Source organism: Patella vulgata, chromosome 6, assembly GCF_932274485.2.
Source record: "Patella vulgata chromosome 6, xgPatVulg1.2, whole genome shotgun sequence".
Lineage (NCBI taxonomy): Eukaryota > Metazoa > Mollusca > Gastropoda > Patellidae > Patella > Patella vulgata.
Genome location: NC_065884.2, coordinates 8,128,341 through 8,190,513, shown reverse-complemented (window position 1 = coordinate 8,190,513; position 62,173 = coordinate 8,128,341). Strand labels below are relative to the sequence as shown.

At 36.1% G+C, this 62,173-nt stretch overlaps 1 protein-coding gene across 1 annotated transcript; it reads right to left on the bottom strand.

Moving 5' to 3' along the window:
- Positions 1-20,635: 20,635 nt before the first annotated feature.
- On the bottom strand, positions 20,636-57,744 carry LOC126824953 (membrane-associated protein Hem). The gene is made up of 28 exons (XM_056101536.1): positions 57,736-57,744; positions 57,187-57,283; positions 56,692-56,816; positions 55,909-55,949; positions 53,968-54,059; positions 53,534-53,615; positions 53,028-53,086; positions 52,377-52,522; positions 51,018-51,150; positions 50,085-50,204; positions 48,592-48,728; positions 47,761-47,892; positions 46,796-46,911; positions 45,381-45,483; positions 44,361-44,497; positions 43,635-43,732; positions 42,947-43,040; positions 40,646-40,666; positions 37,106-37,129; positions 33,838-33,876; positions 31,782-31,864; positions 30,889-30,969; positions 29,120-29,140; positions 27,112-27,196; positions 26,379-26,489; positions 25,341-25,453; positions 24,601-24,690; positions 20,636-23,776 (listed from the first exon to the last, which is right to left on the bottom strand). The coding sequence occupies exons 2-28, from the start codon at positions 57,262-57,264 to the stop codon at positions 23,666-23,668; spliced, it is 2,472 nt and encodes an 823-aa protein (XP_055957511.1). The 5' UTR covers positions 57,265-57,283; positions 57,736-57,744; the 3' UTR covers positions 20,636-23,665.
- Between the last annotated feature and the right edge of the window lie 4,429 nt (positions 57,745-62,173).

Sequence of the window (62,173 nt, the reverse complement as noted above, 5' to 3'; positions counted from 1 at the left end):
CAAAGGATCTTTTACGTGTACGTCAATGTATACACGGAACCTCGTTTTTCGTAATATCCGAAAGACTAGACACACGGGCTGTCCTGCCACCGTGCCCCGAATCTACACCATTGACAATAGGAAACCACCTATAAAATTACTAACAACCAAATACACTTTGAGACAGACGGGAAATTTAGGCTACTAATAAAAGTATTAGGCTAAATATTGAATATCTTACATTGAGAATACCAAAAGAATGGGAATAAGTAGCTGAACACAAGGAAAATAATCACCATCAGCTATTTTTATTGCACATTCGTCATTCGTATTTTTCGGATAATATCCTATTTTTTAAGACTTAATCCACGCTGATTAGGTAAGATTAGATAAATAGCTGACAGTTCTCGCTATGATAGTTAAAATGAAAAGAGAATATATTGGAAATTACAGTCAAATGACTTCACTCTGAGCCTAGATAACGCCGGTACATATAAAGCCTAGCCTCGATTGTCATTACTCCCGTTGTTACGATAATAAACAAAGTCTCGATTATCTATTTTACGGTAACCGCATCGACCACACACGTATTTAAACCTACTTATATCGCAGCCCCCCGATTATGGTCTTTGTAAGTTAATTAATGTCTAATTAATAATTTAGATAGCATTTCTGGCCTAAAGAAAGACCTGCACTAGGCAGATTTTGCCTGCTTAATCCACGCTGATTATTTAACATATAATTAAGAAAATGAAATATCAACGGTAGATGATCTCCCGACTTGGATTAAAAGGATAATAAAACCATTTCATCTTGTTTTGCCATGATATCCCTCAAACTTCGGGGATCTCGGTGGCTGAGTAGGTAAGGCGCTGGCTCGCTGGCAGGAGGTCGGGTTTTCGATCCCTGCATTGGCTGAGAAAGTTCATCCAGATTTTCCGGCGTGGTCCCCCCTTGTCAGTGATGCGAGACGGAGGGTCTGACAAGGACAGCTGTCTAGTCGTTCGGGTGAGACGAAAAACCGAGGTCCCGTGTACACATTGGCGTGCACGTAAAAGATCCCTTGGCAGTTGGCAATATAAGAGTAGGCCGTAGTGCCGCTGCCTGGGCAAAAATTTCCCTCATCGCACACTGTATGGCGTATGCCCGTCTTCATTAGCCCAGTTTAGGAGCAGAACAGTAGGACGTTAAACACCATTTCATTTCATTTCATTACAAACAGAAAACTTATTTTTGATAATGGCGGCCATTCAGGGTAGAGGTCTGTGCAGAATGTCGCGGTACCGTGATAACAAATGGATGAACCTGTTGACTAAATGGAACCGCATTACAAAATAGTAAATTATTTTTTTTATTATGGCGGCCATTCATGGTAGAGATCTATTTCCAAAGTAGTTAGATCTCTGTGTGAAGAATGTTGCGATATCGTGATTACAAATGTTGAATAAATGATTCATTATACCTGCCATGTCATATAAGGTTTCATAAACAATCATATGAGATAATAATATGATTTATGGGGGATTATACTTCACATGCACTTCATGTGTTATATCATAGTTACAGGTAGTTCACACCTGGGAACACGAATGAAGGGTGTGGCAGCTCGATTGGTAGGTCTCCGGGAGAAGACTGCATTATTGCTAGGTGGGACTACGAATGAAGGGCGTAGCAGCTCGATTAGTAGTTTTCTGGGAGAAGACTGCAATATTGATGTGGGACCACGAATGCTGTAACACCTCGAATATCGGTTCTCCGGGGAAGACTTTATTATGGCAGTGTATATGACCACGAATGGAGGGCGTAGCACTTGCATTATTAGTTCACCGGGAGAAGACTGCAATATTGATGTGGGACCACGAATGCTGTAACACCTCGAATATCGGTTCTCTGGGAGAAGACTTTATTATGGCAGTGTGTAGGACCACGAATGGAGGGCGTAGCACTTGCATTATTAGTTCACCGGGAGAAGACTGCAATATTGATGTGGGACCACGAATGCTGTAACACCTCGAATATCGGTTCTCTGGGAGAAGACTTTATTATGGCAGTGTATCAGACCACGAATGAAGGGTGTAGCACTGGCATTAGTAGTTCTGTGAGATGAGAATGCATTATGACTGTGTAGGACCACGAATGAAGGGCGTAGCACCTGCATTAGTAGTTCTCTGTGATAAGGGGGGTTGGATGGCCGAATGGTTAGCACGTGCGTGCTGTATCATACGACCTGTCATTGAGTCAGCTGGTGTGGTTTCGAATCCCCGGTTGTACGTGACAAGGAGTAGGGTCGCCTGTCCAACCTCGTGGGTTTTCTCCGGGTCCTCCGGTTTCCTCCCACCGCTAAAGACCCCTACGCACAAGCGAATTATTGAAATAAAATTAAACCATATGTTAGTCCCGAAATGACCTAGTTTGTGTCGAGTGGACGTTAAACCCCATCTCTCTCTCTCTCTCTCTCTCTCTCTCTCTCTGTGATAATACTGCATTATGACGATGTATGACCACGAATGACGGGCATAGTGCCTGCGTTCGTAGTTCTCTGGGAGGAGACTGTATTATGGACGGCGTGGGACACAACTGACAGGGGTAACACCAATAGTAGTTCTCGGGCAGATGACTGTATTATGGGGGTGTTCATTTAGCTAAACTCTGTTTAAATTTTATTATTAATTAATGAGCTGTGAAATGGCCTGGGGTATAACGTTTTACTTTAGTGCGGAGTAATGAAAGTTGATGAAATTTTAGATAATGTATAATATGGCTTAATTGCCTTTCAACAATAGGCTTTGTTTTATTATACTACTAAACCAGGATGTACTGGGTTCGATACCGGTGTTGGCCGAGAAAGTTACTCGGGAGTTTTCGCTGTGGTACGCCCTTGTCAGCGGTGCTGGACGGAGGGTTTGTCAAAGAACGGCGTCCAGTGACAGTCGGTCGGATGCACGCAACAGAACTCCTGGCATCTGGAATTAGACTATTATATATAGTAGGCGGTAACGCCGTTGTCCGGTCAAAATATCCCTCACTGCGTGGCGACATACTAAACTTATCCCATCTTCTACAATTAGCCGCGTTTAAGAACAGACACTAAGCTAGTTAACCGACATTTTAAGTCCTAAATCGACGAATTTAGTCGAAAACACTAAGCATATTCGAGAATTTTGAGAAGTATATATTACTCTGCTTTCATTTATTAAAATTGAAAAAGTTTAATTAGTCCTTTTGTGTATAACAGATGTGAACTTGAGTAAGACCTCATTACAAAACAATATATTAATTTTTGCATGGCGGCCATTTAGGGCAGAGATCTATTCTCGAAGTAGTTATAGTTCTCTGCGTGCAGAACGTGCATGGCATATGTCCGTCTTCATTAGCCCCGTTGGTTCTAAAAAGGACGACGTAGAACCTCGTTCCATTTCATTTCATTTCAAATTACAATATATACTCGTAAAACAAAATGTAAATATACCAAATATATCCATACTAAATGATTTTTGTTTTCTAGAGATGTTTCAAATACGTGATACGGATTGAATCCCGCTCGTCAAACAAAAAACAAACAAAATATATGTAATAAATTGGATTAAATAATATTTATTTGCAATGTTTACAATTTTAATTATAGCTAAAAAAAAAAACCCAGTATGTACAGTAGGATCCGAAAACAAGCATGAAGATGCTTATAAATATCGCTTCCTGTAAAATAAAGAAAACAAAAATTATTATTATTATGGAAGTGTATCGTGTATCACATACACGGGTTATTAAGGATTATAGGTTTCAATGCCAATCAAGGATTATAAGGTTACAATTAGATGGAATACAATTACTGAGGTTTATAACCTAGCGACGTTTCAACTATAATCCAGTAGTCTTTATCAAACAGTTAATGTCCAGTTTAATAATTAAACGTCATTGAAACAATTTGATTCAAATACGGCGGTGGGGTGTGGGGTAGGATCGTAAGGTCTGTCATGTATTCAAGTGGCGATTCCCCGCTTGTATGTGACAAGTAATCGGGTCGTTAGCTCAACTTTGTGGGTTTTCTCCGGGTCCCCCGGTTTCCACCCACTGCTAGAGACCCCTACACAGAACCGAATGATTAATTGAAATAGAATAAAACCACCTCTCTCTCTCTCTCCCTCTCTCTCGCTCGCTCTTTAAATACGTGCTATTTAGCGCAACCCTACTCGAAAACGGGGATTTAAGAACAAATCGTCTTAGGGACAACAACATAATTAACGAGTTTCTACCCTCCTGTTACATATCCCGAGTTAACACGTTGCTTTGTATCTATGACATAATATAATCTTAATTAAACATATTCATGTAATTTATAATCGTATCGCCCCTGGGCCCCGCAATCGCGATATAGGTCTCTCTACCTGTTGCCACCATCAGATGTCAATGACAACAAACCGGTAGCCTCTACCTGGTGACTTCAGGAAGTGTGACCTATTTGGTGTCGTATAAAAGTTGAATCGTCTTAAACGAAACGATTTGACAATACTCGTTTATGTCACTGAGGTTGAAGGTCATCTTTTCCCGTTATAAGCCAAGGATCCGTCAGTGATAATCTATTGAATCATTCACTTTAAAAGGATATATGTTATGTGACTGTTCTCAAGGAGTTTTATTGTGAGCGAATTCACCTTACTCATGTGCAATACAGTTGTTATATCTTATCAGTAAGGACGAGGAAACAGTATGTCCGCCAAAAACAAACTCAGTAAATCGTCCTTCTATTCGCCAGGTAAAACCAAGGCATCTAGTTCTGGAGTGGATTGTACATTTCCTGATGATAGGTAAGAAAATAAAATTTACTTTCACGTGGAGTGTCGGAAATCTGTCATGTATAAATGACATGAACCGTAACGGTTCAAGTAGAGAACCCTGTGATATACCGTTGTATCGATGCAGGAGTACATGACATGCAAAATGGGGCTATTATTAGTAACATAAATATAATTGTCTATCGTTTTCTCTCGATATGTACCTGCAACAAGCGATGCGTGATTTCTTAATTCATAAAATTATTCAACCGTGAAACTTTTATTAAATTACTCTGATGTTTATTAGGTATGTTTTGATTTTGCGCTACCGTTTAACAGATATAATCCCAAATGGGGGGGGGGGGGGGGCGATGGTTAGCACGTGCGCGCTGTATCATAAGGTATATCATTGAGTCTACTGGCGTGGTTTTGATTCCACGGTTGTACGTGACAAGGAGTAGGGTCGCCTGTCCAACCTCATGGGTTTTCTCCGGGTCCTCCAGTTTTCTCCCACTGCTAAAGACCCCTACGCGCAAGCGAATAATTGAAATAAAATTTAACCATGCATGTGTTAGTCCCGAAATGACCTAGTTTGTGTCGAGTGGGCGTTAACCCTCCACCTCTCTCTCTCTCTCTCTCTCTCTCTCGTCTCGTCCCAAATAATGATTATAACATGTTAAAAATATTCGAATGTGATTGTTGGACCTTCCTTTCTGTTACTGTTAAACATTGGGGCTTTGGTCATATATTTATTTTGGGGAAAAGAAAACCCTGTAAAATAAGTGTGGGGTGGGGTTCAATGCCTTATCGTTTGGCAACAACAGGGATTATGAAGAAGCCAGCCCTCGAAATGAAATAAAATGAAATGGGATTTAATGCCCTACTGTCCTACGCTAATCCTTTAACATGTACAATTTAAAAATCGTTTTATTGTAAATACTTTTCACGGTACAAACAAGGCTCAAGTTCAACAAACTTTTTTAACTTAAAATATATTCCTCTTTTCGTTTCGATTAGTGTTGTAATGAAATGAAATTTGACTTTTTCATCAACTTGATGAAGTTCGTTGGAAATAACGAGATTGTTCTTTCTGACGATACATGCTCTTTTTCAGCAAGGATATCAAATGTACCATGCCCACTTTATATTATAGGCTACTCGTATGAGTCTCATCCTAAATATCTTAGGTTTCAGTTTATGCTCGCATTTTTGTGAAATGTTTGGGGTTTTGTAGGGTATTTGCTACTTTCTAGGGTATTAGCTATTTTCCTCAAGTATTTGTTACGGTTTATAATCCAGTTGCTAAATGCATCAAAGAGGTCATTTTACCTTCGGTGTGATTAGTTAATATGGGATTACAGTTATTTTTTTACAGAAAATTGTCTAATAAAATACCCACTTCATAAAAGAACGACGCCAAACCCCTTTATAACTTGGATAAAGGAAATCACACTGCAGTTAAATTATCATTAATGATTACATGTATTACAAATCATTAATATAATATTTTCTTAAAACAAAATCCTGTGTTTTCAAGTTTTTATTGACTATTGAGTGAATAAAAAGGAGGGCTATTCCAAAGTGTTGGAGAGAGAGATGGGGTTTAACGTCCACTCGACTCAAACTAGGTCATTTCGGGACTAACATATGGTTCAATTTTATTTCAATAATTCGCTTACGCGCAGAGGTCTTTAGCATGGGGAGGAAACCGGAGGACCCAAAGGAAACCCACGAGGCTAGACAGGCGACCCTAATCCTTGTCACGTACAACCGGGGGATTCGAAACCACGCCAGTTGACTCAATGACAGGTCTGATGATATAGCGCGCACGCGCTAACCATTGGCCCCCCCCCCTTCCCTCCCCTATAGTGTATTTGTAACATATCTGACCCACAGTATATGTTTGACACTGATTGAGCATTTTGATTATGATTATAATGTTGAAAACCCCATTAAAACCGCGTGATTTTTTGCATTTGGGAGGGGGCGCAAAAGCTCAAATGGGCGCAAAAACTCAAAACCATGACGCCTTGCTCATCATTGTGCCCCTCTCACTTAGCCTCTGATGGCAGGGCGATCCACAGCGTTATTTGTGTAAAATATTGTGGAATACGTCTGTATTATATGTGATGCTGGTGGTAATGACAGAACCGTTATAAACCCACTCCTACTAGTAATACAGAGTACAAAATGCATTATTTATTCAAGGCTTTCCCTAGAGTATCACTGTTAGCATTAGCGATCGATATGACGGGGGAAATTCGCGATAGTACATTTAGTTGTTGTGGCGATTTATATTGTTTTAAGCGCGAGTTTGTGTCAACAGATACAATCCGCTAATAATGTGGTAGTTAAGTCACAAACTTTTGCTTGTGGTTTACACGTAAACCTGGCCACATCAAAGATAATAACGAGACTATTTACAATAACTATTTCTAATTATGTACTGAAACATGTGTATACATCTAGTCGGAAATATCCTGGTCTTTCGCGACCTATTTATAATTCATGATTTGATGGTTGTTGGTCATTAACATGACAATAAAAACGAGAGTAGATGGCTAAAAATGTCAGACTAAGAAGCTAAAAGCCAAATGTATGAGGTATTTCACAAGGAAAGATGTCAACGCATCGTTCATATCGTAGAAGTGTTAAATGTTCTAGAAGTACACCACGCTTCGTGTGGTCAAGGTGGCTCAGCGATAGAGGCTCAGGCTCAGGGGTCGATCTCGATGATGGGGCCGAGAAAGTTTCTCGGAGTTCCCAGGAACTTGTCAGTGGTGCAGGGCGGGTGTCCTAGCAAGGGGCGGTGTCTAGTCGTTCAGATGGGACAAAAAACAAAGGTCCCGTGTATACGTTGGTGTGCACGTAAAATAATCCTTAGCAGTGTAGTAATACGATAAAGCGTACGCGGAAATGTCGCTTCCCAGGGCAAGAAGTCACCCACGCCCGTCTTCATTATAGCTTGTTTAGTGGGGCAAAGTAGGACTTTAAACCCGATTTCATTTGCTGCTTTGTGTACGACAACCGTCTCTATTTAATAAACTATATTTTGCTAATCTTGATGAGGAAACACACATCTGTCCGCTGGAGTTTTAGCTACATATAACAAGCTAAGTGGATTATCTCTTTCTCAATAAAACGTTTGACCTCAATCCGCCCTATTTCAAGCATACTTATGTCGTTGCGTGAATTACAAGGAAAGCCACGAACAGATGGCTCGTAAATTTTATATGGCAGCAACTCGATGTGTCAAGTCTTATTTTTGGTTGTTAAAAATGACTAATTCTTTTAAATTGTACGTGATGTTTGAGTCTCTTTGGATAAAAAAAATGAATAAAAGGGTGACTTGCTCATGGGTAGCCTTTGTGTATTAAAGAGCCATTATTCGAGAGTTAGAGAAAATTCTGTGCGTTTTTGTTAAGAAATAAAAATAAAATGAATATATTGCACATTTCAGTCAAATTTAGTTATTTTTAGCGACTTTAATAGGGTTTCGGTATTCAGACAGGGATTGCAATTAAATTTGTATCAATTTTGATCCAAAAATAGCCCCCCCCCCTCAAAAAAAAAAAAAAAAAAAAATTCAACAAAAACAACCCCCTTTAAATAAGAATAGAAAGCTGTGCATAACGCCATTCTGTTATCGGTATTCATCGTGAGTGACGTCATGCATTGTCGGTCGGTCATGATATTGGAAATTAAAAACATGAATTAGAATTCAATATTGGTCAATTTCAATCAATATTGCTGTTGTTATCTTACGGTGAAAATATGAGATCTTAATATCCAATATGTCAGACACACGAAACATTTTAAAATCTATACACGACGTCGTGTACTCTATGGGCATAATCGTTTCGAGCACCATTTGTAATGAACAAAGAAAGACATATACCCAAAGACAATGTGGAAGTTACTAATAATGGTTGATTCACGAACTATAAATTAATTTTAAAAAACGTGTAGAATGGACTAAGCATATCCAATCGACTGCAGTTCAGTTTGAACTCTTGGCTTATTTCACTGAAAATACTTGATTAAGAATTATAACACCAATTTTAAAAATGTAAATCACTTTATATACACCCATATTCCATTAATATGTGATTTCAGACCCATTTTCGTCTATTTTAAGGTTCCGAAGAATAGGGCTATACGACCTTTAACGTAGATATGGCGGGCACGTTCTAACCCACACCCACGCAATATTTAAGCCACCCAATGATTTAAAGAGTTGATTATGTGAATTAATATCAAAAGGATTTATATAACATTTGAAGCCATAATACAACCTGCATAACGCATCTTTGAATAATAGTATCTTATATTATGTAATAATATTATATAATACTATAATTGATATATGGACTATATAGTCATGTTGGAATCAGAAAACACCATGCAAATTTATAGCTCTCAGATAATGCTTCATTAATAAAGACTTTTACCGTAGACACTTTCCAATATTTCAACACGAAAACAATTACCATCGCCAATTAATTATAAAGTCTTTTTCCATCCCCTGTGCCCTTTAATGTAAAGAATGTTAATACAGACGCAGGATAAAAATTGTCGGATGAATAAATAAAATGGGTCTAAAAATTGTCGGATGAATAAATAAAATGGGTCTAAAAATTGTCGGATGAATAAATAAAATGAGTCTAAAAATCAAATACTCTTTGTTTAAAGAATGGAATTGTTACAATATTATTTTTCAATATAATCCTTTAGTGGCATTTAGCAATTGGAAACATCTGTATAGTTTTGTTTTTATTATTTTTCAAATTGATCCCCACCCCACAAGAAAACTACAACACCAAACATTCTTAAACTATAAATAAAACGAAAGTAGTGTTTTCGTGGAAAAATAAAAATGTGTCAAGTGCCTTGTATACCTCTACGTTCCCGAGGGAAACAGATTTTGTTTTCAATGTAGTATACCAAAAGAGCTAGTCCCACAAAGGATGTCCCGGTAACGTACTGCAAAGCCCCCTCACCCATCTCGGCACGCCCTTGATGCAAAATGGGGTTTAACGTCTTACTGTTCTGTTCCCACTGGGCTAATGAAGACTGACATACGCCATACAGTTTGCAATGAGGGAAAATTTTGCCCAAGGCAGTGGCACTATGGCTTACTCTTATAGGGATTTTTCCCTGCACGCCAATGTGTACACGGGACCTCTTTTTTTGTCCCATCAGAACGATTAGACAGTTATGCTTTTCAGGCCCTCTGTCCTTGATACGCTATGTAAAACGCCTAAGTTTGGATTTCTTGTTATGCGTTAAACCCCATCTTATATCATTTCCAACCAACAAGTAGAGCATTCACTTTAATGATAATCAAACGTATACATTCAAGTAGATTGTAGGCCTATAATGAGTCAGACATGTTATTATCAATATACCCCTCCGACATATTTATAATCTTTGACCTACACACCTGAATATTTGAATTAACTAATCGTTACTATAACGGGCATCCTGGCAGACGACCCATCACAAAATTTTATGATTGGCATTATTATACAAAAAAAAAAAAAAAAAAAACGATCGAAAAGTGATTTATAGGTAGTATTATGGAATCGTCATGGTCTCGATATTTGTGAATGCAACTCATAAATGATTTAATCTGTTTCAAAAGAGAAAGGGATTGGCGTGGCGTACCTGTCAGAGATTCAGAAAGGAAGGGTTGGTGTGTGTGTGGGGGGGGGGGGGTGCGTGGGGCTGGCAAGGACCTAGTCGTTTGGATGGGACGAAAAACCCAGATCCCTTTGTATATGATGACCTGCACGTAAAATAACCCTTGACACCTAGAATCGGTTGGTGCAGAAAAGTAGGACGTTAAAACACATTTCATTTCTGTCTGAGAGGCAGAACGATGGCGGCGGGAAGTCAATAATCAAAATATGGACTTCCTGAACTCGTGGAATCTTGATATTAAATATTGGTCGAGATACCGCTAATTAATTAACAGAAGACATCTGATGACCATGGCCCCATCTGAATATAGGTTGGGGAAAAAAGAAATAGAAACGATGTTTTATAGTTCGCCCTGATCAACCGGGTTCGATTACGTCAGAGTATTTTGAAATTTTGACTGTTGTACAGACTCTCCTACTTCTGAGGTTTTTGCATCTGTTTTGGCGTATTTAAATTTAAATTTCTTCCTTTCTTTAATGTTTGCATACAATGCCCTATGCGGGTGTCTTGGCGGCATACACCAAGGAGTTGGCCCCGGTTATACATTAAGGAGCTGGCCCCGGCTATACATCAAGGAGTTGCTCCTAGCTATAAATCAAGGAGTTGACCCGGGTTATACATCAAGGATTTGGTCGCGGTTACACATCAAGGACTTGGCCCCGGCAAAACATCAACAAACCTGTCCACGCCACTGCTACATAGATTATGTACAGTGATCGGATTGCTTGTGTAATTTAACGTGTAATATATTATCTAAACATGTTTATTCGTTAGATAATACAGTGTGAACAGTTAGGCCTACACAATATAATATAAATAGATCTGTTACGTCCGAGCACCTGTTCAAACGCTTAAAGATGCATTATGTAAGAGCTAAATCGTCCTATTGCAGTTATTTATTTGTTATCGTAGCAATAGTTCTTGATAATCGAGACTCGATAATCGCTCAGAATGAATTAATTTGACTGAAATTTTCAATAAAATGCATTTTTTATTATCTATTTTAACCTATATATTTTTATAGCAAGAACGACCAGCTCTTTAATGCATCTTTTATCGTGTAAGTGGGTCATTTTTAAAAATTTCATACAATAGTGTTTATGGTTTACACTGACATATACAATGTGAATGTATGAGTGACGTATAAATACAAAATGGTAACCAATATTATCGCTTTAAGAATAGGACATTAAACCCCATTTCATTTTATGTCAATGCTTTAAGAATAGGAGATTAAATCCCCATTTCATTTCATTTCATTTCAATGCTTTAAGAATAGGAGATTAAATCCCCATTTCATTTCATTTCATTGCTTTAAGAATATGGGCCACTGTTAATTATGTAAGGTGCGTGCAACCCATTCCATGGACAGAGTCCGATTAAAGGTTGACTGCACTCTTATTTCGAATTCCATGCGTTAATGGTTATTTCACGTTCAAGCCATCATATACAAAGGGATCTGGGTTTTTCGTCCAATCCAAACGACTAGGTCCTTGCCAGACCCCCCCCCCTCCGAATGCTCTAAACGCGGGAGCTATATTTTGTGTGTGTGGTGGGGCGAATTGTTAACGCGCTATTTTACCGACATTTCGCCTGATAGTTTGGATTCGCCTGATAGTTTGAATGCAGCTATGGCGGGTGTGGCGCCAGGCAGGGTAAGCTTACTCTTCCGGACACCTGTTACCACTGTTTGTCGTGTATTTTGTACACGAGGAGCAGTCGATTTGCTGATTACACTATTTTGCTTGAATACACTATTTTGCCTATAACGTTTTTTAGGACTTCGAATTCTGTCTTATGGTTTGGATTGTTCGTACTTGGTTTTATTTTATTGCATCATAAGATCTGTCATTGAGTCCATTTCAAAATTTACTGAAATATAAAAGCGATATACAAATATCTAATTCGCCTAATTACTTTGCAATACATGGATAAGCCTCTAGCATTAAAATCTACACTAGCCTGATTAAAACGGGCGTGAAGTTATTTGTTTTAACCATAGGCGGTTAGACTAATAAAATTAAATTTTGAAATATAATGACACTAGTTTATAATGCTTTAACAAGTTTTATTTCATAAAGCCCAATGGACGCAATGGGCTAAATCTATTGGATACGGTCAACTCAATTTTTGTCAAGGTCGCTGAGATGTAAATAGGGTTAGGGCCAATTATTGTTGACGAGATTATAGGTTAGGGTTAGGGTAAGCATTAGGGCTAGGTCTGGGGTTAGGGTCAGTGTTGGGATTAGCGCTAGCTAGCCCTGTTCACATCTCGTGACCTATGATGAAAAGTTGAGCTGGCCTTATCATTTAGCACTAATCGGGACGCAATGCAACGCTTTGCGTCATGGTTTTGATTTTTTGCGCCCCCTTGAATTTTTGCAAATTACGCGGTTTCAATGCTGTTTTCAACATTATAATCATATTCATAATGCGTAAGCAGTATCAAACATATACCATGGGTCAAATATGCTACAAACTGACTCAAGCATGTTCCACACAGCCCAATATTACCCGGTGGCAGTGGGGGGGGGGGGACTGCCAACCCACCCCCTCCCCCGCATATAATTTTTTTTTTTTTTGGGAGGGGGGGGGGGCTCGGACGGTATTTTGTTCTTCATGCAAAACCATGGATCACCACGGCCCTGACTGGTGTCCACGTGGTGTAAATAAACTGATATTTCACATACCCAGGTGGGCTGAAATATGATTATTATTCACTGATGATACACTAAAATAAAATCCTGTAATACCCGCTAAATAGGCTATTGTGATTTAAATGAATTCCTCAAGAAATGAAATTTTGTGTTGGTGAGCGCAACCATTACATTATTTCCTTTAAAGTGTGAACAAATAGACAAGAGAGAGAGAGAGAGAGAGGGAGAGGGAGGGAGAGAGAGAGAGAGAGAGAAATGGGGTTTAACGTCCACTCGACACAAACTAGGTCATTTCGGGACGAACATATGGTTCAATTTTATTTCAATAATTCGCTTGCGCGTAGAGGTCTTCGGAGAAACCCTTGAGGTTGAACAGGCGACGCTACTCCCTGTCACGTATAACCGGGGAATCAAAACCTTGTGACACAGCGCGCACGCGCTAACCATTCGGCCATCCAAACCCCCGATGTAATAAATAAGACCAAGACCCGTTTCAAAACCGTTTTTAGCGCTGCTCTATTGTTTATCTTTGTATTATACCTCAAGCCAAATTTATCTTGATGTTTAATGTGATGCTTAATGACTATTGATGTATTGGTTTACATACTCTTTCCATTTGTATACCCTCCAGTCATACTTATGTACAGATTTAGGGTCATTTAGTAACGGATGCGTCTTTTAATCGCACATTACAGTTATTAAATGGTTCTAAAGCGTTTATAATTATAGCAATAAACTATAACACATACTTATGGAAGAACAATTATTGATTTATTTAGGCGACGTTTCGAAGAGTATTTTATCCACGTTATCAATCAAGTACAGTAACAAACGGGGTGTTCCCACTTTGCCGGCAGGCTTTGATGTCAAATTTTGCCGCTAATCCAGAGTCAATCCTAGAACAATGGTGTTTTAAACTATAGTTTATTGCTCTATCCAGTTACTAAATGCCTCTAAAAGATTATAATTATAACCTAAGAGCATAAATAAAATATAAAATGCAAACAAAATACGTTAAAAATCAATGAAAGGCGTTGCACAAGGACATATTAGGCAAGGGGTATTGAATATAACTGTTTTTATTCTTTATATAAACCTAACCATATTGCTTACTATTATGTACATTAATTCCTTCTTTATTATACCCCAGCATAATTTGTTCCGCTTCAGTGATTCTCACTGATTCTTCTCGTCTTGTTTACAACACCTGTTTGATTTCTTGTCCATCTCCCTCCCAGTTCGTCCTTCTCGGTTCAGGTTTATTAGAACCAATTCGTAACAGTTCTGTGTTAATTAAAATTGTTTTCGACGTTATATTACATACAGTTAACAATTAAATGCATTTTAATGAAATCATTAATGCGTGAAGTCTTCTGATCGTATTTTGTTTTTATCTTGTTGCGTTGAAACAATGACTTGAGTCGATAAGAAAGGTGTGTAGGCCTACAATTTGACGAGGAAGGTGTCACAATATATGCAATATTCATTAATAATAAACATGAAGGATTGTTTTGTATTTCAAATTTATCCTGAATTAAACAGGAATTGGATTTAAACGAATCCGGATTCAGAATTACTCACACCTGTATGACGTCACCGGATACCAGGTAAACGACATACCTGAGCTGGGCATGCGTATAAAATTTCAATGCCTGACATTTTATTGCGGTGACTGTTTCATTAATTTGGTGACAAATGTTTTAAATTTTCGTAATTTACAGAAGTTTTAATTGTATTCGACTTGTTAACACACAACATCAGGTAGAGTATAGTATGGCCGCGGTTTTATGGCGGTTATTTGATCATCTTTTGATGTAGTTTTACCTGTAATCAATGTTGACCTATTTTAACGTTTGTTGTTTATTTGAACACTTATGATACAGAAATTCATAAAAACAACATAATTTGGGGTTTAAAGTTTTGATTATCTAGAAAGGTAAACCCCACACATGATTATCATCATTATTTTGTAACGGTTACACTGCTTATGCGAATAATTGTTTGGCCTTATTATGAGAGCACCTGAATCAGTCCCAAGTTAATTTTTTTATACAGACCTTACATATTTAGGTTCCCAAGGACCCATATCTATCTATCTTTCTTCCCAGATATTAAGTGAAGATATATCTAACCCTAATCTCCCTTGAGAAGAAGCCCCTATTATCATTACATAGCTGTACAAGATTTGCTATTAATTGATGGCACAATTTACCCAAATCCACCATTATTTCTATTTTCTTCTCATACCACTATATTATACTATATTTATTATTTATTGATACATGTATATGATTATATACAATTCTTCATACCAAATTGTCATAATTAATTAAAAAACGTCAATTTTAATGTTAAAAAGCCCTTCGACAAATGCGATTTCCAAGCAAGCAATTTCATGAAATACAGAAGTTATGTTTCAAACTTGCTTGGAAATTATGTTTTTAAAGGCTTTTTTTGACACAAAAATGCTTATAATTTTCAATGAGAAATGACAATTTGGTATAAAGAATGGTATATTATCAAATATTGATATAAATTTTTGTGATATGAATTGAAATAATAGTGGATTTGTTTACAACTCCCAAATTTGCTTAGAAATTGCATTCTGAAGGGCCTTTTGATACAAGAGAGAGAGAAATGGGGTTTAACATCCACTCAACACAAACTAGGTCATTTCGGGACTAACATATGGTTCAATTTCATATCAATAATTGGATTGCTCGTAGGAGTCTTTAGCAGTGGGGGGAAACCGGAGGAACTGGAGAAAACCCACAAGGTTGAACAGACGCCCCTACTCCCTGGTTGTACGTGACAAGGAGTAGCGTTGTCTGTCCAACCTCATGGTTTTTCTCTGGGTCCTCTGGTTTCACCCCACTGCTAAAGACCCCTATGATCAATCCAATTATTGAAATGAAATTGAACCATATGTTAGTCCTGAAATGACCTAGTTTGTGTCGAGTGGATGCTGAACCCTATTTTTCTCGTTAGTATAGAAAGTAAAGTATAATTTGCAATGGTTTTATTCTGGGAAATACTGTAAGAAAAAAGGTAAAATTGGTTTAGGATAATATTTTATATTTTTATTTCAGAATGACGACCCCTGTCGGTGGAGATTTGTATCGTACACCGTCCAAACAGATTCTGGTGACACGAGATCCAGTATACAGTCATCCAGCAATATTTCAAGGGCAATATATTGGACCACAGCCTCATAGTTATCTCCCCCTGGCTATATGTGTTACTATTTTAAACCCACTGATTGGTTTCGTGGCTCTTATATTTGCCTGTAAGTATTCCTTTATATTTATGATGGGGGGGCGGGAGTGGCCGAATGGTTAAAGCATACATGTCAGATCATAAAGTCTGTCATTGAGTCGGGGTTGGATGTGATTGAGTCATCTGGCGTGGTTTCGATTCCCTGGTTGTACGTGACAAGGATTAGGGTCGCCTGTCCAACCTCGTGGGTACCGGTTTCCTCCCATTGCTAAAGACCCCTACACGCAAGCGAATTATTGAAATAAAATCGAACCATATGTTTGTCCCGAAAGGACCTAGTTTGTATCGAGTGGACGTTAAACCCCATTTCTATCTCTCTGTCATTGGGTCACGTGGCGTGGTTTCGATTCCCTGCTTGTATATGAAAAGAGTAGCGTCATCTGTCCAACCTGATTGGTTTTCTCCTGGTTCTCCGGTTTTCTCCACGGCTAAAGAACAAGCAAATTATTGAAATAAATTTGAACAATATTTCAGAAATGACCTACATGTAGTTTGTGTCAAGTGGACGTTGAACCTGGTTTTTCTTGTTGGTGATCCCTGCATTGGCCGAGAAAGTTCATCAGGATGTTCGGACTTGGTTTCCCTTTGTCAGTGGTGCAGGACGGAGAAACTGACAAGGAGAGCTGTCTAGTCGTTCGGATGGAACAGAAAATTAGGTCCTGTGTATACATTGGCATGCACATAAAATATCCCTTGACAGTTGCAATTCGATATAAGAGTATGCCATGTATAGTGCCGCTGCTCGGGCAAAATTTCCCTCATAGCACACTGTATGGTGTATGCCCATCTTCATTAGCCCAGTTTGGAGCAGAAAAGTAGGACGTCAAACCCAATTTCATTTCACTTCATTTTTCGTTAATATATAAAGTAAAGTATAACTTTTTGTTTTTCAGACATGTCCATCAGATCTTATGAAAGGGGAGATGTAAAATATGCGTATAAATGGAGTAACCACGCTTTTCTCATGGGAATGATCACCATCGTTTTATCCCTTGTTTTATATATCGCCATTGGATTCGCATTAAGTCCCATCGGAGTACGGGGTGGCCACAGTTATTAATTATTCAAAACCAACAGACATTTTAAAACATATTCCACAACATAAATAATGGATATACAGCTAACCTTTCCATATACAACCTGTAGATATAGATAGTTACTGTGGGATACAAGGGTGATAACTCTAGTGTGATGGTACATGTACATCACCATGGTTACATGACATAAATGGTGTAATCAGAAATTTTGAATACAGTTGACTATTTTAAAAAAAACCCTATCTTCCAACAGTTTTTTCTTGAATTAAAGAAAATAGGAATAATGAATTAAATTTTTTTTAAAGGATAAATGGAGTAATTAGATATTTTTTAAATACATGTGATTATAAATTGATAAGATGATCTTCGAGCCGTTTATATTTTTCCTAGAATTACAAGGGTTTTATTTGATCAAGATGAACTACGCATTTATTTCATTTGTACGTAGAAAAGTGATTCTCATTTACTGTGTCGTAAGAAGAAGAAATATTTCTAGCTTTTTGTTCTCAAAATATTTATTAGAAATAATAGAAGCTGATATCAGGGTCCAACCAACTTGATATTTATTTCTAAATACCATTACATACAATCATTTCCTTTTAAAATATCAAAATTTAAAAATTCATGGCAACGGCTTCATAATCAAAGGGTAACTGAAAAAAATCTGTTACATGAACAAATGAAAAAGTAATGTTTTTAAAATTCCATGTTTTTTTATCAGCATTAGTTTACCGTTAATTATTTTTTTAAATCTGTACGTTAGATATCATGATGGGCTCCGAGTTAAATTTTTAGCCTACAGGATGGGTTAGTAAAGGAAGCACCCACGAACATCCAATATCATAACTTGTGCTAAAGTTGAACTAATGGCCTATATATGTTTTTGTATTGAATAAGTTAAAGGCTTGATTCATCATTTTCATTACACTAAATTATCAATTTTCTCACAGCTAAATATGTACTCAGATTGAATATTTAGCATTTAATTAAGAAAACAAAATCAAAATGTCAACGCTAGATAATCTCTTAGCTTGGATTCAGTTGGATTCCCTGCTACCGATAAAAGATGCCAACATAGATCGATGAAATTTTAATTTATCATAACTTTGTAGTTTGTAATGAATTTCTTATAGCACTAAATGATGCCTTGATCCTTTATTATCGTCCATTAAATATTTTAGAAATTTATTTTAATCGTCATGGTGTAGATAATCTGTTTTTACCATAATATATTTGTAAATAATTCATTTAGATATTATTGTAGAGAGTCTGGATTTTACTACAGACTTGTTCAATCAGTATAACTCTTGTATTATTGAAAAACAGATAATGTTAATGACCTAGGTTTTTTTGATACAGCTATAAGTAACTGGAAAAACTAGACTAACACTAGTAATAGTCACAACTATCCAGGTCATGGACCTAATCAGTTTTTTGTTTGAACAAGAGAGTAACAGGCCTACTGATTGAACAAGCCTGTCTGCTGTCACTATTTCACATGCTGTATGCACATGTGAAATGCATATGTCACAGAAATCTGATTAAAATACAGATCTATATTTGGTTTCGTTTTTTTATACTATGGATGGCCTACACTACATAAAGATCTGACTGGTTGTAGCGGAAGGTCGTGTGTTGGCTTTTAACCCTATGATGTCAGACATTGATTAATCAATCAGTATTGAGTTTTCTAGTGGTTTACCCACAGTTCCGTGCATGGCACGCCAAGAAGTCGCAACAGACCGTTTCATTGGCTAATCCCTCACGCTAACCAAAACGCCAGTTATATAACAACTCTTCCAGATCCTAGTGTAGTAAAGACAAGTAAAACAAAATTTTGAACTATAAAAAAAAAACGAAACGAAATAGGATCAGTGTTTTAATCAGATAGATATCACATATATATATATATATATATATATATATATAAATCATTAACCACTTTGTAAATGTTTGAAATAAGGTGCTCATTTGTTTTTATTGGGATATTCCATATTTCATTTCTATCTTGATGTATAAAATCGTCTACAATAAAATTAAATATATTCAAATAATGTGTACAGTTGGTTTATCAGTGGCAGTAGTTGGCGAAGCCGTGATTTACGGGGGGTTTGATGTCACTTACGCAACTTAAATGTACTATCCAAAATCCTGTTCTAGGACTTTACTTGCGTGGTTCCCCCTTGTCATTTGTGCAGGATGGAGGGCCTGGCAAGGAACAACGTATAGAGTCATTTGGATGGGACGAAAAACCGAGGTCTTGTGCACACCATGGGGTGAATGTATAAGAAATGAAATGGGGTTTAACATCCGGAATGTATAAGAACCCTTGGCAGTTAGAATTTGATATAACAGTAGACTATAGCTCCGATGTCTGGGCAAATTTCCCTTGTAGCACACTGTATGGTGTATGCCCACCTTGGCCCAGTTGAGCAGAACAGGCGGACGTTAAACGGTTTAACTTAAAGAGCACATAAGATGAAAAACCTATTGAAAAATTGTAAAGCGGTTTGGTGTTTCAGATACTTAAACATTAATAGCCGAATTAATTTTAATCAGATTGGTGTGAACTTGCCGTAAAGTGGATATAGTAACCATTGGCTATACGTACACAAAAAGTTTTCTCGCCCATCTTATATCCACTTTAAACCCCATTACAATCCCGGTTACCAAATTACAGGACTGCTGACAAAGAACAAATGGTCTTTATTGGGATGGCACAAAAAACTGAGTTCAAATTAACCTTGGCAGTTGTAATTCCAAAACAGGAGACAGAAATACAACTGACCCGACAATATTCACTAAGTATTGTGTTGACGAGACTATGAACCCTTTCTTCTTGTATTAGTGATTAACGTCCGCTTCCACCTATGGTGATATCGCAGACAAGTTATCTTATTTTATTATAGTTAGCACATGTGCAGAGTCTTTCCTGTAGCAAAAACCCGCAGTACACAAAGTAAAGTTGAGAAGGTGCCCCTATCTCCAAGCCATATACGCTCACGCCAGCTAGATCTACTAGGCCATCCCCCCACCCCCCATCCACTTTGAATTTGAATCCCATTCCAATCCACTGACAAACATTGAGCCATTCGTAGGTGATGAGTCGGAGCAGAAAAGTAGATGCCACCAGTAATCACCGAACCTCTCTACGTTACTACATATATGTTTACCTTTTGGAACCTTGTTCTGATAATTTCAAAATGATACGTAAATGGAAATAATATATTTATTACTGCATGCTTTTTACATAATTTACAAAATAATATACGGTAAGAAAATTCATTAACTGTACCTATAAATATTACTATGATTTATAAAAAAAACATATATCAAAAACTAAAGCACCATCAGACAAAAATTAACATATGAAGAATGACTACATTAAAGGACTATCTTAATTATCATTTACAAAAGGGCATTGTGCTTTATTTTCGTTAGGCCTCGTATCTAAATTTCACGTACTGCGAACCATAATTTGCTAATAGATCTATAATTTACACAGAACACAATTATATGGAATTTAACCACTGTCTTATCAAGTAGATCCCCCTTGTCAGTGGTGTAGGACAAAAAATGAATAATGAAGACAGGCATATGCCACGCAGTGCACTACTGCCAGAGGGAAATTTTGCCCAGACAGCGGCGCTACCTCATTTTTTTTTTGTCCCATCCTAATATTAATGACCAGACACTGTTCCAAGCCAGCTCCTCTATCCTTCACTACTGACCAGTGGAAGCCATGCAGGAAAATCCTACAGAACTTTCTTGGCCAGGACTGGGAATGAACCTCAGATCTCATTGGTTAGTGAGCGAGCACCTTACTCACCGAGCCATCATGTCACCTGGTTAGTGAGCGAGCACTTCATTCACTGAGACATCATGTCTCCTGGTTAGCAAGCAAGCACCTTATACACTGAGCCACCATATCTCCTGGTTAGCCAGCGAGCACCTTACTCACTGACCCACCATGTCTCATGGTCAGTGAGGGAGCACCTTACTCACTGAGCCATCGTGTCCCCTGGTTAGTTAGTCAGCACTTTACTCATTGAGCCACCATGTCTCCTGGTTAGTGAGCGAGCACCTCATTCACTGAGCCACCGTGTCTCCTGGTTTTAGTCAGCCAGCACCTCACTGAGCCACCGTGTCTCCTGGTTTTAGTGAGCCAGCATCTTATTCACTGAGCCTCCATGTCTCCTGGTAAGCGAGCACCTTCACCCACTGAGCCACCGTGTCTCCAAGTAGAAACTTGATAATGAGTGGAAAGGTCACTCAGTAATAAGCAGTAATTGTATTCCATAGAATTGTGACCTGTGTATTACCAGAACTAAAACACCGAAAAAATTTACAAATACATTATTTTAAGGAAATTAACATATGAGATGATATAAAATTGTTTTACAATAGTTTGTTCCATGATGCAACATACACATAACTTACTCATCTAAAATATAACGAACACATTTTTATTCTTAAAGGACAATATTGGTGTCAGTCATTATCACATATGTGATAGAACTGGTTAAACACATTCCAAATATTATTTTAACACAGAGATCATTGCTACGATAGATGCGTAATCAATGCTTCAACAAAGGAAAACACGAGTTATCCCTCTATATAACTGACTGAAGTGACGAGTGATAACAGATACATGGGCGAATATGATAATGACTGGCACCAATATTGTCCTTTAAAACACAACTAATCAGTCATATGAAAGAACGATCTTCTGTGGTCCCATCATTCATGTTCAAAACATGGTCAAATATACAATTAGACGTCATTTACATGTTATTTTACATTCTCCACACATCCACACAAGTCTTGCTATCCACTATTCGACTCTGCCGTCGGCTCAAACACTACACCGGTTGACTTAGAGGTCATTGGTCACATGTTATTTTAATGTTGTCCTGCAGGTACATTGTTCGTTTATTGGGCTTTTCGTCTGCTTCCATCAACGGTGTTATCGCAAACAAAGCATTTTCATCAGTCAGACATGTTGTCATTATGGGAGATAGAAATGGGGTTTTTAATGTCCACTAGACATAAACTAGGTCATTCGGGGGCCAACATATGGTTCAATTTCATTATAACAATTCATTTGCACATAGGGGTCTTTAGAATTCAGAGGACCTGGAAAAAACCCCACGAGGTTGGATTTTCATCATGGGAGAGAGAGAGAAATAGGGTTTAACGTCCACTGGACACAAACTAGGTCATTTCAGGACTAATATATGGTTCAATTTTATTTCAATAATTTGCTTGTGCGTAGTGGTCTTTAGCAGTGGGAGGAAATCAGAAGAAACTGGAGGACCCGGAGAAAACCCACAAGATTGGATAGGCGACCCTACTCCTTGTCAGGTACGACCAGGGAATCGAAACCACGCCAGTTGACTCAATGACAGACCTTATGATACAACATGCTAACCATTCAGCCATCCCTCCCCCAGTTTAAATAAGAACAATATTACATGTAGAGTAAGAGTTACTAATTAAGAGGAAGACCTTCTATAACACTAAATAATAAACATAAATGGTTTTCCTGTTTCGATATATTAAAATTTGTAATATTATTGACTCCTATACAAAGTTATAATCTTTGAATGGCATTTAGTGATTGAACATAATAACCCCAAAACAACCAGTGAAATCTTGTCAAAACGTTGTGTGTATATAATATAGTGATTGTTGTGTTGTGTTATCCTATACAAAGGTCTAAATTATTTCTATAATAATTATTATACAGAAGGTTTCCACTGATTCCAAAATGGTTAATTACAACATCGGGGGACTAATACTTAAATTTTAATATCTCTCAAAATGTGGGTGAATAAAAAAAAGAAGATATTCAAATAAAATGTATGAAATGAAACAAAGGGACAATTTAACAATATTCTAGAATCTCTCAAAATGTGGGTGAAAAAAATGTGTGAAATGAAAAGGACAATTTTACAATATTTTAGAATCTTTCAAAATGTGGGTGAAAAAAAAAAGAAGATATTCAAACAAAATGTGTGAAATGAAAGGGACAATTTTACAATATACTTGTATTTGAAAAATACTATTTGTTGTATTTTAATGGGGAATATATTATACCAAGGTCTTGCGGACCTGTGGAAAGAATATCTAGTAATTTGAAAAATACTATCTGTTGTATTTTAATGGGGAATATATTATACTGAGGTGTTGCGGATAAATAAATGTCCAATTTATACAATTTCTTCGTCTGTGTATTTTAATCTGCAGCAGAAGCCTTGTATACACTATGATACGCGTTACGTAATAAAGCGTATGGGAAGCACGATTCCAACAGATCCATCGTTAAAAATGGAGATTCTTGAACAATCTAAAATAAAAAGAAAGGATGAAATGATATCTTTTGAAAGGCTTCTGGAAAATGGTCAGATTGAAACTTTAGTCTCACACAGACCCTGATTTAAAAATAGAAACAACAATCATGGTTCTTCCCACTTGCTTGATCTAGGGGAGAGAGAGAGAGAGAGAGAGAGAGAGAGAGAGAGATGGGGTTTAACATCCACTAAACACAAACTAGGTCATTTCGGAACTTACATATGGTTCAACCTTATTTCAATAATTCGCTTGCACGTAGGGGTCTTTAGCAGTGGGGGAAAATCGGAGGACCTAGAGAAAACCCACGAGGTTGGACAGGCGACCCCACTCCTTGGCACGTACAACCTGGGAATCGAAACCACTCTTCTTGAATCAATGACAGACCTTAGCACACACTAACCATTCGGTCATCAAACCCCCCACTTGATCTAGGAGACGGGAATGTGAATAGAGACTAGCACCTCAGGGTAAAAATAGAAATAACAAAATGGTCTTTCCACTTACTTGATATAAGAGAAGGGAATGTGAGTGGAGACCAGCATCACATGGTAAAAATAGAAATAACAAAATGGTCTTCCCAATTACTTGATATAAGGGTAGGGAATGTGAGCGGTGACCATCATCACATGGTAAAAATAGAAATAACAAAATAGTACCGCCACTTACTTGATATAAGAGAAGGGAATGTAAGCGGAGACTAGCATCACACAGTAAAAATAGAAATAACAAAATGGTCCTGCCTCAGAGTAAAAATAGAAATAACAAAATGGTCCTGCCTCAGGGTAAAAATAGAAATAACAAAATGGTCCTGCTACTTACTTGATCTAAGAGAAGATAGACTGATTCACGATTTTTAATTGTATCTTTATCATGTTCTTGTCCTAGACGTAATAAACTTGATGAAGCCAACTGGAAAATAAAATATATATTAATAACTGGAAAATAAAATATATATTAATAACACATTTATCCAAACTAGCTACTGATAATAATCGATTTTGTACGAGTTTGAGAAAGCATTTTTGAAAACTATCAGCTATAATTTGGAGTTAGTACCACCACTTCAAAGTTACGACTTCAAAGCTGATAGTTCATGCTACAATAGTTTAAAAATAGATAATGAAAATGGAATATATTGAAATTTCAGTCAAATTACTTTTTTCTCAGTGAAGTTATGACTGTTTTTATTGCTACCATTGTTACGATAATGAACAAAGATTAAATTATTAACCGGTGATAGGATTTCAATCCGTTAAAAATCACAACCATCTGATAGTCTAGAGAGTTGATTATGAGCTTATCATGTGAATAAATGTATAATTAATAAATTATATAACATTTGAAGCCATAAGAAAGAGATACAATAGGCAGATTTAGCTCTTACATAATGCATCTTTAACTTATGACTTACAACTATTAAGGAACAACTTAAAAACAACGCGCCCTCGAGCTAAAACTCTCATAACTCTTTCCAAACATGGCTACTAAATTTTATTCTGTCAGTCAGTGATTTGTTATATTAGGAAATTTATCTTCTATTAATTAATGAGGTAACTTACAGCAAGAAATTCCTTTAATCTATCTTCCACGTCACCGGGACCATAAATAGTAAACATGGCACCTGCTAGAGCATTTATAGCTTTAGCTAAACAATGACTGTTATTCTGATGTCCTGGAAAAAAGTAATTCATTATCTAAATGGATATTAAGTCATTTCTTTCAAAGAGAAACCATGTGTTAACCCTGTCTTTATTAGCCCAGTCGAAGCAGAACAGTAGGATGTTAAACTACATTTCATTTCACTTGGTAAAAAAACCATGCTGGCTTGGTCAGTATGCATGAGCGTCACACATTGTTTTTCTGGGGGGGTCTGAATACACATGGACCCCCCAAAAAATTTACATAGTAGGCCCAAACTCCTATTTATTTACAAAAATTATTAGGATTAGTTAAGATTCTATCTGTATAAAACCTGTACATATCCCAATATGGTTTATACTGCTAAAATAAAACACAGAGATAATCATCCTGGAAACATGTGTGAAGTGAAAAGTACCTGTGTTCCATAAAATTGTGTCTAGTTAGCCTGTCAGTAATATTTTGTTAATTTTTTTCTGCCACTTATCAGAGTGAATCGCATGTAGGTACCCAAAAACATAACCGCCTAAACCAAATATTTATCGCCCGCTCAGCCAGCAACGTAACCATAATGCTTTTGCACGCGGTGTCTTGGTAGACAGCATGGCCACATGGTGTTTGTTTATATTTTTTAGGGGTTTTAAAAAATGGGTTAGGGTTAGGGTTAGGGGTTAGGGTTGCGGACCCCCCCCAATATATATTTCACGGCTACGCCTCTGTCAGTATGTTGCTGGCTCAAACATGATCCATCCCCTAAAAGTGTTACCTTGAGTAGAATACCCTTTGCTCTTGTATTAAATTGATATTACCCTATGTTTATTCATATTGTTCGTTCATTCATTGGGCCTGATATCGTAGACAAAATTTATTCCTACCTTAAGGTGTTAAAATGTTTATTCCTACCTTAAGGTGTTAAAATGTTTATTCCTACCTTAAGGTGTTAAAATGTTTATTCCTACCTTCTAATGAAGCTTTAAATACTGAAGAATCCATTCTGGCTAATTTAGGTATAGATACAGCTACAAACACCATTAATAGACAGGCCAAATTATATTCATCTTCAGCATGTTCTACAAATAAACAAATAAACATCAGTAAAAACCATTAATATCATCTGTACTAATATTTGTGACTGTTGATTGTTTGTCTGTCCGAGTTTGCGGATACACTAGGGTTGTTCTGAGGCTGAAATTTTGTGTATAGGGGTAGCTCTGACCGGGTGGCGTTCCGCTTCCAGAGTTATACTACTTTCAACCGGGTCATCTGCTAGTAACTCATAAATTTGTGAGAAGTTGCAGTGGCTCAGTGAGTAAGGCGTTGGCTCGTTAATCTAGAGGTCCCGTCTTCAAACCCGGTGTTGGCCAAGAAAGTTAATCCGGTGAGGTTCCCCCCTTGTCAGTTGTGTAAGACAAATGCAAAGGACAATGTATAGTCATTCAGATGGTACGAAAAACTAAGCGATGTTTCTTTGCTTGATAGAGACGAGAAAAGTCTGATCGTGAGAAATAAACTATTAAATAACTTGTATGCCATATATTGTGCCATGTGTTAAACACATGAAGTAATTATCTAGTTCTTCTAGTGTTATAATTAATTAAAAGTAAATTTACTTTCAAGTGGTAAACAGGATGAAAAAGTTTGGGAACCCTTGTTCTAGATGAAGTCTTGGTATTAGTAATGTATAAAACTTACCACTCTTCAATGTTCTGAGAGCATTACATAATGTAGGATCAATATCACATGCTAGACCTGCTGATGATGCCAATTCATTTACCACCTATAAAATATAGATATTACATTTAAACTTGGAAATAGAGCAATAAAATATACATATTATATATATTCATCTATACAGGAATAAAATATAGATATTACATTTAAACCTGGAAATAGGGCACCTGTCACAGGAATAATACATAGATATTATATATATATTCATCTGTAATTCTCTACAGGTATAAAATATAGATATTATATATTCATCTATATCAGTGATTCTCAAACAGTGTGCCACGAAATTTTAAAAGGGCACACCAAGAAAATGCAAAAAACCATGTGATCCCAATTGAGTATTCACTGGTGCCTACTGATAGGATCATAGCTGTGTTTTTCTTTATTTAGTTTGAGTCATTCTATGTGTCTATGACTATAGTCTCTGTCTACGGTTGTATGCTGTCTATGACTTGCCATGTTTTTATTTTGCAAAATTAAAATAATTTTCATATATATTTAGCCAGGTGTGCCCCTATTTTTTTATGTGTTCCAAGGTGTGCCGTTGGCAAAAGAAGGTTTAGAACCACTGATCTATACTCACTGCAGGAATAAAATATAGATGTCATTCAAACCTAAAACTACAGCTCCCTAGACTACCCAAGTCACAAATATAGCATGTAGTATATAATCCTTAAAGATACATTATGTAAGATTTAGATAAAGAGCTGGCCGGCCTTGCTATAACAGCTCAAAAATAGATAATGAAAAATGAATACCAGTATCTTTAAAATTTCAGTTAAATAAGTTTATTCTGTGGGAAGTTATGTGTGTTTGAAATTATGACAGCATTTAGCATAGAGTGTTTATTATCATAGCTTTGGCACTTGATAATTGAGACTTAGTCCTGATTATCTATTCCATCGTTAAACACTTAAATCGCGGCTGTGTTCTAATCAGAGCCATCCGATGACACAGAGAGTTGATTAAGGGCTTGTTATGTGAATAAATGTCTAAATAATAGTTTATTTAACATTTCAAGCCAGTAAAAAGACCTGCAGTAGGCAGATTTATCTCTTACATAATGCATCTTTAACCACTCGGGTGGTTTGAGGCGCTAGAGGAAGCGGTAGTTTGGGTGAATGATCCAAGTGCTAAAGCCTTAATCAAGGCTTTTTTTACCCAAATAAAGAGGGTTCATCATCTTAAATTTATGTAAAATACTAATTTGATTTCTTATATTACTAAAACAAAATTTTATAACTGTCACACGGGTGACGATGACTTTATTATAGTTTTAGTTGACAAGAACATTATTTTCATTTCCGTAAAAAGAAAAAAAATGGACTGCATGCCAAAAATAAGACCTTGTCTATGATATAGAAGATACTGTATTAGAACATTTAACAAAAAAACGACATATATAAAGATTTACAATAAAGTTATCTACTTTTTTAAAAAAAAAGTGAACAATGATAAAATCAAAAGAAAAATTGAAATAATAATAAAAAAAATAATCACAAAAATATAACAGAAATATAGACCATCAGACAACAAATCAATCAGACTAAAATACAGATCTATATTTCGTTTCGTTTTTTTTTATACTTTCGATGGCCTACACTACATAAAGATCTTATCGGTTGTAGTGGGAGGTCGTTTCAGGGGTCATACGTGTGGCTTTTGACCCTATGACAAAAGACATTTGATTAACCAATCAGCATTGATGTTTCTAGTGGATACCTGCACTAAACCATTTCGTTGGCTAATCCCTCACATCAACCAGAACACGCGTTATGTAACAATTCTTCAAGACACTAGTGTAGTAAAGACAAGTAAAACGAAATTTTGAACTCTAAAAAACGAAACGAAATAGGATCTGTGTTTTAATTAGATTGGACAACAAATATATTCTTAAAACAGAAGTAAAAATTATAAACAGACAAGAAAAATAACAATAAAATATACAAATAAACAACATGAAGCAAACCTGTTGTTTCAATGAAGCAGGCTGTTAAAAAGCAAAATATTGGTCAGTTTATAAAGGAGAAATATCTCTATGTTTTCAAACCTTACTAAGGCCATACAGCAAAAATATTCTGATTCTCCGATAATTTTTCGTAAAAATCTGATGTGGGGGGTCGAGTTTTTGTTTGTATGTTTTTTTTATTTTTTCAAATACGTGTACGTGTCTTTAGCAGTGGGAGGACCCGGAGAAAAACCCAGGAGGTTAGACTGGCGTTATTTTGTCAAACAAAGTATCACTACATCTCATAAACATCTTATTTTAAGTTGCTACTTCTATCTCATCATGTTGTTGATAGTATGATAATCCAGTATCAGTTTGATTATCCAGTATCAGTTTGATTATCCAGTATCATTCATGATTGTCAATAACATTTATCAGGGTTGCGTACTTGATAATGGAGCCTCAGATTCATGCATTCAAATCTTTTTCACAAAATAACTTCCGGTAACCCGGATGGAAAAGATTTACGTGCAATAATTAATAATATCGTTAACAAATCATTCAGGTCTTTTTAAGTGACACACGAATATCTGAGAATTAGAATATTTTTAATTTATATGGCCGAAATTCATATTATATACTAGTAATGTTGTATATAAAGTCTATAATTTATATCATATACTAGTAATATTTGATATATCATGTGTTATACTGTATACACAGTCTATAATATCTGATATCATGTGTTATATTGTATACAAAGTCTATAATTCATATCATATATATTAGTGATATTGATATATCATGTGTTATATTGTATAAAAAGTCTATAATTCATATCATATACTAGTGCTATTTGATATATCATGTGTTATATTGTATAAAAGTCTATAATATCTGATATATCATGGGTTATATTGTATAAAAAGTCTATAATTCATATCATATCAGATATATCATGTGTTATATTGTATAAAAAGTCTATAATTCATATCATATCATATATATCATGTGTTATATTGTATAAAAAGTCTATAATTCATATCATATACTAGTAATATTCAATGATATCTACTGTTTACAATGATGGTTGTATATCATCATTTCATGATTAATATACAGGACATGGCCCTGAGTTTACAAACGACTTGAGTTAAAAGAATTTACTCAACTTTCAATCACGTTTTTTTTTTAGAAATATCTTTGATCCAGAAAAACAAAACTTTGCACATAGTTTCTTATTGATCTATTTGATACATTAAAACAACAAAAGTTTTATAAAGGGCTATATTTTAGTTAAAATAAGACGAAAAAATTTTGAGTAAATTCTTAACTTAAGTCTGAGAATGTTTTGTCAATTCAGGGCCAGTCTCATCAAGTCATAGTTCAAAATATTGAATCCCCCATCCTGCCATATACAGATCATTTCATTCAGAGAACAATCTGATTCCTCTTCACAACAATTCAACCCATCAAAATGGATTTATTTATAGGTAGGACTATGGCTACATACATTACCAAAGGTCATGTTAATGTCACATGAGGTACCAAAGAATATCCCTAATTGAACTTTTTCAGTTCATGTTCAGTCTACAAGCAATTCATATAGACCATAAAGTGATTATAATTTTCATCTAGTGCTACTGTTAAATATTATCTATTGAGTAGGAACCTTGATGACAAAAAGTTACAACTTAAATATTTGAATAATACAGGTTAATTATTGGCGGCTTAGAGATAAATAAACTGCTGGTATAAAATGATCATAAGAGATAACGACTTGTACTTACCATAGCATCTTTTGTATTAGGAACATAATGATGAATATCTCGAATGGAACTCATTAAAAATGGAACATGATCATCCAGTACCTATAATAAAAAGTTTCAAATAAAGACAAAATGGGGTTTAATGTCTCATGAACACAATACTCCAATCATTTTGAGATAAACATACGTGGGTTACCCCCATCTTTTCATCCAGTCTCAATGATTAGGTACACTGTCATCCAGTCTCAATGATTAGGTACACTGTCATCCAGTCTCAATGATTAGGTACACTGTCATCCAGTCTCAATGAATAGGTACACTCTCATCTAGTCTCAATGAACAGGTACACTTTCATCCAGTCTCAATGATTAGGTACACTGTCATTGTCAGTGTCATCCAGTCTCAATGATTAGGTATACTTTCATTGTCAGTGTCATCTAGTCTCAATGATTAGGTGCACTCTCATTGTCAGTGTCATCCAGTCTCAATGATTAGGTACACTTTCAATGTCAGTTCCATCCCTGAGAACTGGCCCTGGTTTCATAAATTTGGTGAAAATAGGGCTAACAAGTTTGAGTAAATCCTGAAGCTGACTTCACAACACATCCCAGGATTTGAGCCATGGACATTCTAGTAGTAGTGACTCTACCACGACCCTGCTTATAAAAACAGAAATGAAATGAAATGGTGTTTAACGTCCTATTTTTCTGCATCGACTGGGTTAATGAAGACGGATATGGTCTACACCATGTACTAAGGTCTAATCTTATAATCCAACTGCCAAGGGTCCTTTTGCATGCACGGCCATCTCAACACGGGATCTTGGCGTCTGGCCCCATTCGAACGATTAGAGGCTTGTCCTTGTCTAGCCCTCCGAATAACGAATCAAACCAAGATGTTTTTGGTTTACTTACATCATGAAGAGCTTCTTGTATCAACGACCTGAACGCCAGTAAAACACCAATAATAGTCATCCTCATTAAAACAATGTCAACATCTGTAAACATAAATAACACCTTATAACACTTCCCAACTTTTCATTCATCATAATTTTTCGATCCATAAGAATTCTTTTACTTCTAACTTCCATTAGCTAAATCTCTACCAAATAACATGATTATAGATAAATATTAACAAATGAATATGAATAATTTGTGTTTTTAAGGCCATTTTAAAAGAAAATATTCTGGTTCTCATTGTGTGACTCAATTTGATTAAAGTACAGATCTATATTTCATTTCGTTGTTTTATACTTTCGATGGTCTACACTACATGAAGATCTGACCGGTTGTAGCCACGTCAGGGGTCGTACGAGCAGGTTTTGGCCCTATGAAGTCAGACATTGATTAATCAGTCAGCGTTGATGTTGATTAATCAATCAGCGTTGATGTTGATTAATCAATCAGCGTTGATGTTTCTAGTGGTTTACCCACAGTTCCGTGCATTGCGAGCCAAGACCGTTTCATTGGCTAATTCCTCACATCAACCAGAAAGCCAGTTATATAACCTCTCTTCCAGATTCTAGTGTAGTACAGACAAGTAAAACGAAATTTTGAACTATAAAAAACGAAATGAAATAGGATCTGTGTTTTAATCAGATTGAGCGTGACTTAAAATATCCATTTTTTATTTTTAAAAAATATCAGCATTCATATATTCCCATGGTAAAGGGAAGTAACTCTATGAAACCTGTTCAGGCATCAGAATACTTTGGAGGATTATTTGAGAAGCAGAATTTTTTTTTCTGTAAGACAGAATATTTCTATGTGTACAGATTGATATTGGGTAAATAATGCCTTTTTTTCTGGTAGTAATTCATTCTGGATAACAATACATTTTTATGGCCAGATTGGTATTGGGTAAAGAATGCCCTTTTTTCTGGTAGAGATTTATTCTGGATAAGAATACATTTTTGTTGGTAAATCTGAGTAATGCAGTAGATCTATGAACTAAGAATCGTTGGCTTGGTATGTTCAGCTTCATTGGTCACACTGATATCTTGGTTTACAAGATACCCTTTCTCTAAATTATCCATACATTTTGCAAGTCTTTTGATCAATATTATTAACTCTGTGACACAAAAAATGGGACAGTTGGCGTGCATGCGCATGGGGTAGATGTAAATAAATAAAATGGGGTTTAACGTCCTACTGTTCTGCTGCGACTGGGCTAGAGAAGACGGGCATATGCTATATAGTGTAGCCTACTCTTATATCGAATTCCAACTGTCAAGGGATCTTTTACGTGCACGCCAATGTATATAGTATACACGGGACCTCGGTTTTTCATCCCATCTGAACAACTAGACAGCTGTCCTTGTCAGGCCCTTCGTCCTGCACTACTCACAAGGGGAAACCACGTCAGAAAATCTAGATGAACCTTCTTGGTCAAAGCAGGGATCAGGTAAGTTGGTAGATCGCCAAGGTACATGTACGTTGATAATTCCGATTTTAATGGCATAATAAAGTTTTATATACATCAATCAATTGTGTTTTCAATTACTACTACCATTATGCCTGTTAAAGGCTCAATACCACTCTTGTTGTAACTGAATAATATGTCCCAATCTTTATTCTGGTCAACAAATTGTACTATTTTACAATATTCCAATTAATTGATGATACAAATTTCATCTTAACACACCTAATTTAAAAAATTGGAAAAATTCAACTAAATGATTTGAAAAGCCTGACGTAAAGCTTTTCAAATGTTGCTTGGATTTAAAAATATTTTTGAACCCTCTGGACAAGTAAAATAGAATTTAATGGATAATTTACACAACAGGTAGGACACTAACACATCTAGTACTTAGAATAAGGCTATTTTTTTATTTTCTGGAGCTGTCAACCAAGCAAGAGTGTTATTGTCCCTTTAAGGTAGTTTAAAAAGGGGCAGATAATCTACTTGATATAACTAAAAGTGATAGGTTATCTACGGATACAACAGTGAAACAGTGAAAATTAACATCACCTCTCACGATGGCTAAACCAGGATCCTTTTGTTTAGATGCTTGTAGTAAAGAAAGAGAAGGAAGAATATAGGAGTGCATTCATAACCGGGGGAAATATAGGATTTAATCAGTTTAAAATCCCTTGTTTATATAGGAGTGCATTCATAACGGGGGGGAAATATAGGATTTAATCAGTTTAAAATCCCTTGTTTATATAGGAGTGCATTCAGGGGGGAAATATAGGATTTAAAGGAGATTTAATCAATTTAAAATCTCTTGATTATATTGTCAATGTATTCTCTCTAACTTTCAAATCTTAATTGATTTAGGTCAAAATAATGTGAATTGAGTAGATCTAAATGATTAAATTATTGTTTCAAAAGTGGCAATACTATATACCGGAAAACAACCGGAAAACACCATTTTGTACTGAATACCGGAAAACACCGGAAAAACACTAAATACTGGAAAACACACTAAATACCGGAAAATACCCTAAATAGGTAACCCGGAGACTGGCACCCTAAATAGGTAACCGGGAGCCTGGTCCTCTGTGTGCCTGGGTTAGGGTTAGGGTTAGTTTCCGGTTTATAGTATAGCCCTTCTCTGGGTTACCTATATAGGGTGGTTTCCGGTATTTAGTGTGTTTTCCGGTATTTAGTGTTTTCCGGTAGTTTTCCAGTGTTTTCCGGTTGTTTTCCGGTATATAGTATAGCCCTTTCAAAAGTGGAAATCGGTTTGTTTTACTACCGTAATTTTGATTTCACGTTTATCTTACTGTGTCAGTAGAATAGGTTATATATCTCTAATCATGGATGGATATACTCTTCACAGAGCCAATCAACATATTAAAATCAATTAGATCAAACTAATGCTTCGTTCCCACGTTCGTGGTTTTAATCGTTGAGTGATCGTGGTGATCCTGTCGGGTCTTATCATATATTGAGGTCAGTCATAGCAATTGTATTGACTGCATTGAAACGTATCCGAACGTATCTGCAGGTAGCAGATCGTGGACACAATAGAGACAAACCTATCGTAACGAATCGCACAACAATGGGAACCTCGCATTAATTAAATCAACACTTTTATTTTGTACCTACATCAAAGATGTTTACTCATTTTACGATCTAAATCAAGTAAACATTAAATATTCCTTTACATCATACAAATAAAGAACTTCTTATGTTTTACAAAAAACAACCCAATTTACAAGGAATACAATCACTGGTTTATACACATATAGCACGACGTTTCCACAAGTATTCTCTTATCGTTATCAAGTACTTGATAACGATACGAGAATACTTGTGGAAACGTCGTGCTATATGTGTATAAACCAGTAATTGTATTCCTCGTAAATTGGGTTATTTTTTTTTTAATGGCTAAATGCCACTCAAGGACTATATTCTTATATTTTACAAAACAAAATGTGATTGCCATTTAAAAGGCCCCTGTTTAATTTTCTGTTTTGCCTATAATAACACATATACAGCTAAAGGACAATGTAGAGAAACTCAACAACAACAGCAGAAATCAACAACTAAATTACAAAAATACACTGACAATTAAAAGGTTGAAGAACATTGCAAGTACAGGGTGACACAAAAAAAACGTTCATCAATAAAAATCGAATATGTAGCAGACATCTCCAAAGTTTCAAGTCTGTACCACAAAAACTCTTTGTTTAACTGGCGCTCAAAAAATGTGCTCTAAATGAGCTCCCCGGTGCTGCAAGCACATTTGGATCCGGCGGGCAAAGTTCTCGATGACCCTCCCACATTCTTCCCTTGGGATCGCTTTTATTGCTGCTGTGATTGCTGCCTTCTGATCAGGGATAGTCTGGGGGTTGTTGCCATACACCCTGTCTTTAAGGTATCCCCACAGATAAAAATCTGGGGCGTTCTCCGGTGAATGTGCCGACCACCCCGGGTCACACCTGCGGTTGATCAGTCGGTCAGGGAAATGCTGCTGTAGCCATGCCAATGATTCGTTTGAGGTGTGGGTGGTGGCACCATCCTGCTGGAACCACTGGAGGTCCCTGACGACCCCTCTTCATTATTCAATTTTGGGTGATGAACGTTTTTTTTGTGTCACCCGGCATAACATGTAGAGGAATAAGCCATAGAGGAATGGAAATGGAAGAAAAAACAAAACAAAACAAAAACAATCTGATGGCAGACAGAAATATTGAAACAAAGAAAATAGGAAAAAATTACAAATATCTAATACATGTACTAATAAATCATTCAATATGTAAATTATGTGTAATACATTTATATATACATGTAATGGTGTGGCTAGTTATCACAAACAAAATGAAATGAAATGAAATGAAACAGGGTTTAAAGTCCTACTCCTATACTGGGATAATGAAAACAGGCATATGCCATACAGTGTGCGATGAAGGAAATTTTGCCTGGGCAGCGGCTATATGGCCTACTCTTATATCTAATTCCAACTGCCAAGTGATCTTTTACGTGCATGCCAATGTGTACACTGGACCTCAGTTTTTCGTCCCATCCGCACAACTAGACAGGTGTCCTTGTCAAGCCCTTCCCGTCCTGCATCACTGACAAGGGGGAACCACGCCCGAAAATCTGGATGAACTTTCTCGGCCAATGCAGGGATCGAACACCCGACCTCCAGGCTAGTGAGCCTGCGTCTTACCCACTTAGCCACCGTGATCCCTGTACAAACAAAATGAAATGAAATGAGACAGTTCTGCTTCAATCGGACTAAAGTAGATGCTATAAGGGGAATTTTGCCTTGACATGGTCACAACAGAGCTTACATTGTCTTTAATAACTGCTCGATTCTCTTTGGCTCTGATTTCTAACGCTTATGTAGAGTATACACAATGACTTTCAAAAGATATCAAAATTTTATTTTCAGACTTCAAAATGTAGAAAAATAAAGCGAAAGATAAAACATAAACATGTTGGGTTAGAAAGCATGGACAATCAACAATACATATACAGACAAAAAAATCCTCATTTAAGGGGAAGACCAACGATTTTCAACAAGGTTTCCATACATCTTAAATATATATTCGGAAATAATTCCCTCTGTAACACAAGCAAAAAAGTTTTTGTAAGTGAGAAATTAATTTTCATTAAAATCAGAAGTGATGTAGATTTATGGAAAATTTGTTGAAAATCGTTGGTCTTCCCCTTTAAGTTAATAAAGCGGTTTTCTAAACAAAAAAGGGATATGTTAACATTTTTAAAAAAAGCATTAAATAAAAACTTTTAAAAAACAGGGATAAGCACAATAAAACCATCTTACCGCTGGGAGCATTCTTGTGACTAGCTATTACAGAAAACATCACCAAATATTAGTTTATTTTAGTAATAAAAATCGTTAAAAATCCAAAATATAATTCAGAATAATATGACACAAAGCTATGGCTTTACTACTCTTATCTAACACACGGCAAAAATAAATCGCAGTTTTTTTATGAAACAGGTGTAAAATATGATTTATTCTGTTTTAATGGATCGATGGAAAAGACATAATTTTGTGTCAGTGTTATATATCATTCAGTTATTATTAATACTTAGTTAAAAATAAAATATTAATATTTTATCCAAAACATCTTTAAGCATAATATTGTCTATAGATCATATTTACAAACACACGTGTTAATATTCATACTCCTCGCAGTGTTTCTTTTGATTAGACCTAATCCCACTCAACACTGCTGTACTGAAAGCAAATTTCTGTTCCAAATTCTGACTGGTCAATAGTGTGATTAACAACCAATACCTAACTGCGTAACAATATCATTCGGGTTTAAACAGAGCTCCAGTTATGTTTACATAACGTTATGTCATGACTCATGAAATCTATTAATATTATGCCCAATTAACCAGTGCATAGCTAAATATTGCAGAAAAGCTAATTGCGTGACAAACGAGGCTATCAAAAATGGCTACAATTTAAACAATACTGTTTGGAGACAAACAATACTATCACCGTTTTTAATACCTTAAATCACTGTCCAAAGTTTTAGGGAAGGCCCCAGATTAGATTAAGGGCTGTCATGTTGCTGTACTTAGGAGAGATTTGATTGAATGGGAAGAATAGACACACTCCCTCAAAAGCTCAAGTATCAGAAGCCAATCCAGCAATGGCCAGAGAGGGATTTCTTGGACAATTGCTTCAGGATTGTGGTTACCGGTATACTGTTATAATTTATATTGAATGTTCCCATTGGTTAATATTGTATATGACTGACAGAATGACAATGGCTGCTAATTGAACTTAGTTAACACCAACAGCACCAGAATCACAACCTTTATACCTAATATTCATTTCTCAACTTGTTCATTGAGACTGTCATACAGTCAAAATGATTTTGGCTAATAACAGGCCTGGAAATAATGGTTTTAGATGTACCTGACAAAATGTCAGCCACTAATGAAATAGTACCTGACATTTTCAACTTAGTGCTGGACATGTATTAATAATATCAATAAAAAACACAAATCAGTGCTGGACAAAATGACAGACACCAGAGGTTTTGTGCCTGACAAAGCCTGAGTCTGTGCCTCACATAACTCAAGAGTCAAGACCTACATATAAATACGTATATCTTTAACATACAATGTACATGTGACTAATAAACACATATTTAACAAAACAATATATATGCCCGTTGGCACAGCAGCCAAGTCATCCCAGTAGAGAGAGAGAACGAGAGTGAGAGATGGGGTTTAATGTCCACTCGACATAAAATGGGTCATTTTGGGACTTACACACGCTTAAATTTTATTTCAACTATTCGCTTGGGCGTTTGGGTTTTAAGCTAAGGAGGGAAATCAGTGTACCCAGAGAAAACCCATGAGTTCAGTTAGACAGGCGACTCTACATCTTGTCACGTACATGTGGGGAATTGATGATAACTTTAGATGTTCTGGGAAATAGTTTAAAAATCTATAGGCTTTTCCCCCGGATAGAAATTGACAGAAACAGTCAAAAATCAATAGGATTCTTCATCTCAAGTCAATCGGATGATAACTTTAGCCTCTAAAAAAATGTCCACATGATTTTCTAAGAAATCAAGGGCAATAACTCAGACTTTTTCTTCTCAAAAATGTAACTTCAGCCGATAGAGTGTCCACAAGTAATTATGGACGACGGACGGACGGACGGACGGACAGGCAGGGGTTACAACAATATACGACCACATTTCAGTATTAACATTTCAATTTCTACAAGAAGAAAAAACACCCATGCAATAATATTTGAGTAAATCATGCAACACTCCATAAAACACTGTATTCAACAGTCGAACAAAATAAAATAAAGTAAATAATAAAAGAACAGATTTTACATCTAATAAATAGTAGGGTACAGACCATTAGGGTTCGTTATTTCCTGACCATAGGGTTCATTATTTCCTGATCATAGGGATTGTTATTTCCTGATCATAGGGATTGTTATTTCCTGACCATAGGGATTGCCATTTCCTGACCCGAATTACGAATCATTAGGGACAGTTATTTCCTAACCCACAATACGGACCATAACGGATTGTTCTTTCCTAACCCAAAGTATGGATCATCAGGGAATTGTTATTTCCAAACTAATCATACGGCCCATAAGGGATCGTTATTTCCTAACCGATGGTACAGCCCATCAGGGATTGTTATTTCAAACCGATCATATACCCCATCAGGGAATTGTTATTTCAAAACCGATCATATGGTCTATCAGGGAATTGTTATTTCAAAACCCATCATTATTTCCTAACCCACAGTATGACCCAATAGGGAATCGTTATTTCTAACCCACGTCATCATTGAACAGTCTTGCCAGATTTCGATTGGTCTTGATAGCAGAGAGAGAGAGAGAGAAATGGGGTTTAACGTCCACTCGACACAAACTAGGTCATTTCGGGACTAACATATGGTTTAATTTTATTTCAATAATTCACTTGCGCGTAGGGGTCTTTAGCAGTGGGAGTAAACCGGAGGACACGGAGAAAACCCACGAGGTTGGACAGACGACCCTACTCCTTGTCACGTACAACCAGAGAATCGAAACCACGCCAGTTGACTCAATGACAGGCCTTATGATACATCGCGCACATGCCAACCAATCGGCCATCCAAACCCCCCTCGATAGCAGACTTTGGCCAATGTGACAAGTAGACATATTTTGTTTTTTCAGCTTCTGGAAGTTTTATCACTCGATATTCTTGTGTTTACGTGATAGTCAATCTTCATGAGATTGAGAGAATTCACTTCCATAATGTCGATGCTTTGGATACCGATAGCTTTAATGCTAAACAAGTGAGAGTGATGATCTATACCTTGGGCAATTTCTGCACATGTTAAGCAAAAATGAAATGGGGGTTTAACGTCCTACTGTTCAGTGCTGACTAGGCTAATGAAGACGGGTATATGCCATACAGTGTGCTATTATGAGGGGGAATTTTGCCTGCCAGGGCAGTGGCGCAATGGCCTACTCTTTAATCGAATTCCAACTGCCAAAAGATCTTTTACGTGTACGCCAATGTGTACACAGGACCTATGTTTTTCGTACCATCCGCACGACTAGACAGATGTTCTTGTCAGATCCTTCATCCTGCAGCACAGTTAAGGGGAAACCACATCGGAAAATCCCAATGAACTTTCTCGGCCAATGCACAGATCGAACACGCAAACTCCAGGCTAGCGAGGCAGCATCTTACTCACTTGGCCACTGTGGCTCGTATGGGCTAATAAAGACAGTTTTTTGGAAAAGAAACTAAAGAAAGAAAGAAGTGAATGATACAGAACTAAATACATGTAATTAAACACAACATTCAATATATCTTACTTGATGCAGATTTGAGGGGTTCTGATACAATAAAGAAATAAATTAGAGAGAAAAAATACTTCAATTAAATATAAGTAATAAAATTAAATGGGGATTTACACTGTAACCTGGCTATCATTTAATTTTGTGTATTTAGCTCTAATTTCAATATAAGTAATAAAATTAAATGGGGATTTACACTGTAACCTGCGCATCATTTAATCTTGTGTATTTAGCGCTAATTTCTTTCACATTCGTTTAATATCAAAAAATTAATTTAACCTGGGTATCATTTAATTTTGTGTATTTAGCGCTAATTTCAATATAAGTAATAAAATTAAATGGGGATTTACACTGTAACCTGCGCATCATTTAATCTTGTGTATTTAGCGCTAATTTCTTTCACATTCATTTAATATCAAAAAATTAATTTAACCTGGGTATCATTTAATTTTGTGTATTTAACACTAATTTCTTTCATATTCATTCAATATCAAACCTTGTTTAAAAATCTGTAAAAATCGTTTAAAATCGACACCCAAAATCATCTAATTTGTAAAAATCGTTTAAAATCACCAAAAATTATCTAATTTGTACTTGTGTTCAGTTTAAAGCTGACCATTCAATTTTCATAAAGACTCCAATTTACAAGTGTCTAATTTCTTGATTACTGTTAAAAAATAAACAACCCAATTGATTATTGATGTATAATGATTAATTTTTGAACAGTGGTCAGGAAATTAAATACTTGTAAATTAGACACTCATTATCAAAATTAATCAGTCACCTTTAAACTAGACACAAGTAGAAATTAGATGATTTGAGGTGATTTTAAATAATTTTTATGAATTTTTAAACAAAGATGTGATATTAAACAAATGTGAAAGAAATTAGTTCTAGATACACAAGATTAAATGATACCCGGGGGTCTACTTTTCTGCACCAACTGGGCTAATGAAGGTGGGATTACGCCATGCAATGTGCTATGAGGTAAATTTTGCCCAGACAGTGTCATTTTCACCTACTCATCGAATTTCAACTGTCAAGGGCTCTTTAGTATGTACATGGGACCTCGGTTTTAGATTCCATCCGAACTAGCAGATGTTGTTCTTTGCGTACGTACCATCCTGAACCACTGACAAAAGCAAACCAGGCTGAAAAACCCTAAGGAACCTGCGAACTCCTGGTTAGTGAGCCCAGTGGCTAACTCACTGAGTCATTGTGGCTTGTTAAATATTATAAGAGAACAGTTTTTATTTAATTGGAACGGTATTGTAAAATTAGAAACTAATGCCCTTATATCATAAGTCGTATTAATTTAAATACTGGCAATTTTTGTTTTGTAGCAAAATAAAACATTGGGTAGTTATATCTGACTTGTAGAGTAGTGACAAGAAATTGTGGATGAACCCCAGACCCCAGACCGTCGAAGCGACACACCTTGAAACATTTTTACAAATTCTACATACAGCTACACATATATTACATTTGTATTCAACAAACACATTAGTGAGCGATTTGTGCAATACATTAGTTCGTAGGGTTTAATGTCTGCTTCTGCCAATGGTAATATCGCAGACACATGTTTCCTAAGAAGACTTGCAAGAAGAGCCAGTCAGCAATCAGAGTCTCGTCTAACATAAGTTAGAGATATTAAAAAAGTTTTACCGCCTCCATTTCCTCGATTAAAGGCGCAATCGTGCCTTTTATGATACAGTTTCCAATGATGGCGTTTTGTACAATACATTCTTAGGCTGTATTTCAACTCAAAACAGTTACACGCTTAATGGGTTAATCCAAAAACCATGCCAGATTAATTATTACCAATCTGATTAAAATACAGATCTATATTTGGTTTCGTTTTTTATACCTTCGATGGCCTACACTACATGAAGATCTAACCAGTTGTAGCAATAGGTCGCGTCAGAGGTCATACGAGCGGCTTTTGACCTTATGACGTCAGACATTCGATTAACGAATCAGCATTGATGTTACTAGTGGATTTACCGACAGTTCCGTGCAAAACATGCCTAAAGCTCGCCATAACAGACCGTTTCATTGGCAAATCCCTCATATCATTCAGAACACGTCAATGATAACAACTCTTCCAGATCCTAGTATAGTAAAGACAAGTAAAACTAAATTTTGAACTATAAAAAACGAAACGAAATAAGATCTGTGTTTTAACCAGATTAATTATTACTGTATATTAGTAAGAAATAATAAAATAGCACACTCTGAATAGATATATATATATATAAGATGCGTTTTACGTTAAATACAATTCAATTGAAAATGTCATAAGTATAAATCGGAACTTACTTTGCAATTTTTTTGATAATTCTCTCATGACGTCTGGTTTATCAAAACTTGTTCTTAGTTGACTCAATAATTCCTTGTTGTTTATAACCAGTTTCTGTAGATATTAAAATAATATTTATATCAGAATATAATATTCATCTCCTCTAGGGAGAAGATCTCATTAGAATTATAACGTTTTATACAGGCCTTTTGCCCCCACCCACAAACCCTGTCACCCCTATCTGTCTCCAAATTATGTATTTTTAAACTTTAAGAATTGTTTATCATCAAAAAATCATTAGAGTTGTTAGAAAGCTAATTGAATACTGGTTATTCCAGTCTACACCAATAGTATTTATTGTGCATGCTTTCCAGATAAGAATATGTGGTCACCATTTGACATGACTTGTGGAATATGTCTAGCCTTGTTCTTTGAGTCCCTTGTTACAAATGGTGCTGAAACGCATTATGGTACACGATTTTTGTACCAATGGTAAAATGTTTATTTTGTCTTAAATATTGGATATCAGAAGCCCATCTTTTCCCGGCAAGATCACAACATCAATGTTGATTTAAATTGACAAATAATTCGTGTTTTCGATGTCGAAGACTTTGAATGATATTGAGTTAGAGACTTAGTTACTTTAACGTCTGCTTCCACAGAAGTGATCTCGCTGACAATTAAGGGTTGTGCTAAAAGTTACTGTACCTTAAGTTCATCGACCTGACTAGCTATATTTAATACCAGCCTCTCTCCCATATATTTAACACCGTAGGGACCAATCAACTCAGCCAATGCTCGTAACTCTGATAAATAAAAAAAATGTACATGAAAAACATTCGTATAAGAATCAGATTTATGAATATGAGAGAGAGAGAAATGGGATTTACCATCCACTGTCAAAAACTAGGTAATTTCGGGACTAACATATTTCAATAATTCACTTACGTGTAGGGGTCTTTAGCTGTGGGATGAAACCTGAGGATCCGGAGAAAACCCACAAGTTTGGACAGATGACCCTACTACTTGTCAAGTACAAGCAGGGAATCGAAACCGCGCCAGTTGACTCAATGACAGACCTTATGATACAGAGCGCACACATTAAACCATTTGGTCATCAAACCCCCCTTTATGAAAATGGCAATAAAATAGTCTGAGACAATACTTAAAGAAGCATTATGGGAGATTAGATAAAGAGCTGACAATTCTCACTATAATAGTTAAAGAATAGATAATATCCTGAAAATTTCAGATAAATTGCTTGACTCTAAACCGAGACATTAGCGATTGAATTTTAGGCCTAGCCTCGATCATCATTACTAAAGTCCTTACGATAAAAAAGAAAGTTTTGATTATCCATTTTGACGTTAAATCACTTGTTGCATAATTAATGTGTGCTCACACATTACAAAATCTAATAAATCTTTGTTTTACCTGTCAAATCTGCGAATTCTTCAGCCGAGAAAAGTTGTCCCTCTGTATGTGTTATACTAACGAAGGCTTTCTGACTCGGTGAGAAAACAATCTGACCTACATTACAAGTTACACGTCGTAACAAGACTTCTAAATACCTGAAATAGACACAACAAACCATATACAATCTAAATAATCTGAATACCTGAAACAGATACAGCAAATCATATATAATCTGAACGCCTGCAACAGACACAAAAAATCATATATAATCTGAACGCCAAAAACAGACAAGAAACCATATACAATCTAAATACCTGAAACAAACACAACATATTATATACAATCTGAATACCTGAAACGGACAACAAGTACCATAAACAAATTAAATATTTGTTTGATTCCCGGAGAGAGAGATAAATGGGAGAAACAGAGAGAGAAATTGGGTTTAACGTGCACTCTACACAAACTAGGTCATTTCGGGACTAACATATGGTTCAATTTAATTTCAATAATTAGCTTGCAATCGACACAAACTATGTCATTTTGGGACTAACATACACTTCAATTTAATTTCAATAATTCGCTAGAGCGTATGGGTTTTCAGTAGTGGGAGGAAACCGGAGAACCCAGAGAAAATCCACGATGTTGGACAGGCGACCCTACTCCTTGTCACATAAAAACAGGGAATCAAAATCACTCCACTTGGCTCGATGACAGATCTTCTGATCCAACCAACACATGTTAACCAATCGGCCACTAATGTAAACAAAGAAAAAAATAGATAAAATCTAAAAAAGATTGAATGATAAATGTAGTCTTTGTGAACGACAGATTGACTGATGGACCGGCAGGACAACAATATACGACCATATTTTCATATGGGGGTTTAAAAATATAAAGATATTTATACATATATTTACCAGTTGGTATAAGCTCAATAGTTTTTTTCTCTTGTACTATTTGTGAACGACAGACTGACTGACGGACCAGGGCGGTGACGATATACGACCATATAAATGTATTTATAGATATATTTACCAGTTCGTATAATTAGCTGTGATAGTTTTTTCTCCTGTGCTATCTGTTGGTTGTGTTTGCTGTGGTAGAACGTTGTTGAATACACGAGCCATATCAACATGAACTGAAATACAAGTAGTAAATGTAATCTGATTAATATACAGATCTATATTTCGTTTCGTTTTTTTATACTTTCGATGACCTATACTACATGAAGATCTGACCGGTTGTAGAGTGGAAGGTCCGTCAGAGGTCATACAAGCGGTTTTTGACCCTATGATGTCAGACATTTGATTAACCAATCAGTGTTGATGTTTCTAGTGGGTTACCCACAGTTCCGTGCACCTCATGCTAAAAAATCGCCATAACAGTCCGTTTCATTGGCTAATCCCTCACATCAATCAGAACGCGGGTTATACAAATGAAATGAAATGAAATGGAGTTTAACGTCCTACTGTTCTGCGCCTAACCTGGGCTAATGAAGACGGGCATACGCCATACAGTGTGCTATGAGGGAAATTTTGCCCGGACAGCGGCACTACGGCCTACTCTTATATCGAATTCCAACTGCCAAGGGATCTTTTACGTGCACGCCAATGTGTACACGGGGCCTCGGTTTTTCGTCCCATCCGAACGACTAGACAGCTTTCCATGTCAGCCCCTCCGTCCTGCATCACTGACAAGGGAGAAACACGCCGGAAAATCTGGATGAACTTTCTCGGCCAATGCAGGGATCGAACACCCGACCTCCAGGCTAGCGAGCTAGCGTCTTACCCACTTAGCCACGTGATCCCCCGGGTTATACAAGAACACTTCAATATAGTATAGTAAAGACAAGTGAAACATAATTTTGAACTATAAAAACGATACGAAATAGGATCTGTGGTTTAATCAGATTGGTAGTAAATCTAAAAGAATCCCAGAATCCGATTCAGGGACGGAAACAAAGGAGTGGGGGGGGGGGGGGGGAATATGCCTACACTACAATATAAATGCCTCTTAGTATTAACACTGTTTACAATATTATCTTCATCAATTTATTTGTCATAATCTTTGAATGGCATTTAGCGATTGAACATATAACACAGTTCTATGGATAACAATCACTATATCACTATATTGAAAAGTCGTGTGTATATAATATAGTGATTGTTATCCATAGAACTGTGTTATATTAAATTTATTTGTCAATTATGTGTGAACATGCAATATCCTCATTCTTCATCTATTTATTGTTCTTAAGAGTTTTCATAACTAATTGAAGGGGAGCGTTAGGGAGGGGTGGGGGGGCACGACTCAAAGATGTCTTTTTTCAAAATTCATTTATTTGAGCCTGTGATTAGCCATGAGAGAGAGAGAGAGAAAAGGGGTTTACCGTCCACTTGCCAAGAACTAGGTCATTTCGGGACAAACATATGGTTTATTTTTATACATACCATAGTTTTCAATACTTTGTAGGACGTTCATATAAGCACGAACACCATTTAATAATTCAGATGGTTTGGCTATTTCATTTGTCTCTGGGTTGTACATCATCATTCCTACTAGAGCCCTGAAAATATAACAAATAAAATGAAACAGGGTTTAATGTTTTAGTTTTTTTTGCATCAACCAATATAATGAAACCGACAGGCACATGTCTTGCAGTGTGCAGTTATGAGGGAAATTTTGCCTGGACAGTGGTGCTGCAGTATTCTTGTCAGGACAAAAGAATTTCTGCCTCATCTTCTTTAAATTTCAACATGCACACCAAAATACTGTACCATTTAAATGACAAATCACTGATCTGCCTGCTTTATCACTGACAAGTGAGAATTTAAAAAATCCTCCCCTCTCAACTGCCGTTAAAGGCCACTTTATGCTTTGCTAAGCGAAGCGAAGCCAAAAAATTCAAAAGCTGTTGATTTTAATGAGCAAAGCTAAGCGAAGCTGACTTCTTGTGTTGTTAAATGGAACACATGATCGCAACAGCAGACCCGATTGCTGATTGGCTGTTTGCTGTAAGGCTGGGCTTTGAAGTGCACAAAGGTATGCAAAGACAATTCTTCGCATCGCACCCTCGCTTAATGGAATATAAATGGGCCTTTGATCTTCAAAGGGTAAAGTGGTCCTGGGTCTGATCCCAGTGTTGACCGTGAAAGTACCAGCCCAGTTGTCCCTTGTCAGTCGTGAAGGACAGAGGGCCTGCAAAGAATAGCATTTGTTCGTTCAGATGCAATGAAAAAAAACTAAGGTCCTGTGTATTCTTTGGCGTGCACATAAAAGAACCATTGACAGTTGGAATACGACAAAGAGTAGATGGAAATACTAGCACAAGACACGATGTTAAACCCCAATTTTTTAAAGATGAAATAATAAATATTTTCGTTAAAATGAGAAAAGGTCAATTAATATATCTTACTTGTTGAATCGAGCCTCAAGCTGTTGTAGAAAGAATTCTCTGGGTACGAAACCATGTTCCCATACTTGTATTACATTACAGTAGTTGATAGCGTAACATAACTCAGTTAAAGCCATGTGTAATTTATCCATTCTGAAATATATTATTATATTAAATACCATTTATAAAAATAATGCCATGCAAATGTGAATTTCCTGAAACTCTTATAAGTGCTTCTTATCTTAGAGAGAGAGAAAGAGAGAGGGGGGTTTTAACACACAAACTAGGTCATTTCAGGACTAACATATAGTTAAATTGTATTTCAATAATTTGCTTGCACACAGGGGTCGTTATAATTAGCAGTGGAAGGAAACTGGAGGACCAGGAGAAAAGAAAGTCTGTTTTGGTCGTTGAGCATGTTATTCTCCTTGATACTTTAGACCTGCGCCCTTATTCACGAAAAACTTAAACTAAGATACAATCGAAATTTTAAGAAATACTGCAATTCGATTGGCTGACAAGTAAAATCAATTTGCATATATCCAATGAAGTTGCAGTATTTCTTAAAATTTCGGTTGTAAATTAGTTTAAGTTTTCGTGAATAAGGGCCCAATCGTCATTAGCCCAGTCGGAGCAGAACAGTAGGACATTAAATCCCATTTTATTTCATTTCAGAGTATCAAAACTTTAACGGCCTCACAACACAGTGAAATGAATGGTGCTTGCTGTTTAATAATTACATTTACTTTCAATTTCATATTTCCGGAAATCTGAACATTAATATAGTGCAACAACACCCCATGAATAAAAAGTTCAAATCAATTAAAATTTAAATGATTCAACGCAGAATACCTGGTAAAATTTTCTCTGTTTTTTCGGATACTCTCCTGTCCAGGTTTTTCTGGTTCCTGTATGGTTTTTTTCTTGTCTTTATTTTTCTTTCGTTGAACTGTGTTTAAAATGGTGGCAGCACTGTGTTTCGGTAGTAACTGAAATTATATCCATATACAACCATCAATAAGCTAATTACATCCATAAACAACGAATAATCATCAAATTACATCCATAAACAACCAATAATCAGCACACTACATCCATAAACAAGCAATAATCATCAAATTACATCCATAAACAACCCATAATCAGCAAATTACATCCATAAACAACCAATAATCAGCACATTACATCCATAAACAACCCACATTCATAAAACTGTATTAGGTTGTTTATATATGGATGTGATGTTCTTTTTGACCCATTCTGGTCGAATTTCAGCTCCCAAACTGCAGTCCCCCTAAAACTTTAGGTTTAACAGTGGAAGTGAACCATGTAATTACCAGTATACCCTGTACCATGTACCTGTAGCAACGACTACGAGTTTTACAACATCTGGCCGTTGCTTGTTTACTTCACAATTCCCAAACTTATAGAGCAGCTATGTTCTCTACAGACACGTGAGCAGTAGCATCCAATCAGAGGTTGTGACTTCACGACCTCCACAGAAACCTTAACATTGAATGAACCTTGAACTTTGCAACTCGATTATCACAGGTAGACATTTTACCTTGAAAGCGCGAGATTTGGTATTCGCAACGATCGAGGAATCTGATAGGATCACAAGCTGGGCTTGTACCCAATCGAAATTAGTGTTCAAATATGCAGGGTATTACGTGAAGGCCTTGATAAGATGTACATAGTTAAAGCGAGATAAGGCCTTCTATTGAAGATGACCCAGTACCTGATTGCATCAATGAAGAAAAGGCTCGGGAATATGGCCTTTCTGGAGAATTTTAGAACATTCTTTTATTTTAGTGAATGACAAATGCTTCAAATGGGAGAGAAGAGAGAAATGGGGTTTAACGTCTACTCAACACAAACTAGTTAATTTCGGGACTAACATATGGTTTCAATAATTCACTCGCGCGTAGGGATCTATAGCAGTAGGAGGAAACCGGAGGACCCGGAGAAAACCTTTGAGGTTGCTTCAAATGGTCACAGAGAGAGAGAGAAATGGGGTTTAACGTCCACTCGACACAAACTAGGTCATTTCGGGACTAACATATGGTTTAATTTTATTTCAATAATTCGCTTGCGCGTAGGGGTCTTTAGCAGTGGGAGGAAACCGGAGGACCCGGAGAAAACCCACGAGGTTGGACAGGCGACCCTACTCCTTGCCACGTACAACCGGGGATTTGAAACCACGCCAGTCGACTCAATGACAGACTTTATGATACAGCGCGCGCACGCTAACCATTCAGCCATCCAACCCCCCCCCTTCAAATGGTCAGAGGTCAAATTACCCAGACACCTGCTACAATGTTATGGAGGTAAATATGTGTACATACCTTATAACTGAGCATACACTGTTCTTCACAGATTGCTGTAATAACCTGGTTGATTTCTTCAGACATTTCACGTAGAAACCAGTGAGCATACTGAACACTTGTAGTTCCGATAGAGTGACGCTGAAAATAAAATTGTAAAATCATCAAAAAATAAATTTCTTTATACAGATTTTTAAAGTCGCTGATCTCGACATTGGAAGGATTTGAGAGAGAGAGAGAGAGAGAGAGAGAGAGAGAGAGAGAGAGAGCGTCCACTCGTCACAGACTAGGTCATATCAGGACTAACACATGGCTCAATTTTATTTCACTAATTTGCTTGCGTGTAGGGGTCTTTAGCAGTGGGAGGAAACCGGAGGACCCCGGAGGAAACCCACAAGGTTGGACAGGCGACTCTACTCCTTGTCAGGTACAACCAGGGAATCGAAACCACACCAGTTAACTCAATGAGAGACCTTATGATACGCCAGTTGACTCAATGAGAGACCTCATGATACAGTGCGCACATGCTAAACATTTGGCCATCCAACCCCCCCAAAAGGAATACAGTCTTAAAATGGTTCATTTCATTAATTTGTCAACATTCGACATCTTCTCGAGACGATAACCCAGCATGGACCTACGATTATCACTGCAATAAGTTCACCAGCATTGGTTCCTCCATATCAATGGTGCAGGACGGATTGCCTGGCAAGAGACAACTTATAGTTGTTAGGATATGACAAAAAACCAAGGTCTTGTGTTGACAGTTGGAATTCAAAATAAAAGTAGGTTGTAGTGCCGCTGTCCAGGCAAAATCCCGCATAGCACACTGTATGCTCATTGCTGAACAGTGGGATGCTAAACCCCATTTCATTTCATTTATCTACTATATATTACTGTGATACATTTAACGTTCATAACCCCACAGACCCTAGAATAAAGATGACTATTTACCTCTTCAGGACACAGATCATGAGTTGCATTCATAAAATGAGCACAGATCATGGGGAAGATAATACTATAACGATGTTGAGCTGGAAACTCCATACATTGTTTAAACTGATGTTCAAATAGATTCGTATAAAAACTAGAAAAAATAAAATTATTATACTCATACAAAACAATAAATATATTAATTGAAAGATGAATTAGTATTGTAACATTTAATACAATATTTACGTAAACAATATTTTCAGACCAAGGTCTGACTTATAAAAACACAAATTTATATGGAAAACAATCACTGATTTTATTTCACACTACGTTTTAACAACTTCCTCTTATCGTTCTCAAGTATAAGGATTTTAAGCAAGGTCTGACTTGTTAGGTGGTGACTGTGTACAGACAAGTAAAACAAATCTAGATCTTCGGATGGGGCAAAAAAAGCATTAGAAATAAAATCACTGTTGAAAGTTGGTATTCTCAAATATTTGGCCAAACCATTTTCAAGTATGATTATCTTCATAATAGTTTTACATGAAAGATAGATTATGGAAGATTAGATAAAGAGCTGGCAGTTCTCACTATAATAGCTAAAAACAAGATAATGTAAAGGGGATTTGCTGAAAATTTCAGTCAAATTGATCCACTCTGAACCGAGAATTAAGCAATTGAAATTTCGGCCTAGCCTTGATCATCATAACTAAAGTCGGTACGATAAAAAATATAGTCTTGATTATCCATTTCTTGATTAAATCATGAATGAAAGTTGAGCAGTAAATCAGAACCTAATCCAATAAATATCGCAGGCTAGTGATGACATCGAGAGTTGATCATAGTCTGGATAAGTTAATTAATGTCTAATTAATAATTCAGATAACCATCATCTTTGTAGGATTCTATCATTTTCTTGATAATAAATGATAATTGTATTCCATAGAATTGTGAATGTCCAGTTCAGTTACTAAATATCATTAAAACATATTCTACTGGTACTTTCATCTAATGACAGAAAAGTTTTGATCAAAAGAATCTATACTAAGATCAAATCGAGGAAATTTTATTTAAAAAGTTCTGAGAAAGAGAAAGACAAATAAAGTTTAACCTCCACTAGACACAAACTAGGTTATTTTGGGACTAACACAAGGTTCAATTTTATTTAATTAATTTGCTTGCCTGTGGGGGTCTTTAGCAGTGGGAGGAAACCAGAGGACCTGGAGAAAACTCACGAGGTTGGGCACGTCGACCCTACTCCTTGTCACGTACAACCAGGGAATAGAAACCACACCAGTTGTTCAAATGACAGACCTTGTGATACAATGCGCATGCGCTAACCATTCGGCCATCCACCCTCCCTAAAAAGTCCTAACATACCAATAAATAGATAAATCTCCAGTTTCTATCAGAAGTTCATCGAGATAATCCACCATCTTTGTATGGAAGTTGATTGTGTTCATGTGGATCGCTAAATCTTGATGATCTTTTAAAACAAGCGCTGCTTTACTTAGACTTGTATACGCCTGAAATGTAAAGAAAAATATAAACATCAGATAATGAAATGGGGTTTAATGTCTGACTGTTCTGCTCTGACTGGGATAATGAAGATGGGCATTCACCATACAGTGTACTATGAGGGAAATTTTGCCTGGACAGCAGTGCTACGGCCTACTTTTATATCGAATTCCAACTGTCAAGGGATCTTTTATGTGCATGTGTACACATGACCTAGATTTGTCACCCCATCTGACTGACTAACATCATTGACGTTTAGTCTCAACCTCAGTCCTGCTATTAATCTAATCAGTAACCGTTTATCAAAGAGAGTTATGGGGATTAACATCCACTTAACACAAACTAGGTCATTTAGGGACTAACATACAATAATTTGTCTTTAGCAGTGGGAAGAAACTGAAGAAAACCCGCAAAGTTAAGCAGGCAACCCCACTCCTTGTCATGTACAAGTGTGGGATTGAAACCACGCCACTTGACTCAATGACTAAATAATCTTAAAATAAACTCACATACCTGTAATCTGAACCAATCTAATCTCAGACCACGGAAATCAAATATTTCATTTTCTTCAACTATAAATACAAAACAAGGAATATGTGTGATTTAATGATATAAATTGACTCAAACACACTCAAATTAATTTATCTATCAAAATTTGTTTCAAATTCCTCTCAAAACATTTTAATTTCAAGAAAACCACCTCAAGTCGTAAAACTCTATTTAAGCAGCCATGATTTTCATTTAACCTGATTGAGGGAGAATCCATTCAGCTTGCATATGTCATTACTCGTCGTCCATTTACCCTAATTATCGAAGCCTAAAGAAAATTTTTCAATTATCCTCTACCAACTTCTTTTTCTGCCATTTAATCGCAGTCTGCTATACGTTTCAGTTACATCTGCATCCTGTAGGTGCCCCATGGGTGTTTTTTGAGGAATCCAGTATTTTTCTAGTAAGATTTAATTACATGTACATGTTCTTGGTCAGCCATCATAATTACCGGTGTTAAATGTACTAACCTTGTTTAACTGTTAGAGATGATATACCGCTGTAAAAAGATGATAAAATAACCGACTCATCTTCTGGACACATCGACAGATTCTAAAATATAAAATATGTGTGTATATAGTGATTGTTATCTATAGGCCTGTGTTGTGTTATATTATGCTAAATGTCATTGAAAGACTATTTACTTGTATTAAAATGAAATATAATTGGGGTTTAACGTCCTAATGTGCTGCTCCGGCTGGGTTGATGAAAATGGGCATACACCATACAGTGCTATGAAGGAAATTTTGCATGGACAGCAGCGCTTCGGCCTACTCTTATATCAAATTCAAACTGCCAAATGTTCTTTTATATCATGCTAATGTGCACACAAGACCTTGTTTTTTTGTCAAGTCCAAATGACTATACATTGTCCTTTTCCAGGCCCTCCCCATCCTGCACTTACCTGTATCAATTGGTTCAGGTAAACTGCATCATATCCACTTAAATATTGTACATAATATCTCTGTATAACCTGGTTGTATTTCTTTATTAACCCTATAAATTATACACAAATATTGTATAGTATTATATCTTTATTAAACCTTTAAATTATACACAAATACATGTATTGTATATTATCATATTCTTATTTAACCTAGAAATTATACATGAATGTTGTATATTATTACATCTTTAACCTAGAAATTATACATAAATATTGTATAGTATTATATCTTTATTAAACCTTTAAATTATACACAAATATTGTATATTATCATATTTTTATTCAACCTAGAAATTATACATGAATATTGTATATTATTACATCTTTAACCTATAAATTATACACAAATATTGTATATTACTATATCTTTATTAAACCTACAAATTATACATAAATATTGTATAATATATCTTTATTAAACCTACAAATTATACATTAATATTGCATAGTATTATACCTTTATTAAACCTACAAATGATGCATAAATATTGTATATTACTATATCTTTATTTAACCTACAAATTATACATAAATATTGTATAGTATTATATCTTGATTAGCTCTACAAATTATACATAAATATTGTATATTATCATATTTTTTTTATTTAACCTATACATTATACATAAATACTGTATATTAGTATATCTTTATTAAACCTACAAATTATACATCAATACTGTATATTATTCAAGTAACGGTGAATGATTTTCATTTTTTGTTACAATATCCAATTTTTCACAACTTAATCCATGCTAATATGTACTCAGATTGATTATTTAACATTTAAAATCAAATCTCAACACTAGACAATCTCGAGGACAATCAATTGAATTAAAAACAGGGCCCTCAATTAGATTTCGTGGAAATGTTAAGATGGTGGATGGTGTACTATAATATCATCATGTCATCCGACAATATAAACAGACTGGCGATCAGCCTATCGTTAATCGCAAAATGGTGAAAAGTTCAACTTCAAAGAAATGTAGAACTGTCTTGTCAACAGATTCTGTACAGAAAAAGAAACGAGAAAAAAGAAAATAGAAAATAATTGTACCATTTACATAACGGAAAGCATAGATCGATGGAATTTCTATGGAATTTGTTAGGATATGGTTATTCGATGAAATCTTAAGAGAGCCAACTCGGTTTTAATCGTGATTTCAACCGTGGTATATAAATGATTTTAATCTTGGTATATAAATGATTTCAACCGTGGTATATAAATGATTTTAATCTTGGTATATAAATGATTTTAATCATGATTTTAATCGTGGTATATGAATGATTTGAATTGTGGTATATGAAAGATTTTAATCGTGGCATATGAATGATCTTAATTGTGATTTTAATCATGGTATATGAATGATCTTAATCGTGGTATATGAATGATTTTAATTGTGGTATATGAATGATTTTAATCATGGTATATAAATGATTTTAATCATGGTATATAAATGATTTTAATCGTGGTATATGAATGATTTTAATTGTGGTATATGAAAGATTTTAATTGTGGTATATGAAAGATTTTAATCGTGGTATATGAATGATTTTAATTGTGGTATATGAATGATTTTAATCATGGTATATGAATGATCTTAATCGTGGTATATGAATGATTTTAATTGTGGTATATGAATGATTTTAATCATGGTATATAAATGATTTTAATCGTGGTATATAAATGATTTTAATCATGGTATATGAATGATTTTAATTGTGGTATATGAAAGATTTTAATCGTGGCATATGAATGATCTTAATTGTGATTTTAATCCTGGTATATGAATGATTTTAATCGTGGTATATGAATGATTTTAATCATGGTATATGAATGATCTTAATTGTAATTTTAATCATGGTGTATGAATGCATGTTCTTGTATTCTCTACTCACCTTTTAGCTCTTCTGTATAAAATAATAATTCGGGTAATTGTCTAAAATAACAAAATAAAAAGATAAAATGGGGTTTAACATCCTACTATTCTGGACTAATGAAGACGGGAACAAAAGAAACAAACAAACATTATTTATTATTACATTTTCTATATGATCAGTTAACGAAATTTTTATAGTCTAGTGACTCGTCACTTTCTACATGCCTTGTGTTCTGGGCAGAATTGACGTTTTGCTGCTGAAGATCTGCAGAGGTTCGGGCCGTTGCTTTTCAGGAATTGTTATCATACAAGAGAAATTCACATAATTTAGAAAGAAAATATAACGCAGATTATATGTAAATGGGTTGTTTGCCCACCCTTCGATGTAGTATATAACAAGAAACAAAAAAAGGAAAGCTGGAATGTGACCAATTGTCTTCAATCAAATTTCAAAATGTTATTCTTTTCTATGTAGCTGTCACAAAAATCAACACTCATAAATAAATAAATAAATTATCGATGTGGAATCATAACAATGTTCATCATGGGTAAAGTTCAGGATATGGCAGCTAACATTAATTTCTCGTCTTGACTTATCCTTTGTTTGAGAATTTCACACAGGCACCAAATTTCAGTGTACTTTAGTATTAAATTCGTAGAAGGGTGTGCCTAAAACATGAGATTTCTATTTGTCATGGAACACCTCTGACAAACTCAGCATGTGCCTTGTGTACGCATACGCCTAATCTACTGAACAATACAGTACTTTTTAAGCATTTATTTTAAGAACCTAATCACCCACCTATCATAGAAATCTTCCTGTGATAATTTGATGTTATGTCGTTTTGATGGAGGATTTAAAACATGTCGTAATAACCAATTTACTTCATCTCTTGTCATTGATAGAGCCTGTACTACATACAACGCCTGTAGGAAAAAAATCAATCACAACTCATTTTCACATTTAACTCTAAACTTCTTTTTCTTCTATTAGTGTTTAACGTCTGCTTCCACCGACGGGTGACAGCGCTCGCATATGGGTCTTTCATGTGGGAGGAAACCGTGGTAACCGGTGTAAACCCACAAGATTGAGAAGTTGCCAAGCCACATAAGCTCATACCAGAGATAGAAACAACGACTGCAAGCTGGAGGTGACCAGCGAGCTAAGCTCAAAGCACAACACTCGAGACCACTAGGCTACGCCATTCCTCCCACCCCCACCCTTTAACTTTAAACATTTCAATGATATCTAAATATCACATTGTCCTGTTCACAATAAATATAACAATTAAAATACCTTTGGACCAAGTAATCCCGGTTGTTCTGTGAAGATCAGAGTTAATTCTCGAAGAGTACTTCTTAGAAACTTTCTCATTTCACGATGTGTGGCAGGTCTAAATAAAAGAAAAGAAAAGGAAAAATGACATAATTAAAAGACATCCATGCAAAGCGTAGAAATACGCCCCCATAGTAGCTGTGTCTCGAAAATAAGATAGCCACAAAGATATGCCTATCCGAAGGGAAAACTTTGATCGAGACAAAAACTAATATGGATGCCTTCAAGAAATTTTTCCCCAGTTCCCAGACTTAAGTTAAGACTTTACTTGAAAGTTGTTTGCCTTATTTTAACAAAAATAAAGCCCTTTATAAGACTTTGGTTGTTTTAATGCATCAAATACAACTATATGCAAAGTTTTGTGTTACTGGGGCAAAGATATTTCTCATAAACAGTTATTGAAAGTTGAGTAAATTCTTAACTTAAGTCTGAGAAGGCTTTGTGAAACCAGGGCCTGATCTCGTGAAAATAGAACCTGTTCGATTGAGCAGTTGAGATGTTGTTACTTACGAGTTAGATAGAGCAAGGTGTTGTAACTTACGAGTTAGATAGAGAAAGGTGTTGTAACTTACGAGTTAGATAGAGAAAGGTGTTGTAACTTACAAGTTAGATAGAGAAAGGTGTTGTAACTTACGAGTTAGATAGAGAAAGGTGTTGTAACTTACAAGTTAGATAGAGAAAGGTGTTGTAACTTACGAGTTAGATAGAGCAAGGTGTTGTAACTTACGATTTAGATAGAGAAAGGTGTTGTAACTTACGAGTTAGATAGAGTATGTTGGTGTAACTTACGAGTTAGATAGAGCATGTTGGTGTAACTTACGAGTTAGTTAGAACATGTTGTTATAACTTACGAGTTAGATAGAGCATGTTGTTGTAACTCCTTTACTTCTGTAACTCGCTTGTGATTAATATTATGTCTGAAATTATAAAATAAAAATAAAAATAAAATAGGATCAACAATTCATAACAGCAGTAAAGTAGGAACCTAATACTACAAGTGCACCAGATTTCAGGTAAGAAGACTAAGTGGACGAAACATTACAGATGTAACTTTTGATTTTGCCTGAAGCAATTTACAAAATAAAATGAAATGAAATGGAGTTTAACGTCCTACTGTTCTGCTCCTAACCTGGGCTAATGAAGACGGGCATACGCCATACAGTGTGCTATGAGGGAAATTTGCCCGGACAGCGGCACTAGGGCCTACTCTTATATCGAATTCCAACTGCCAAGGGATCTTTTACGTGCACGCCAATGTGTACACGAGACCTCGGTTTTTCGTCCCATCCGAACGACTAGACAGCTTTCCTTGTCAGCCCCTCCGTCCTGCATCACTGACAAGGGAGAACCACAACGGAAAATGTGGATGAAATTTCTCGGCCAATGCAGGGATCAAACACCCGACCTCCAGGCTAGCGAGCTAGCGTCTTACCCACTTAGCCACGTGATCCCCGAAAGCAATTCACAAGTTGTAGTACAGTTATTATCCTATTTCTCACGGATTTCGCATTTTAGACATTGTACATATCCAAAAACGTTGAATAGGCAATGAACACCAAATTCTTCTATATAGCTGTACCCACAGGCATCTGTAACATAGAAAATATTTTAAAAATAACATCAAACTAAGACTAAGTATATGTCTAAAGTCTGTTATGTCCATGTTATTTTTTAAATATTTTCTACGTTACAGTTGCCTGTGGCTGTAACCGCAACATCGGTACAGCAATACAAGGTAGAAATTAATAAAACCAGTCTTGAAAAATCTACGGTTATTTTTCAATCTGATTAACATCCGATGTCAATTATGTCTCATTTAGCCTAACAGTTAAAGAGTTGTATGTATGACGGTTGCAGATTTGAGACTCAAATTGTGTGCCACATTCTTGTGTCCATATATAAGACATTCTGTCACTGTATTCTAATCTACCCAGCTATAAATGGTCACTGGTAGGATGGTGGATGCAATTACACCAAAACAATACTGCACTGTTTGGGCTTTCTAAGATTTAATTAACTCAGGGTTGAAGGGAGGTAATCAGGTTCATATTCATTAACCTTTTTGTTGCAGAAAAGTAGGACATTAAATTTCCATTTAATATTATTCTGGAATATTTGAATTGTCACTCACCCTTTTAAACTGTCGAAGAAACTAACGACGTAGCTATGAATATGTAAAACCTCATCACGACATAGTTGTATGATATAACCAGATTGTAATGCTATCTTCCACATATCCCAAACTTGAGCTTCTGATAGATGCTGATAACACAACATCAACCCAACTATAAAACAAACAATATTCACATACGTTAAATAAAACAAAGGGGCTATTTTTACGGACCCATAAAGAATATCCTGTAAGCTATTTTTACGGCACTTCCTGTCACGCCTGCACATTGGAAAAATATTCGACAGTTGTAAGTGAGAGTTGTGTTCTGCGTTATGTTTTTGTACAATATGAGGTTTTTTTTTCTGATTGGGGAAAAAGAAACTTACAGATGAGCCATCTTTCCATGGTGTCTAGTGATAAATAATCACATTGTATCTGAAATATTAAATAAATACAAGTTTAAATACAATTAAAAATTACAACCCTAAAATTCACATTAAACATGCATTATGCAAGAGCAAAATCTGCTTATTACAAGTCTTTCTTTAGGCCTGAAATGTTATCTAAATTATCAATTAGACATTAATTAACTTATCCAGACCATTTTAAACACTCGATGTCAAGGTTAGCCTTCGATGTAGGCTGGATTAGATTCCTATATGCCGCTAACGGCCAAAGGTAATTAAATCAGAAAAAGTGGATAATCGAGACTATGCTGTTTATATTAATGATTTTAGTAATGATAACAGAGACTATGCAAAAATTTCACCGGCTTCTTTCTCTGCTCATAGTGGATCAATTTGACTGAAATTTTCAGCAAATTACCTTTACACTATCTAGTTTTTAACTATTATAGCGAGAACTGCCATCTCTTTATCTTATCTCCCATAATGTATCTTTAATTTTAATATACAACAAAGTTTCCGAAAATAGCAATATTGATCAATTTCATTTTTGTGCAAAACCAGAAGAATGTAGCAACGGAACTGGACAAATGAGACTATGTCTCAATTATTCATTTTATTGTTAAATTTTCAAATCTTGGTGATGTTCAAATCCATTTAAATCTCTGCCATCCGATAGTCTAGAGAGTTGATTATGGGTTTGTCATGTTAATAAATGTCTAAACAGTAGTTTATATAACATTTGAGGCCAAAATAAAGATCTGCAATACATAAAGAGAAATTGTGTTTAACATCCACTCGACACAAACTAGGTCATTTCGGGACTAACATATGGTTCAATTCTATTTCAATAATTCGCTTGTGCATAGGGGTCTTTAGCAGTGGGAGGAAACCGAGGACCCAGAGAAAACCCACAAGGTTGGACAAGCGACCCTACTCCTTCTCACGTACAACCAAGAAATCGAAAACCACGCCAGTTGACTCAATGTCAGACCTTATGATACAATGCGTACGCGCTAACCATTCGGCCATCCAACTCTGCAATAGGCAGATTTAGCTCTTAGATAACCTTGGATACAGCGTATACTGTACATAATTTAAATATAAGAGAGAGAGAGAGAAATGGGGTTTAACGTCCACTCGACACAAACTAGGTCATTTCGGGACTAACAGATGGGTTAATTTTATTTCAATAATTCGCTTGCGTGTAGGGGTCTTTAGCAGTGGGAGGAAACCAGAGGACCCGGAGAAAACCAACAAGGTTGGACTGGCGACCGGAGATTCGAAACCACGCCAGTTGACTCAATGCCAGACCTTATGATACAATGCGCACGCACTAACCATTCGGCCATCCAACTCTGCAATAGGCAGATTTAGCTGCTAGATAACCAGGGATACAGTGTATACTGTACATAATTTAAATATAAACATGAATACTAACCGTATCAGTTGTAGGAACGCTGGACATCTTCAGTGGTTCGGACAGAAGACTCAGTATCTGTAACGATCTCATCTGACTGGCGGGTAAATTACGTTTAGGATAAATCTTATGTAGTGATAAAATAGCTGGCTTCAAAAACTGAAATAATACAAATATTATTACAACTATATTCAAATTTAATCAAGAATAAACATACCTCTTGGAAAATTAGAAATTCGATTGTTTTACAAAAATCATCTGTTATTATTTGGGTTGAATGACAAAGCCTAATGGGGTTTAACGTCCTACTGTTCTGCTCCTATACTGGGCTAATGAAGACGGGCATACGCCATACAGTGTGCTATGAGGAAAATTTTGCCCGGGCAGTGGCTCTATCGCCTACTCTTATATCGAATTCCAACTGCCAGGGGATCTTTTACGTGCATTCCAATATATACACGGGACCTCGGTTTTACGTCTCATCCGAAGGACTAGACAGCTATCCTTGTCAGACCCTCCGTTCACCACCACTGACAAGGGGAAACCACGTCGGAAAATCTGGATGAACTTTCTCGGCCAATGCAGGGATCGAACACCCGACCTCCAGGCTAGCGAGCCAGCGTCTTAACCACTTAGTCACCGTGACTCCAGAATATGAATAGGACACAGAGAGAGAGAGTGTGAGAGAGAGAGAACGGAGGAAATTGCTAACGTTGAAATTTACCTGTGGCAGGTAACATTGACATTCAGGATTGTGTTATACTTATGGAAAGGATATGTTGACATAATTACTTGCATTATTAAAAAAATTATGAAGCTTTTCCGGTGATCTTTAATATTCTATCCAGTTACTAAATGTCAATAAATATATTAGCAGCTCTTTTCCACAAGTATGTGTTATAGTTTAAAGCCTAAGGAGTACCCAAACCACTTCTGATTATCCCTTTAGATACGGTACCAGATCTTTCGTAAATTGACCTCAAAATAGACACAGAGATTCTGATCAAAGCG

Bases quoted from the DNA above. Each gene is read 5' to 3' on its own strand.
- LOC126824953 (XM_056101536.1), bottom strand. From the start codon at position 57,264: ATGAGAAAGTTTCTAAGAAGTACTCTTCGAGAATTAACTCTGATCTTC. The intron at 46,912-47,760 runs GTAAGATATATT...TTATATTTTCAG, and splicing joins CTTGAGGCTCGATTCAACAA to GGCTCTAGTAGGAATGATGA. The intron at 37,130-40,645 runs GTAAGATATATT...TTTCTGTAATAG, and splicing joins ACCCCTCAAATCTGCATCAA to CTAGTCACAAGAATGCTCCC.